Below are 55,665 nucleotides of genomic sequence, written 5' to 3'. Positions count from 1 at the left end.
GTGCACTTCCACCGCTGCTGTTTGAAGCAGAGTATACAGGACATTAACCGCAATCCATATGTATCCAGTAGTTTCATAGGAAACACACTTGTTTGATGCATTTTCCGCCACACCATTTGAAAGCACAAGCTGCGGTTAGTAGAGTTCAGACAGCCATTGGACATGCACAGATGACAGTTCATTGGAGGTTAGGGGGCTGAAAGCGCAGGGAAGCAAATCAGGTAATGTGCTTCCGGCAAATGCATTCCTCCCCTCTCTGGTGTGTACCTCATGGGCCACAGAGAGCCAGTGTGGTGCAGTGGTTAAGAGCAGTAGTCTCGCAATCTGGGGAACCGGGTTCGATTCCCCGCTCCTCCACATGCAGCTGCTGGGTGACCTTGGGCCAGTCACACTTCTCTGAAGTCTCTCAGCCCCAGTCACCTCACAGAGTGTTTGTTGTGGGGGAGGAAGGGAAAGGAGAATGTTAGCCGCTTTGAGACTCCTTAAAGGGAATGAAAGGAGGGATATCAAATCCAAACTCTTCTTCTTCTTCACAGATGGAAACCACGTTGTTGTGTTTTAAACCGCTGATGTGTCCACAGCCTAGGTCTTGGGGCATGTATTACATTACCAGGTGTCCCTCTTTTACATTTTTTTAAAAAAAATAAAAAATGAACATGTCCCTGTCCCTCATGATTGTGGAGGTGAGAACAATACCCGATGACTCTGAAAATGAGAAATAAACTTTTCAAGCACCAACACAACACAGCTCCCCATCCGGCCAAATAGTGTTATGGGTTTGGGATGGGCATCTGCCAATACTCATGGTAAGAGAACTGCCACTGCAAACCAGTCAAGAAGATCTAGCCATGCTCATTTTATTACAGTGGTGCCTCGCAAGACGAAAAGAATCCGTTCCGTGAGTCTCTTCGTCTAGCGGTTTTTTTGTCTTGCGAAGCAAGCCCATTAGCGGATTAGCGCTATTAGCGGCTATTAGCGGCTATTAAAGGCTTAAGGGATTAGCGGATTAGCTGCTAAAAGGCTATTAGCAGCTTAGTGCCTTAGAAAAAGGGGGTGGGGAGCGGAAAAAACCCCCCCCAGGAATCGCAAGACATTTTCGTCTTGCGAAGCAAGCCCATAGAGAAATTCGTCCTGCGAAGCACCTCCAAAACGGAAAACCCTTTCGTCTAGCGGGTTTTCCGTCTTGCGAGGCATTCTTCTTGCGGGGCACCACTGTATTAGAAAAACTAAGGTGATAGGTTATTATAGAAACCGTTAGGGGAAATTTTATTCTAAAGAACAAGGAAATGGCCACAGACTGCTCTGGGAAAGGAAAGCCTATTTCATAAAATGGGGCATGTTTTTCTTTTCTCCCCTGCCCCATTCACCTTTCCTTTGACTGGGGGTGATGTCGTCAAGCTTATGGGTGAAGAAATGCTGGTTTCAGAAATAATAATAATAATAATAATTTATTATTTGTACCCCGCCCATCTGGCTGGGTTTCCCCAGCCACTCTGGGCGGCTTCCAACAAAGATGAAAAATACACTAAAATGTCACATATTAAAAACTTCCCTGAACAGGGCTGCCTTCAGATGTCTTCTGAATGTCAGGTAGTTGTTTATCTCTTGGACATCTGATGGGAGGGCATTCCACAGGGCAGGCGCCACTACCGAGAAGGCCCTCTGCCTGGTTCCCTGTAACTTGGCCACTCGCAGTGAGGGAACCGCCAGAAGGCCCTCGGTGCTGGACCTCAGTGTCCGGGCAGAACAATGGGGGTGGAGACGCTCCTTCAGATATACTGGACCGAGGCCTGACTGAGGAGTGTCAGAGAGTCAAATTGGTTCTGGAGCCATCTTGAGGTGCATGTACAACCCTCCTAGAAATGTTTAAAGCTGTACCTCCACCTCTTCTCAAGATTATAAAGAAATACTACAAATGCCAGTAAGCCTACTGGGTTCCAAAGGAGACCAAGTTAAGTCCTGAACCCATGAGGCATATATAACAATAGGGCTAGAGTTAGATGTTGCTGTTCTGTACCACTAAATAGCATTTTCATGAGTTTTGTAGCATGCATTGTTCCATTTGCAGATCATTGTAGCATTTTGAGTTTTGGTTCGAAATAAACCGTAGCTTTTGCCTCTTTTTATAATTTTCTTCTTGGCCTGGCACTTTTGATTTCCAATTCTAGATAGCAAACTCAGCTTTTAAAAAGTAACACTGATCATCTGAGCCTCCTACTCTTTTTGTTATTTTTAAAAAATGCTACTACACCTGTGACATTTTAGTTGGCCCCAAAAAAGGTCCTGGCGGACTCTGGATTTTCTTAGAATTACTTGTAGTGAAGCACTGTAATGAAACTAGATAAACAAGACACACTAATATAAATAGATAGGTGGTTTTATTCAATGTTATATCAGTGATCTGACCACAAGATGGTGCTATAACCTTTTTAATAAAAAAAAAACCCCAAACCTCTACAATTCAACCTCTGAAAACAAGTTATTCAAAATATTCTGACAACAGACGGTGCCTTGCTAAAAAAACCAAAAACCTTTCAAAATAGAGCAAAATTTTGTAGGATTAAATATTACGTAGTAGAGATAAGCTTGCATACTAACAATACATACACCAAACGAGACTGCAATTGAATGGGCCGATGCTCATAAACTACATTACCCCTCATGCAGACTCCTGCTGAACCAAATACTAAGATGGGGACTAGCAGGATCAGGCAGGTGCCTCCTTTGGGGTGACCGGTGTACAAAACCTCTTGTACTAATTGGTTTCCCACTTGCACATTTCTTACTTGAGCGGAATGCTTCATAATTGAGTTTATAGGAATAAGGAGCAGCTATATTAATCTTCCTGACCAAAGCTAGAACATTTTTCTTTTTAAAACTAGACCACTTAGTTGTCCAAAAGCTGAACAAGCTCTCAAACACACATGGCCTAGTAGTTTCAGAAACAAAGGCATGAATGTCTTCAGCAAAACCAGACATTACAAAATGATGTGATTAAAACACCAGCGTTCGGTCGAGAAATATGGGTTCTAATATTCACATGACTATAGGCCATGCCAATACTGTCTGAACGCATCAGATGACTTTTGACAAGTCATTTTCAGTCTCCGTTTCCTATCTACAAAGTGGAACCTTCGCTCCTCTGGTGTCACTGATGTTCAAACTGAAGATTGTTAAGCAATTCTTGAAAATTTAGATGGCATATTTATGTTCCCCTCTGCAATTCCTTCTGAAAAAAGCAGGGGAACAATGTATTTGCTCTTAGAAGAACCAAGCAAATGTTGGCTGTCTCCACACAGACATCTTTTCACTTCAACTGCTAGAGTTTTCATCTGTGGTCCTCCAGGAAACAACCATTTCTCAAAGGCTCTTCCATTTTGGTTAGTATTTGGGAGCAGAGGCTTAAAGCAGGTGCTATTTTATAACCTTCTCCTCTGGGTGGGGTTGTATATTTGAAAAAAACTTTAGATAAGGCCTAGTATAAACAGGAGTTTACATATAGAACGAGTTCAGCTGAAATAATGGTTTCTTGCTACGTGAATGAGCATCAGACTTCTGTACTCCTGCCTTCCTCCTCTTTAGCCCTCAATGAGATTGGAAACTTTTGGGTTTTTTATTTTAGATAAAAGTCATAGCTCCATGGTGTCTGACCTCTGGGAACTGTGCCTTGTTTAAAAGTATGGTTAGTAAGAACAAGCCAGGATTAAACTGCGGTTTCAGTTTCTGGCTTGTTCTTGCTAGCCACAGGGACTGTTTCTTTAAACAACTGCTTGTCATTTCTCTGCTGAGAGGCAGAATAATCTGGGATGACTCCTATCTAACACAAATGGGACAGTGGTAAATCCAACACCAGCTTTTTAGGCACATTAGAGCATGTTAAAACACAATCCAGTTTATCCCTACCTTTTCCGTATTGGAGGGGGAAAAAGCCTATATAGTATAGCAAACAATAATAATCAAGTGGTATCTTTTGTAGAATTACAGGATTCTGTTCTGCAAGTACTTTATTCCCCGCCCCCTCCACTGGAATGGATAATCCATTCTTCAGTTTCCCAGGTTAATATTCCTTTTTTAAGAAATAAGAATTTTTATTAAAGCTTTTTCATAACGCAGTAAGATAAAATAAACTAATTAAAAAAAAACACAAGAGAAAGAAAACAGAAAATGCAGTCCTCTCTCAAAGGTAGCTCTTAATCCTTAAGGTTTTTAACCCTTCCAAGCCCTCTTTTGGGAGCTTTCTTTTCTTTTCCTGGTCTCTCACCCCGGGAGGTCTTCCCTTCCCTGCTTCTCACTCAGGGTCCTTCCGCAACCATCCACCACTAGGTTAATATCCCAAATGTAAGTTATACCCCTCTCTCAGCTGCACAAGTTGTCTTTATCACATGGCAAATTTGCTAATTAAAGCTGTACACCTACTGGCCCAATGTTCTGGGGAAAGTGGGAAGCAGTCCTAAGAAGTATAAATGAATAAGAACAGCAAAAGTGGTAACCGGGATAATTCCAAAACAAGCATGAAGATACATGTAGTAATAAGTTTTCAACCTGCGTTGAAAGTCAACAGGCGTCAAATATACCACAGGTTATTTTTTTCCAAAACAGGAAGGAACATTTATTGCTGACCGTATGGAGAATGTATGTAGAGTTTCTCTTTCCCCTTTACATACAAAATAAAAACCACTGACTTTTTCAGATACATTCTCACCACAGTAACTGATTTCCGAAACAACTTCCATTTAACTGAACAGAGATTAAGCTTCATGAGTATAACATCACTGAGAGGTAAAGAGAAAATGCCTGGTCTCAGTTGGGGCAGCTAAAATTCATCAAGCTGGTGGGAAGATATGTGGACTTCTCTGCAGAGTATTCAAAACCCAACAGACTCAAGGGATGGCATAGTTCATCTCGTTCTTATTTGTACACACAACCAAAACACACATGGAAAAAGGTTTAGACAAAGGAGCTGGCTGTGTCCAGTTAACAATTTCTTCTGTATTTAATTATGGTGCTACACCAGTCGTAGACACTTTTTAATGAATTTCTCTTAACGTACAATTATCTTGTCCCTGCATTACCTCCAGAAATGATATTTTAGGATACCTGCATACATAGTACAGTCTGGAACATTTCAGAATATTGAGTAAATGGAGGTCAGTCTTTGCTGGAGCTGTTTACCGAAAACCAGAGCACAGCAAAATCCCATCAGTCCAGAGAATTCAAACTTGCGTTTCCTTCCACTTGGCAGCCGACCTTTTACATCCAACTCACGAATCATCTCTGCCAACATCACTCTGATACTACACTGCTTTCATCTGTTCATAATGACTTTATTTTTTTTTCCTTTGTACAAAAAAATATAAAATTTAAATCCATAGAAAGTGTATACTAGCAATGACAAGTTTAACATTACACCAATGCAAAGGCGTTAACTGGGACATTAGTTGTTTTAAGTCTCAGCAGTGCATGCACAATAGAAAATAAAAATGGCTAAAGCTTTGAAATTCTTACGGCAATGCCTCATCAAACCACTCGGTGGATGGCAATAGTAGCAGGAGGGCATTTATGTACAAACCAAACAGAAATCAAAGTTGCTCCTTTAGTTCCAACTCTGGTTAAGACTTAAAATCACAATACAAAATACTCAAGACCCCCCCCCCCCAATTTCAAAAGTTATTAGCACAGGGAACTAATCAGTAGTTTTAAGAATCTTGTTTTTGAAAAGGCATTCTGTTTTTCCACAACACTCCCCAGCTACTTAAAACTCCTTTTCAAAACCTAGTTGGACCAACCACACTTAAATGCTAGTTCATAGCCAAATAATAATGTACAAAAATATTCAACGGAAGAAGGGCATTCATTTTAAAATTTGCTTCAGAAGGAAAATCTCCCACGTTCAAGGTTTGTTGACTTGTCCCATGAACAAAACTGCACCTGTGGAACAAGAAAAGGTTATTGCAGATATTGGATTGATTCACAATTCACCTGTTTTGTAACAAAACAAAATCCTCCAGAAGGTTCAGCATTCAATACAATCTAGGCAAGAATGCTTTCAATTAAGCAGCAAGCTTGAATGTATTAATGACTATTAAGTGGAACCCAATTTTAGTCTGTGATCCTAAAAGATAAAGGCTGAATTTTAAGGTCATTTTGATTCTGATGCATAGATTTAATAGGGAGTATCATCGAATATTGCACTTCCTTCTAAAAGGAAACAGTACTTCTGCTTTTAAACGGTGATTCTCACAAGTCCATGGATTCAACTTCTCAGAGGCGAGAGTTGGTATATGAAAATGTAATTTTAATACTTTAATTAATTGGTACTGTTAAACGCCAGATAATATGTAAGAATTCTTTAAAAATCAGTAGACATTCATACATGTGATACAGAGTTTCGAAAAAGATAAAACTTGTGTTTTAAAGAGCCAAGTTATCCTAGTAGAAACCACTATTCTGCTTTTATTGTGTAAAGATACTTTGCTGCCTGTTTCTAAAACCTGACAAGGACTCCCTTTCAATTTAGTAATTTACACTAAGGAAAGGATCTGGTAAAACTGAAGCGCTTTAAATCCCCTAATTTCACTCAAGTATCAGAAAATCAATGGGAGTTAAAAAAATGTTCAACATTTTGGAGTACAGTGCAATTTTACTTCAGCAGACACTGTCAATGATTCCCAAGAAGAGAGAGGAAGAAAGCAAGGCATGCACACTGGACTTGAGCTCCCAGCTAGCCAGTTCACAAAAGCCACTTTATATACTTGTGTATGTGGGTTGTCAGAGAGTGGCTCTGTTCATCAGTTTGCTTCTGCTGTCGGGGGGCGGGGGCAGCGAGAAAAGCTCAAATGCACATAAAGATCCTTCCAGTGTGAATGTGTGCAGCCCTGGGGTCTGCGGCTGGTGTTGCTCAATGTCAGGTTGGCACTGAGTAAGACCTCCCAAACCCATGATCTGGACGAGGAGGCAGATCTGGTCTGTATCACAGAGACCTGGGAGGGTGGAGTGGGTGTGTTTTTGGCCTTGGGCAAGAGCTGGTTTTGCAAAGGCACTGGGCACCATGCTGCAGGGGGCACCATACAACACTGCTGTAACACAAAGTGCTAGAGACCGGGGACACACTGAATTTTAGCGATGCACAGGGCACCGCTGAAATTTGAGAGCCTGAGGTCTGCCACTGTCGGGACAGACTGGGGATTAGGCCCTTCTTCATGTGCCTCTTCTGGGGTCGCGGGTGGCGCTGTGGGTTAAAGCCTCAGTGCCTAGGGCTTGCCGATTGAAAGGTCGGCGGTTCGAATCCCCGCGGCGGGGTGCGCTCCCGCTGTTCGGTCCCAGCGCCTGCCAACCTAGCAGTTCGAAAGCACTCTCGGGTGCAAGTAGATAAATAGGGACCGCTTACTAGCGGGAAGGTAAACGGCGTTTCCGTGTGCGGCTCTGGCTCGCCAGAGCAGCGATGTCACGCTGGCCACGTGACCCAGAAGTGTCTTTGGACAGCGCTGGCCCTTGGCCTCTTTGAGTGAAATGGGCGCACACCCCTAGAGTCTGTCAAGACTGGCCCGTACGGGCAGGGGTACCTTTACCTTTACCTTTACATGTACCTCTTCTACAAAGAGGTTCAGAGGGTTGGCAACATTAGGCTTTTTCTGCAGTGGCTCCCTGCTTGTGGAATGCTCTACCCAGGGAGGTTTGCCTGGCGCCTTCATTACATATCTTTAGGCCACAGGGGAAAACAATTCTCTAAAAATTCAATGGCCTTATAAATTTGCTTTATTATGTATTTTGCGTTCTCATTTTGTAGTTTTATGTTGTGAACCGCCCTGTGATCTTCAGATGAAGGGCACTACACAAATCAATCACTCAATCAATCAGTATGTGTACTATTTGTTTTCCAAACTTCGGCCACCAGTCAAACTTAATCTTTTCATATTGAGAACTAACAAAAAATTATTGAAGTAATTTAAATGTATATTGTAAGATGCTCGTTAATAAGTGGCTTTATACAATTCTGCTGATAAATATGTGATAAAGCATATCAGTTTATCTGTCTTTTTATTGTTTTAACTCAGTTTATTATACACACCACCTAGTTAAGATTCTCATGGCATATTAACATAGCTGTCAACATTTCACTTTTCTTGTGAGGAATCCTATTCGGAATAAGGGAATTCCCCTTAAAAAAGGGAAAACGTTGACAGCTATGCATATAAATGTATAAAATAAAACAAACTAAGGCAGGCAGGCCTACTTAATAACAGCTGAATTTGGCCCTTCCTTCAACTATCACCTAGTGGCAGCAATTACAATAGGCTACCTAAATTATTTATACCTTGGCTGTTTCTTATAAGAACTATAACTGTTAAGACCTGGTCTCTGAGATTGCTTTTCTCTTTCTTCCTTGTAATTACTTTTTCCTTGTGTCCCGTGTCTGTAGAATCAAAGTCTGCAGTGCAGAGACTGAATTGTGGCTGATTTTTGTTAAGACGCCCTGGGACCCTTTTTGGCTAAAGAGTAGGGTAAAAAAGTACTGAAAACAAATAAACCTGACTTTTTGAAACGTAGTGTCTGCAGCAGGAAGACTTCTCTGCTTGTGGGAAATTGGGGCTTTGCATCACGAGGGGAGCTTCCAGAAGATGAAACAGGCTCCCTGCTTTAAACAGCTGCCCTCGAACTCATAGAGGGTGACAGGGACTGGGCTCATCCCTATACCCACTCATGTGTGGTACTCTCCCCTGCCCCCAAAGCTAGTGCTAGAAAATGCAAGGTTTTATTTATTTAAAGCACCATCAAGACTTCCAGAGCAACCTACAAAAATCAGAAGCAAGACAGTATTCCCTGAGGTCTTATTGCCTGAATAGGGCCTCTGAATTTTAACAAGGGAAACAAACAAACATCCCGAACCTCAATCCCAGAGTATTTCATTCCCAACTCCCTGCTTTAAAAAGCCCCTTCTTATGAAGTTATATACAGAGGGCTTGTCCTGAATTAATAACTGAATGTTCACTAGGTATTGCTAAGCGTAGCTGCTTCCAGAGAATACAAAGGGCCTGCAATACACCTCCCTGCGTGAGAGAAGGTGGATGTACGAAGTGTGCTGGCTTTCAGTTCTGATCCGTTACTCAAAAAATCTAACCTACTAGGTACAGCTTTAGTAAAAAAAAAAAATCACTTATGCATCTAATGTCTGCTACCAGGAGAAACACTTCCTAGAAGATTCCACTGAAATCAGCCTGCCACTTCTGTATGGCATCTTTAAAATATTCAGTGCATGCCAGCAGATTTTGTTCTTAGCCTGCTTTGATGCTGGGTGGTAGTGGAGGAGACAACGAGATGACTAAAATGTTGCATATATAGAGTGTGTGTGTCTTTGTGTTGAGATGTACTGGTCCCTCAAGTCCTCTTGTGAGTCATTTTTGCTCGGAGATGGGGGTGAAGGAGGTGAGAAGATGTTTTTCCTAAGCAGCTAGCTCATACTGAGCCTAGAATATCAATTAGAAGAAAAACAGGGTTTCGAAGTGGAGCAAAGAGAGGAGATGTGTGTTTTGACAACTGGCCAGTGCTCCTCTTCGGAATCGCATAATGTGCCTTTGATGTCCTGAGCTGCCTGTGTCTGGGAACTCATGCCAGAAGTCCTCTTCCTCCACAGCGTTGGCACTTTTTACCTCCAGCATGCACCATTTATGGAGATGAGCTAATAAATATGCCAGTGGAACAGAGGGGCCTGTTAGTCCCTGGCAACAACCCCTCGAGTGTTGAAATCCTGCGCAGCTGCAGGCTGCTGCATTGCCTCCAAGAGAAGAAATCTCTTATGCACAGTATAAGGAGGGAGGAGGTTGAGGACCAAATTTCGCAAGGCAAGAAAGCATGTAAGAGATGTCTGTTTTCAGCTGCGGGCTTCTGTCTCCTGAGGAAGGCTGTTTGCATTTAATTCAGTGAAAGTCAATATTACTTACCTGTAGGATTGTGCCGGATGAAGAATACAAATGGCCTGTCTACCACAAACCAAGGTGGGGATGACCTGGCTATTAAAATTGCAGCTTAGACAAACAGAAACAGGAAAAAAATAGTCACTTGATGGTTCTAAACTTATTTTTACATTTTATTTAGCAAGATTTATAAACTGCTTAATCAACAAAAAACCCCTCTAAGTGGCTTATATAAATAATATCCATTAAAGTAAACATTAGAAGCAAGTTAACATCATTCCCCCCCAAAAAAAATATATAAATAAAAACAGCAACTGCAAAACAACCTACCCAATCAAATAACCTCTTAAAATTACGTATCTGGGCAGGTGCGCCTAAACAGAAGCAAGGTTTAAAAACAGGTTCTGAAAAGCTCCTGCCTAGTATTATTGTAGGGATGCGGGTGGCGCTGTGGGTTAAAGCCTCAGCGCCTAGGGCTTGCCGATCAAGAGGTCGGCGGTTTGAATCCCCGTGGCGGGGTGCGCTCCCGTTGTTCGGTCCCAGCGCCTGCCAACCTAGCAGTTCGAAAGCACTCTCGGGTGCAAGTAGATAAATAGGGACCGCTTACTAGCAGGAAGGTAAACAGCGTTTCCGTGTGCGGCTCTGGCTCGCCAGAGCAGCGATGTCACGCTGGCCACGTGACCCGGAAGTGTCTTCGGACAGCGCTGGCCCTCGGCCTCTTTGAGTGAGATGGGCGCACAACCCTAGAGTCTGTCAAGACTGGCCCGTACGGGCAGGGGTACCTTTACCTTTTTTAGTATTATTGTATTTTAAATACTTTTGTAAGACACTTTGTATTTTTCATTTTTGCATGACCTTTAGACCTTTTTGTAGGAACCAGTGAACATTTTTCTAAACAGATAGCAATAGACCAGTACTTCCTAAATTGAAGAATTTAATCTATTTACCTTTTAAGAAGTCCAAGGTGGGGGCAACAGAAAGGCATCAGTCTGAGACTTAAAATGCCATATTCTTAAACTATAATTAGATTTGGGCAAATTACTCTATAATTTGGAAATGCTGAAGTCCAGTAGCTACTGAGAGTCACATCGCGCTGGTGAGTGTATGAACGCCCCTGCTTTAAGCTATATTTAGAAAAATTCTATACTACTTTCTGAAAAAAAGAAAAATCTCCAAGTGAAGAAGTTTGCCTTGCAGAGTGACATAACTGGGGAACGGGTTAGCTCAGGGGCAGAGGATCTGCTTTGCATGCAGAAGGTCTCAGGTTCAATATCCCACTTCTCCAGGGCTGGGAAAGGCATTCTGAACCCTGGAGAGCTGCTGCCAGTCAGTGTAGACAAAACTGACCTAGATGGACCATTGGTCTGCCTTCCTAAGTTCCTATTCAGCTTGGGGGGGGGGGGATATGCACAAGTGCTTTCTGAAAGTCTGTTAAATGATTATTCTGGCTTGGCAATGCCATTTCAGCTATACTTTAAAATTAATGAAATTACGATTTTATTTTTTTAAAAAACCTAAAATTTCTATATGCATTAATGATGATTATGGGGAAGCAGTGAAATGCTTACTTGTTGCTGCAGATGCTTTGGTTCCATCTTCGCTCACTTCAATCTTTGCTTTTTGCAAGATCTGAGATACATGAATGTTTCCTGTTCCTGTTAAGGGTCAAACACAGAACATATGTGCCGTAAATATTATGTATACACATCCTCATGCTACATTCCAGGGAGCAGCCAACACTTTTTGTAATACATAAACATAAGGAGAAGTCAATCTGCTTCTGTATGCTGTTATTAAGATATGCCATTTCCCCCCACCTGCTAAAAAAAATTGTACCAGGTAATCCCTTGGCATGAAAAAAATGACACTGACAGATCACAAAGCAGTGTTTTGATAATTTAATTTCAGTGAGAAATGGGATAAAATTCAAACCAACCAAATTATTTCCACAAATCCCTGGTCCTAAAACTCACGGACAAGAGAATGAGAGGGTAACTCACTTGTTATTTTTGCAAAATTTGCCTTTGACTGATCAAACATATCTCGAATGCCAAGCTCCTGTAAAGGTTCCTTTAAGTCTGTTGCTGCCTCCGCAGTAAACCTGGTGGGAGCAACAGAAAAGCATCATCCTGAGACTGAAATTAAGTCCAACTGCGAAAAGATTTTTCAATAGGGGTGACATAAATATGTGTGAGATAAAGTGGGGGGAACAGAACCTACTTGGGTAAAATAACCTGCACTCTCTTCTGCACCATAGTTGTCATCCAGCTCTGTATCGTTTTCGTGCTAATGTGAGGAATAATAGCAGACAAAGGAGTTGTGCTTTCCGTGGGCAGAGCAATCAGCATACTGATACTTTCACCGTGGTATGGCAATTCAATGATATTGTACCACAAGTCATTAGGAGTACTTGTTGTGCCTGAAAGAAACAGAGCAAGTAAAAGAAAAGGGATGGGGGGGGGGGAATCCAAGACAAGAAAACCTTCAGTCTGTATTGCAAGACTGTCTCAGTAATAAGTAGCTGTTGAAACAAATTGGATCAGCTTGTCCTCATCCTGTTCCCTGAAGCAGGAGGAGAGTTAGGGATCTACAAGGAAGTTGCTGGCAGAGAAAGGCAGAAAAAAGGGCATTTTTTGCCCCAGAACTTCCTTGTGAATATCCCAACATGCCCCTTTCATTTCACCTGCAGCTGCTGCCCTGCCCTGCAGGTCACTTCTTCCCCTCCCTAATCACTCTGCAGGTGAAGAGACCATGATGAAGCCAGCACACCCACAAACATTTCAGGCTGGAGGGGGAGCCTCACTTGTTCCTTCTTCCTTTTGGCCCCATTGGCCATCAGAACTTCTCTTCCCATGCTCATGGGAGAAACACAAAAGCCATCTCCTGGTATGTCCCACGGAGGACCTTAAGGTCTTCAAATAAAAAATTTTTGGAGATCACGGGGCCACAGGGAGGTTAGGCTGGCCTCAACCAGAGCAAGGGCTTTTTCAGCTGTGGCCCCGATCTGGTGGAACGCTCTGTCACAAGAGACTAGGGCCCTGCGGGACGCGACATCTTTCCGCAGGGCCTGCAAAACAGAGCTGTTCCACCAGGCCTTTGGCCAAGGCACAGCCTGACTCCCTCCTTTGGCAGTCTTCACAGAACTCTAGCCCAATGGTTGCCATTAATTTGATTCTGAACTGATTTTAGAATGTATTTCAATCAATTGACTGTGATTTTATGTAAACTGTGCTATTTTTACTGTTGGTAGCCGCTCTGAGCCCAGCTTTGGCTGGGGAGGGTGGGATATAATAAATTATTATTATTATTATTATTATTATTATTATTATTATTATTATTATTTTCATCCTGATGCCAAAGTTGGTTCATACCTTTCAGGCTAGGCTGAAGGAAAGCAAGTAGCAACAGGCAGCCGCCCAGACTTCCAGCTCTGACCGTCTGAAGACTCTGCCTGTGCAATGTTTTCTGCTGCTACAGATTTTCAGACAGCACACCTGCACAGGCTGGTTCATGGAAATTTCAGGGGTTTTGTGGGGTGACAGGGAGTCATTATGACACCCCCCAATGTTTTCAGAAAATGATCCTGATACAGGCCTGAATAAACAAAACTTATGATTAAGTTTGATTCTAATGCACACTGGTGAATACCAACTATTCCATGTCTAGGCAAGGCATATAATTCCGATCCTGGCCTGACTGCACTGGCTGCCAATTCATTTCTGGGTCTAATTCAAAGTGTTGACCTATAAAAGCCTTACGTGGCTTGGTACCTCAGTACCTGAAGGATCACATCTCCCTATAAGAAATGACCCGGACCCTCCACTTGTCTTCTGAGGCCCTTCCCTATGTCTCCCCTCCCTGAGAGGTTTGGAGGGTGACAACACAAGAACAGGCCTTTTCTGTGGTGGCTCCCCATTTGTGCAATGCTCTCCCCAGAGAGGCTCGCCTGGCACCATCATTACATGTCTTTAGGCGCTGGATGAAAACATCCCTCTTTACTCAGGCCTCCAGCCATTAAATAATCTATGGCCTGTTAAATGTGTGTGGGGAGAGGCCTGTTCTTGTGATTATTTTATTATTATTCTGCCTATTATTATGCTCCGTAAATTATGTTCTTAATGTTTATATAAACACCCTCACACACAAGTAAAAGGCCAATGAAATGCACAGGTAAGAATCACTATTTCTCTTTCCCTGCTCCACCAGCATTGCCCTAAAACCATCTCCTTCCTTGGGCTGGTGAAGCCTCCTTTAAAGAATGTTACAGAAATTGTGGTGCCACAACTAAACTTTTTAAAATGCATAACCCACCCTTTTCACTACTGCATATACCAGGGTGGAATACCTGAATATAATTGCATGCGAAGCATGTTACTGATAGCAATTGTTTCTCAATGTTCTGCAATAGATTAAAGCTGAAAGGAAAGAGGCACACAGAAACAACAACAAAAAACGGGCTTTCCCTATCTTCTCATGTCATGTTCGAAACTGGGGGAAAGACATCCCCAAACCGGCCAAGTGTCATACCAACTGTCTCTACATAACTTCTAAACACTAGCCATGAATCTGGTATTATGAGGACATCAAGAAAACAGTCAGGAAATACAGCAAACGCATTGCTTGCCCCAACTACTCAAGCATTTTGCAGCTCTAAGTATGTCTGTCTTTGAGCCTTTTTGAGAGGAGAGTGTCCCCCCTTTTCTTTTGCTTTGTACTTCTGCAAGCCTTGGAGCTTCCCTGAAGATGCTGATACCTACTGTTTCAGCAGCCCTGTTTTCACTGTAAAGCTGCCACAACAACTTAAAGCATTTTTGTTCAGGCAAGCCTGCCCAGACCCACAGATATGGGTGTGTTTTAACCTTTTTACAGTTAACTTTAATTATCTTTAAATATTGTGATCTGTTTTATTGATAATTTTAATAATGCTGCAAGCAGCTTAGAGGTTTTACAACCATCAAGTGATATATAAATGTTGTTATCATTTCTACATAATAAAAGTCACAGCACCTGAATTCACTATTAGTATAGGTGACACGAGCTATCTCAGTGACAGCATAACAATAATGAACATGGCATTCTTTGGAAGAAGGAAGTTTGCTACCTAAAGGTACCAAAATCTAGCAATGTCTTCAGCAGATTCTTTATATACAAGCTGAATTTCCCTGCTACGTGAGGCTAGGGCAGACCAAACACAGAACAGATGGCCTTCCTTTTGCCACCTCGCACCCCAAAAAATTACACTGGGCAAGAAAACAGTCCTAAAAATAGAACTGCTCTCTTTGGATAAGAATTAATGTTAAAACTGTAAGAAGGTTGCAACTGGCCAAATGATAACGTGTAAATATTAAGTTTTTAAAACTATCATCAAAGAGGTAAAGGATTCAAACAGAACATCTACTCTTGACGCTCCTGCAGGACATCCATATGAGAAACCAGGTGGCTTAGCTAAACAACAAAAATACAATGTTGGAAAAACTACAGCAAATTATTATTGCATGCACAATGTTTTCCAGTTGGTATTATAGAGTTTCAGTAAAAAGCTTCTATTCTCAAATGCTGCGTATGCTAAGGAGAATGGGGTACCTTCAACAGAAATATGAAAAGGTTTTTAATTTTTAAGGACTCATGTTATCCCTTTTTTAGCTATTCTCATTGTTCTTTACATTCAGCATTTAAATAAGCATCCTGCTAATAATAAAGTAAGGTTCAACTGGCAACTTCAAAAGATTACAGTAATAGTTTTATTAGCAATAAGGTGCCTCTTTCAGAAATCTTGAAATCTCAAACATCCCGTTATAGATTTGCAGTATTGCAAATAGCAATAGTCTGTTGTGAAATACAGAATCTTTGTAAGCTAGCATTTATATTAGAGTTGCCAAGTTTAATTAATCAAAATGAACAAGCTAATGAAGACTTTCCAAAGTGGGCTGGAATCCTAATTCACTTACTAGGGAGTCAGCCCATTGAACCCAGTAGGAGTTGCTTCCAAGCAAACATGCACAATATTGCACTCTATGTGCTTGGCCCCCAATTAACTGGTGCAATTTTTAAAAGCTGTTCTCACTTCCCACCCCCTCCATTTTTATTCAGAGTCTCAATCTGATGCATGTGTTGAGGTATGAACGTTTAATTATGAATTATGGAGCTAAAACCTGTTAATCCAGCTTGGGTTTCTTTAAGGGGATGAGAGTACTAATGCTTATTAGGAAGACCATATGCTATCTATCAACACAAAATGTTTCAACAGAAGATCGGAGCTGTTAGTGCTGGATTTCTGCCAAGAATGAAAGGACACCTGACCACATCTCATTGGAAGAGGGAATTCTGAAAGGGATAAAGTAGCACAGGATTGGGAAATCTGTGGCCTTCCAGTTGTTGTTGACTTGCAACTCCCATCTTCCCAGACTACTGACCATGCTAGTTGGGGCTAACAGGAGCTGGAATCCAGCATCATCTGCAAGGACACTGGTTCCGCATTCTTCGAAAACACTTCCTTTTGTTCAAACACTCCCTATGATAGATTGGAACTGAGTTTGGAAATGTTACAAGATTTAAAATGCTCGTGCTGAATCACTTCTTTCTCAGCAGGCAGAGACTTCCATTAGCTGCCTCCTCCAAGACAACTGAAATCATCATGAAGTATTTTTCAAAGGAATCAGCAAGAATCTGAGCTAATCAAAGTGTTACTGGCCAAGAAATGGCAACTACATAGCCAAGCTTAGGATAAAAAGGGGGCCGTAGAGAGCATCAATACTAGTGGGTGCACACACCAAAGAAACAATGACACTTCCACACACTCCAGTTCCCATCAACCCCAGGAAGAACTGCCCAAAGCCAGGGATGATGGAACTTGTAGTTCTACAGCATCTGGAGGGACACAGGTTCCCTATCTGTTGTGCAGAGCCATACCAGCAAAACCATTGCTGTTCTCATGCTTGGTGCCTTCCAGAAACAACATCACCACAAAATTTAGCATGTACTCTTTGATGGTTTTATATATGTTGAGTTTCTCCTGTTTTTTTACCTTGCCTTCCTCAGAAACTGGGGGAAAGCAGGCAAGATGGGCACCTGTTGCTTTAAGGATGAAAAACAACAGTCCAGGAAAGAAAGAAAAAATATTGAACATACCACATCGGAACACTGACAACTGAGCCAGCATAGGCACTTGGTAAGTCTTTCCATCAGCTCCGTTGAATGTTCGCTTTTTTGTGTTTTCTGGCTGAAAACGTGATTTCCATAGTCCCTTAAAGTATACTGCATTTACCAGCACCAATCTGGTCAGCTCACTATCAAGAGAATCCGGAGATATGATGCCGTCTATCATACCTGAAAAGCACAAAAGAAAACCCTATACTTTACAAGCAGAAAAAGAAGCTTAATAATCAGAAAAGCTGAAAGGGAAAAGGGGCGGGGGGGGGGGGCAATTCAATACCAAGTTACATTAAATAAAAGCTACAAGAAGATTCAGACCAAGAGAATGCACAGAAGAGGTTGTCAAGCAGAGGCTTGACAACCATATGTCAGGAGTGCTCTGATGGAGTTTCCTGCTTGGCAGGGGGTTGGACTCGATGGCCCTTGTGGTTGGTAGATGGTCAAGAGCTCCCAACCCCTGGAACTAGCCTTGGGTCGCTGCCAAACTTTCTTCAAATATTCTCAATACACTTGGAGGTTTGCCTGGATCAAACCCATTGAAATCCATCTTGTACTAATGTAGCCTTCCCTAACCTGGTGCCCTCTCATATGTGGCTGGTGGGAGTTATGATCCAAAACATCTGGAGGGCACCAAGTTGGGGAAGGGTGTTCTAAGGGACACCCTCCCCCTCAGTTGATCAAAGACTTTGCTGTCCTTCTGTACACATGTGTGCCAGTCTCATGATCAGCATGCATCTTGAGGCATCTTGAAGCCTCCCAAAATTCAAGAGTTCTGCCATTTATGCAGAAATCTTCCTCTAAATTCCAGGGGCAAATCAGTCCATGGGCTTTTTTATTAGTGTTCTGGGTTTTTTAAAAAAGTAATATAAATCAGTAAGCAATTTACTAAACACTATGAGTTTACAAACAAGAAATCAATGGGCTTCAATAACGTTCAGCTTTCTCCCTGGCCCAAATACTGCCCACTTTATTTGCCATTGGTGCTTTTTCTTTGAGATCTCATCATAAAAAAGAACAAAGAACAATCAAAGGAGTGGATATAAAGAAAAGCACAAGGAAGGAAAGGAACTTTCCATCAATTCAGAGACAGAAGAGATTTTTTTTGAGGAGATTGTGTTCTTGGCAAAACAGTGAGATAACAGAGTATCAAGGAAATCGCCACTACAGAAGATAATGTAGTCAAGAGGATGTTACAAGTTTAGTAAAAAAGATTTGATATTAATCGCCATTTTGTAGTTTGATTTACACTTTATATGTTTAAAAGAACAGCCTGTACTCACAGGCAGGGTGTACAAAATCAGTCCAAATGCTTCAGATGTTTAAAGCTCAGTTTTTCAAAGAATTTGGAAAGAAATGTTAAGCTGAAGAGGAAGAGACCAGTTGCAGCAGGGACTAGAGGCTCCAGAAAGGGATACTGCCAAATCCAAGACACAGGTGATGGTTTTGGCATTGGGTTGGCTTGTTGGAGGGGAGGTTGTAAGCCTCTGTCTGCCTCTCCTAGGGAAAGGGGCATCCCATTAAAAGAATACTGGAACCGGAAATGCTTTTTCCAGGCACCAAGTGGGATCTAGGGCCACAGCACTCCTCAAGGTGGCAACCCCACAGGGGCAAACCTATTTGATTTAAGTCATAGGTCCTCCCTGCCTCTGGATAGACCCCAACCGTAACACGTCCAAGCAGACGGGATGGATGTTTTATGGTTACACCCAATGTCTATGCCAAACCTCTTAACATGTGTAATCAAGAAAGTTGTGGCCTTATTTGACCCCAAACACTGTGTTCTACCTGCTTTGTTCTCTAAGTCAGGGGTGCTGGGGACCAGGGACGCAAAGGGATATTGCTCAATCCAAGACTCTTTTATTACTATTCTACTCCATCAATGTGCTTTACATTATAACCAAATCAAAACAGAGCAGTTCCTTCTCCAAGTAGCTTGTGGTCTACATGTTATCAGTAGTGGGAAGAGAGATAAATCTAACAACCAGAGCAGAAACAAGACAGAAGGGATAATAAGGCCGGGGGGGGGGGGGAGAGACAAAAGTTAGCTGTTTGGCATCACATACCCTTGGTCTCATTTCTGACCCACTGGTTGATAGTATCAGATGCAGTGTTCTGGTCCTCGAAGTTCACACTCTTAACATTGCACTGAAAGACTTCATTGTTTCTTGAAACAAAAGGCACTTCCAGCTTCAAGCCACTTTTTGCAAAGACAGCATTTGCAATTGACACAAGATCTTTATTCTTCTTTGAGACTATGGCTTTGTTTATCTTCTTCAGTACTTTGCCAACTCCTGATTGAAAAACAAGCAAGAATCTTTAGTAAAAAAAATAATAAATGCTTAAAATACCCTCTTCAAAATAAGCAGTGGTAAGCACACAAACAGAGGTTGAGAAGCCACCTAAAACTGTGATCTGGGGCATGTTCACTCAGAAGCAAGTTCCAATTATTCCAGTGGAATCTACTTCCAAATGCGTTTGGATTCCAGAGCCAAGCAAACCTTAGGCATTATGGAACATGCCCAACACACAGCCCCATTTTCGAAGTTCAAGCAATGTACCAAGACAACAGATCAATCAAATGCACTTAACAGATAAACTGCAAGAGAGATAAAGCAGCCATGAGAAAGGTACCCACTGTTGGTGGGCATGAATATAATCACAGAGGTACACTTGGATTGCAATATTGCTGTTTTACCCATTGTGCACCCTCAGAGCAAATTCTGGGCACTGCCACCAATTTATTTAAGCAGTTCACTGTGGGCAAATGATAGAAGTAGGCTGTGACTTGCTGCTAGCTCTCCTGTTTGCTAAACCATGTTTACTAAAGACATACCCTAGGGCCTATAGTTCCATGAGAGGAATTGCTTTGCCTACCATGAAGGTGTCATGCTGTTTGGCGTTCCAATGCAAAGTGGCTGGGGAAAAGTACTTAAACTTTTGTGTAGGGAGTTCCATGACAAGAATGGTCTGAATATAATCAGGAAAAAAATAACAGCGGACCAAGATGCTTGCAGATAATTTAAATAGATCTATTAGGTATAAAATTCTTGGTATTCAAGATTACTCCACAAAAGAGTTCTTCTCTCCAGGGTTTGGAAAATGACTCATCAATGTGTGAATTCCATTTCCTGAAAGAAAAAAATACCGTACTTTTCGCCCTATAGGACGCACCGTCCCATAAGGCACACCTAGTTTTTTGGGGGAGAAATAAAGGGGGGAAAATTATTTCCCCCCCCCCAAGTGCGGGTCTGGGGCGGGGGAAGCCCGAGCTTCCACCGACCCCAGCCCCCAGAACAGGCAACTCTCCGCAAGCCATGGGAGCCCAGCGCCGGGCTCCCGCGCCTGGCGGAGAGCTGCGCGAAGGCTGAGCTCAGCGCACCCAGCCTTCGACATTCAAGCAACTCTCCGCAAGCTGCGGGAGCCCAGCGCCGGGCTCCCGCACCTTGCGGAGAGCCGCGCGAAGCCTGGAGAGCAAGAGGGGTCGGTGCGCCCAGCCTTCGGCATGCAGGCAACTCTCCACAAGCCATGGGAGCCCAGCGTGGGCTCCCACGGCTTGTGGAGATCTGTGCGAAGCCTGGAGAGCAAGAGGGGTCGGTGCACATCGACTCCTCTCGCTCTCCAGGCTTCAGCAAAAGCCTGCATTCGCCCCATAGGACACACACACATTTCCCCTTCATTTTTGGAGGGGAAAAAGTGTGTCCTATGGGGCGAAAAATACGGTAAGTCATGGTGCAATAGTGTACTTGCTAGTACATTATAGTATTCTTGTTTCAGTAGGCATAGGAAAATGTTCCATTATAATTAGTATTTTCGGGGAGGAAGGTATTGATAGAGTGAGTTATGTTTACGGTGGTACTACCATTCTGAAATGTGCTTGTAAATCATACTGGCACTTGCAAAACACCCAGGGAGGCAACAAGGTCTAGTGAGCTCCTGTCAAGGGAGGGTTACTGGCTAGGAATGCAACCCTGATGCCTGCCAGTGTCAGGAATGCAGCCTGACAAAAGCAAGATCCTGAGTAGAAAAGCAGAACTTTGGAAAGGCTGTACAGTTTGATACCACAATAGTACTGTGGATTTAATTTATCACTAAATGCAGGGATATTTTAGTCAACATCTGGAGGCAGGCATGAAAAGCTGCCAGTCCCACATAAAGGGGCATTTTATTCTTCCCCTACAAGCCTGTCAATGATACTCAACTCTGTTTTCTTTGGAACCACGAGGACAGTCCTTGTTGAACTTACTGTGTTTAGCATCAATGCTTCACACTGTGCCCAAAGATGCCTTCGGGTATTAGAGATACTGCTTCACTGTCACTTATTTAATACACACTAGACCAAGATAACTGGCTAGTGTTCTCAAACACAGTATCTACTGTTCTTGCTATCAGTCCCACTTTGTATCAGTGACTAAAATAATTCTCACCTATACCGCAATTTCCCATAAGCACACAAAGACCCCAAAGCCCACAACAACAGATCAAAACAACTGACCATTTACGCTGTATCTCATCACGGTTGTTAGCTGTTTCTTTGTCTTGCCATCGGCTCCAAGTTGAAGTATTCCAAGTACTGATGCAATTCCATGCGGGGAAACCACAACATTCTCCTTCGGCCTGCTTTTGACCAGCTGATTGAAAACTTGGATCCCAATGTCTGAGCCCAGTTCCTCAAGAGACAGCGGACTCGGTGGGAAGCAAAGGCACGCAGAAATCAAGGCAGCAAAGAGGAGAGGAAGACGCCCGTTCATGATTTCTAAGCCAAAACAATCTAAAGAGAGAGGGGGAAGCAAAGTTAAGGACTGAGCAGAAGACGCATGTCAGTTCTCTGTAGCACTTATTTGCAGGTACTGTCCCCACTGGTTGAAAGTCATCTGCCTTTATGTATCTCCACAAATTCAGAAATTTAAACCAGCACTAAGGAAAACTGCTTGCAAAAATATGTATACCAATCAAGCCTGCGTTTCAAAATGTGTTTATTCGGAGAAATTTGCACAAATCTGATGAATAATTTCCATGATGGTTTTTTTATATGTAAAAAAGCAAATTGTTGCACATTGTAGAGAAGTAGACTGAAGATTGGAAATTCTGAAACTGAGAGAACCAGAAGTGATGTAACCTTCCATCCCTACTCTGTAAACTATAAAAAGCTGCCTTCTTCATTGAATATCCCAGAATATCCTAGACATGAAGTTGAGGGGCTGTTCTAGGATAATATGCAGCAACAGAAGAAGAAAGAACTGGGAGTGAGTAAGAATGAATGGATTTTTAAAAACCCAAAACAAACCCCAATTATTGGTAACAGAGTTAACACTGCTCAGATTTTCCGAAAGTAGTGGCTGAACTTGTGGCTTCACTGGCACAGTGTCATCAAAACAGACTATTTGCTGACAAGCTAGCAAGTCCCAGGTACCCTTCACACCTAGCTGCAGTTGCGTGGGAGCTGCTTTTCTGTATTGCGAGATCATGCTGACTACATGGGAAAATACCACTCAATCTGTCCCTACCACATGGTTGCGTCATTCACACACAACATTCCGCTATGTGAGATCACATCACAGAAAAACAAATGAGTGTATGCATGTGTGTGTGTGTGTTGTGAGAGAACCTCAAAATTCAAGTAAAAATTCTCTCTCTGAACCATCTGAAAATGCTTCTACACCTCCTAAGTTGCTGCTGCCACAGAATGCAAGAAATCATGCCTGGGACCAGATTCTTCTTTCCTATTTTAATTTTAGGGACACTGCATTCTTCTGCAGCAGGAGTGGGGAACCTGTGGCTCTCGAGATGCTGTTTGTCTCTTAGGTACCACCAGTCCCTGCTAGCATGACCTGAGGGGAGTTTGAGTCAAACAGCATCTGGAAGGCCATAGGGAGATCTCCGTGAACTACAACTTTAATATTTCAAATTTTGGTGTTTTTTGTTGTTACTGGAGTCAATTTTTGCAACCTTTCACTGAACACTTAAAACTGCACAGCTTCCATCTACTTCAGGACACTTTAAGATTGTTCATTCACGTGCCTATCCCACTATCCCCACCCCCAAAATCATGAGGTTCAGCTTGTTCTGAATTCAGATGATATGGGTTAAAGGAATGGTAAAGAGCCAAAAGGATTTCCACCCTCCAAAATCAGGCATATAAGTTTGCTTCTACAATAGGTAACTTGTTATACTATAAATGTCTTCTTCTTTGGCGATCACTCATAGCCGAGTAAGACTGTCTTCCATAAACACAGTTTTAACAATGAGTCCGTAAGTGACTGTGGAGGACAATTCTGGATCCACACATCCTTCCGCAGTGGGGACACTGGTTTCCGGGCAGGAGTTGATCACGGTGTGGATTTGCCAACGGGCCTTCCTCGTAGCACGTTTCTCCCTTGCGTCCTGAGTTCGAGTGTCTTCAAAGCCCATGACACCTTTGGTAAAGACTGTTCCAACTGGAGCGCTCGCAGGCAAGTGTTTCCCAATTGTTGGTGTTTATACTACATTTTTTAAAATTTGCCTTAAGACAGTCTTTAAATCTCTTTTGTTGACCACTAGCAGTACTTTGTAGAAAGATTAGGGTTGGGTGGGTGAGAGACAGTTTTACTTATAACTAGCAAATAAACATTTATTCCACTTTATGAGATGTGAGTTAAGCAAGTAACTGTGAAATGGGCTGACATGGAGACATAGCTGTCAACTGTACTCTGTTCTGTTTGAATAATGCCTCAATTTACTGCTAAACTACTGTTTACTGCACAGAGAAAACCTCCAGCTTCCTAATTATAGCTTAGGAAAGTTTTACAAGTACCCTTCTCACTTTTTAAATGTTCTATTAAGATGAGATTTGAAACTGCCATCCAGATGGAAAAGCCATTGGGAAAGGTAGGGTAGTGTTCTCTTCTCAAGAGCCAAATAAATTGTAGCAATCAATGAAAATATTCACCTACACATCTGGTCACTAGAAGCAGAACAAAGAGCAAAAAAGGCAACATTTATCTTATCATGAAAGGAGTACCAAACACAGTCAATATGACTGTAGTGTGCCCATTATAAAGAAAGCTACTCCTGGAACAGACTTTATTGGCTAGATTAGATTCATGTGAAATTATCGAGGGCACATATTTCCAGAAATAAAGAGAAATGAACCATTCATAAGCTTTCAGCAGAGGGCTTAAGTAAGAGGCCTCTACATTGGCGTGGATCCCATGTTGCTTCTCCATTCTTGGAGGGGTGTGATTTCTTCCAATTTCTCTTCGCTCTTCAGCTATCTATATCCCATACTGTTTCTAAAGGTCCCCCAAGCTCCAGGATCAAGTTTGGCCATTGTCCACGGAGGTTGGAGTTCATCAACATCTGGAGAGCCAAATATTCCACACACCTGCTCTAAATGTTGTAGACTACAACCTGACAGTTGGCCATGCTAGCTGGAGCTGATGGAAGTTGTAATAAAAAACAAACAAACTGACTGTCCCTACTCTAAAGAGCTGCTGTCATTCCAAGGTATTTCACAGCCCTGCTACCAGAGGTACTTTTAAATGGAATTGCATGATATTACATACAACACATTCCACATGCACGACCATATGCTTTATCACCAAACAACAGCTCGTCTATTGAAATAATCTGGTGTCATCTACAAGCCTGAGTACTTCACTGATCCACAGTCAAGATGGCAAACAAATTAAATCACAACATTCCCAATACAGACCATTTAGGGAACTCCCATGATAACCTTCCTCTTTTTTTATTAAAGAGTTAAAACAGGCACCCCCAAACTCAGCCCTCCAGATGTTTTGGAACTACAACTCCCATCATCCCTAGCTAACAGGACCAGTGGTCAGGGATGATGGGAATTGTAGTCCCAAAACATCTGGAGGGCCGAGTTTGGGGATGCCTGAGTTAAAGCTACCTGTTTACCCCCAAGTTTCCTCAAAATAGTTACAAACTGAAAAGAGGAAATGTGGCCTTTCCTCTAACCCCATGAAACAGGGTTAGCACCATGTTTGTGCTCTCTCTCTCTCTCTCCTACCAACACTGAAAGATATAACACCAGAATAATCCCAGACAGGAGAGATAGTGTCTGTGTAATTGAAGCAATATGCCTGTGAAACGGAAAGGAGAAACCACGGGTGGCCAACCATTCCCATAATAAATAATTGCAAGACTGAAAAATGATAGTGATAATATCCATTTTAGAGCTTTGTTGGGGCTAAAAAATAATGCACGCCACCAAGATTTCAGACTTTACCCCTGAGAATTAAGCATGAATACAAGTGTCACATGACTATGTCAGTGCTGCTAAGACAATTTTGCAGCAAGAAAGTCAGTCTGCTCTCACTGCCTACAGAAAATTAAAAAGGCAGAAACATGTCAAATACAATCTTCTTCTCTTGAAAGATAAAAGTTTCAGTCTTAAGCACTAGACTTCATAAGCATAATTTGTTGCATCATCTGTGGGGCACAATCCAGCCATGAGGTGTAGTTAAACTGTAGACCAAGAACTCAAGAAAGAATTTCAGTGAGAATGCTAGGAAACATTTGGAAATCTCACATTAAGCAGCTTTCCATAATAGGGAGTCAAGTTCATGCTTGATGGCAAATGTAAAGGTTCCATCAGCTATAAATTAAGGAAGGAGGAAAGTTTTTGAAGGCCAGTGCAAACACCTTTCATAAAAACAGAGGAAGAGATAATCTCAGAAAGGCCAATTGCACCCTCACCCCTTTCAACAAAGAGCATGAACACACACACAGAATTCCCCCAACCAGTAACAAGAGGAAGCAGAGAAGAAGACTTTCCTCCACACTGTTCAGGTTGGAGCTGCACATATAGCTTCTCTGCCTCTATAGTGCTACATGATTGATGGTTGGAGCTGCCAATATAGGTGAGGAGGGGATATATAATCCTTCCCTGTGTTATAATGTTCAGGCCTGCACCGTATTCCCAGAACCAGCACTTCCTTACCTATAATGATTAATTTAGGGGAGAAAGGTGGCTTCAAAATAGTTGCATACAGAATAATGAACTGGTCCACAGTTAAACCAAATGCAACAACACCTCCTTCTGTTCCTCCAAAGTCTCTCCAACTGAGCAATACCACACACATGCTAGATTCATCCTCCTCCTCGGTGTCAGATCAAAACTTCAATGGTCTACTTGTAGCATATTGCAATTCTTGTATAATGCCTAGTCGAGGGGTAGCAGACATGTTGCCCTCTAGATGTTGTGGACTCCATCAGCTCCAGCCAGAATGCCCAGGGATGATGGGAGTTGCAGTCCAAAGTATCTGGAGGGCTCCACATTGGCTAATCTATCAGGTTATTACAAGCATCATAGAAAGTCTTCATCTGACCATTTGTCCTCCTGCAGCATCTGTTAACCTGCAAAGCACCAAAATCTTTGTACAAGCTGCCCTGCGGCTCCTTGACTCAGAAAGTTATTTGGGCTCAGGAGAATCTACTCTGAGGCATACTGAGAAGTGAGGAAGACGAACTGATAACTAATAAGAGCCTATGCCAAAATAGCTCAAGAACAAAATGGAAAAGTGGTCACAGCAGCCACATAGTGGCAGGAGCCATTGTGGCTACGAGATCAAGCACTAGTGGTGAAAACTGCTCTGCTGGTGGATGCAACTCTGTTCAATAAACATTATTATAGTGGATTTAATTTCAGATATATAGACTTTGCTTGACTATAAACGCAAATCTAAAGCTTCAGCTAGATGAATGGTTACTGAAAATTTCACAACAAAGTAGAGACACAATGCACACCACATTTTTAGTACTCTCTCATTATTGTAATTGAAAAAAGTTATACTAAAAATATACATAGCTCTTCCTGTGGTTTCTGAACTGTCCCTTTCATTACTACTTCCCCAAAACATCTTTTTTACTAGAGCCTTTTAGTTTTATATGCCTGTTTTGCACCACAAAGCTTATTCATGACACATTATTTTTCCCAGAAATCCATTAGACAAAATGTTTCTTAACTGTTGTTCTAATTATTCATGCATCATATATTCTTTTTATCGTTCTTTTTTTAAAAAAAAAATGTTCTAAACTTAGAGGGTTTTGCTCAGAAAATCTGACTAGGAATATAAATTAAATGCAGCTACTTGGTAGTCAAGTTTTCAGATTCCTATTCTTCCCCCCCACACATACACACTGTATTTAAGTTACTGGATAGGTGAAATTCAGGATTATTTTAGAAAAAGGTGAAAAACCTCAAGCCTGCAAAAAAGCGGAGGAGGAAAAAATCATTATTATTGATATTTTATTTTAACTGAAACATAAATCCAAGCAATAACTGCACAATTTACAAAAATACATGAAATTATAAATTAATTTTAAATAGCAATAATTACTATGATAATCCATAATAATGTCAGCAAATAAAAAATAAAGAGAAAAAGAAGAAAATGAGCCAATATAAATTAGTGAATATCATATAATTAAAAGAAGGGAGCTATTAAAGAACCCACTTTATTTATATATCTAATAATAATAATAATAATAATAATAATAATAATAATAATAAATTTTTATTTATACCCCACTCTCCCTGGCCAGGGCCAGGCTCAGAGCGGCTAACACCAAATATAAATTACAATAAAACGCAATGGGGGCAAAAAACCAGTTAATTAAAATACAGCTTAAAATACCGCTTAAAATGCAGCCTCATTTTAGTAGTAGCCCATAAATCAAGACCATAAAGGGAGGAAACATTGGATATTCACCCAAGCCAGCTATCCATGCTAGTCCTACATGGGCCAGCAAAAAAGCCAAGGGAAAATTTATATACCAAATCCCATATAAGGGGTCAGTCTAAGCCAAAGACCAGGCGGAACAGCTCTATCTTGCAGGCCCAGCAGAAAGATGTCAAATCCCGCATGGTCCTTCATAAAAGAATATTCACATATTCTCACAAAATTGCAAAAGGATTTTAACTAATTCTATGCCCCTTCTGTTTGCTATCCCAAAGTTCTTTAAACATTCTTGCTCAAATATATTTATTTTGTTTTCCCCTTGTTGAATGCAAAGCATCTAGACGTTTTTTCTTAAAGTTGCCCTTCACAATATTGTTTATATTTGATGCTACTTCAGACCAACAATTTTTAGCCTCGGGGCAGAATGAGACTCATACCATTTACCCTTAACTTTTTGGGAGTAGTAGCAGTCTGGACACAAAAACCATGCAAATTCTAAACAAAATATATTTTGCATGCAAATAACTATTTCAAGAGCTTTCATTCTATTGAAATTATACTTATTCTATTTGCAATAAGAGAGTAAGTGACAGAAATATTTTGACATTTAAGACATTAACATAGATTTCAGTCTTTCGTCCACATGTATTGACAAATTATACATCAGGATACAGTATTGTTATTTTATCTAAACAACAATAGATACTCAAAACAGAGAACAAAGTAGATGCACTCCTTTAGCTAGCTTAGACAGCAGAGGGCGCTCTTACATGCAGATGAATTCACTAAACATTCGGAGCATGAACCTTTCTAAATACATAAATGTATTTTTCCTCCTTGATGGAGGACACAAAATAAGTAATATTTGCTTCCAACTAAAGTGAGTTTATTCAAAATATGTTTGGAGCCCTCATTTATTATGTATAACTAAGCTGTCAAAACCGACAGTTCTACTGTCAACTTAAAGATACAAGGTTGGGAAGGCTATGTGAAAACAAAACAATTTTTTTTTTTATCTCTTCCGCCAGTGTATGCAAACCTTGACAGTAAGAAGGTGTAATTACATTAGCAGTCATCAGAAGAAAGCTAAGGAATCTGTATTGAAGAGGCTTATGATTTAGCACCAGTCATCACCATGTCTACTATTACTATAGAAAAATAAGCTTTGAAGAAACACTTCTCCTTTGAAGTTGCACATTCCATTATTCCACCATTTGGAGATATAAAAATCTGCATTAATGCTGCTGCCATTAGTGGGAGCCTTACCTACTAATTTATATATAAAAAATATAGCTATGATCCATAAAATGCTCAACAATTACTCATCATTGAAGGACACAGTCGGGATGTCTAGAACACATGTGAAAGCTTGTTTAAGTATCTCTCTAGATAGGCCAAATGGTGTTATGACACCCTTCTTCAACCTGGTGCCTCTCCAGATGTTTTAATCAGAGGTAGCCAATATGGTACCCTCCAGATGTTTTGGAGTCAACTCCCATCTAGTCCAGCCACTACAACCATTGGTTGAGTAAGACTGATGTATGACCACCCTTGTCCATGTCCAAAATGTTTGCTCCCAATTGAAAAACCAAAAGTCCACTGGTAAGAAGAAAATTATTTGAAACACCAATCTAGAATGTTTCCTTCAGCACACTCATTTGACATACTGATGATCCTATCAAATGTTATGTAAAGAGAACTAAAGCCTTACAGTTGTGTTCTTGAGAAACATGCAGTGATGACAATATTTTGATGCATTGCGAAATATGTGCTGGTTACTAACTGCTACTAGGTCGAAAACAACCTTTAATTTCTTCAAATGTGTTCCTTCACCATGATGCTTTATTTATTGCCCCTTATCTTGTGAAATACAGTGTTTTACAAGGCAACAACAATACACTAAAAGGATTGATGATGCAGAATTAACTGTTCCTAAAATACCCATATTAATTTATGTGATGCCATATTGTTTATCTGCTCACTACCTGTGAAAAGGCACTGAAGGTTATCAAAGATGCAACGAACATAAACATCCCTCTTCAGAAAAAAGCAGCAAGCTATTAAAAGTATGCCAAAACTTAAGAATTAGAACACAACTGCTTACAACAATGAATTGTCGTGTAAATAAAGAGCTAATCCAGCCCATATCTTCAAGAGAAGATCCAGTAAAGTTATTATTATTATTAAAATTTTAAGTAGGATACATTTTTAATCCTGAAAGTACACCACCGTTCCAATTTGCACAGGTCCCATCTCAAATTATTTCAGTTTCCAAAATGTTCACACAGACCTGTTAGGTTAGCAAGTGAATGCAAGACAAATTGTCAGCTATAGTTATACTTGGAACAAAATGCAAGAACTGTGTTAAAATAGCTTCTACTGAAATTCAGTAGAAGTGAATAAGGAAGCTCAAACCTCTCTCAGGGCCAAAATATGCACACCCCCAGAAAACTATCTATAAACCAATACTACTGTTTATTTTGTGCCTATTATTTATTCCATTGCGAGTCTTGGAAGCGCTCTTAATTGTTCAGGTGGACTCTAAAACTGTTTTGGAGAAAGAAATGTTGCCTTTCTAGAGCATGTACTTTGTGGCTGACCTAATTCTTCACTTCAAGCAGTTACTCAAAGGATGTTGTCGGCAATTGCTCGTTAGAGAGCCAAACGCCTTGCCAAGCTTTAACTAGAAAAGACATTCCACTTCCATGAATGAGTGGACAAAAGGTTCATCCCATTTCCGACTAACTGCTTAGGTTCCCACCACCAGAAAAGCCCTTCCTTTCAATTCAGGTAGGATGGCTCAAGGTGATGATGACAAAAACACAGTTCCAGCCTTTATTAAAGAATGTTACACCCGACCAAGAATGACGTGTTAGTTACACTCCACCTCCATGGCTGGAGGTTAGTAAGGATTCTGCATATCACTTGTTGGAAACCATAGGAGGGGAGAGTGCTTTTGGGCTCAGATCCTGCGTGCGAGTTTCCCAGAAGCATTTGGCTGACCACTGTGAGAACAGGATGCTGGCCTAGATGGGTCATTGGCCGGATCCAGCAGCTTCTTATGATGTTCTTAGGGCATGTGTAATGCTGCTGTGCCCTCAAAATGTCGTTTTAGAGCATTACATGCTAGATGACCTACAGTTCTTAGTTGCAGTGCAGTTAACTATTCTGATACTATACCCTACTCTCATAATCTACTGCTTGACTAATATCTTCCAGCAAGCTCTTTAAAAACCAATACAGTCAAGCGGACTACACTGTACTTTAGACTTCAGATACCAGTACAGCAGCCATGTCCTCTGTCCTATTATAAATCTATTTGGGGGGAAAGCAAGTCCAGAACAGATGGGTCTTGGATAGGAACTGGCAATTTTGAAAAACGTATCTTTCTAACAATTCACGTGTTCCTCCCATCTTCTTAAAAAAAGTGTCCACACAAGTTATTACTGGGCATGTCAAGCACCTTCGCACATAGGAGGGCTAGAAATGAGGCAAAATTGCCCTTTTGATTCTGTGGTGACATTCAACACCAAATGGAAATTCTTATACAAATAAATATTCTTTGGCTTCAAGCTCAAGATTCCACTTCCAAAAATAAAAGTATGCAAGAGCATCAAAAACTGTCTGTCTGCTATGTGAATAGCTTGTAAGCCATTTATAATTTGCTTTGGTACAAAAGGACACTACAGAGATTTAGGCAGAATCCACACACAGACACGGACCAGTATTTCACAGAATATATTTTGAATTGGGCTCTTACCAACTGAGGCCATGAGATGCACTGTACTGTCTAATTTTAAACATATTCTTGTCTAATTTTAAGCAAATTAAGTTTCACAGTTATTTCACAAGTGTCCCCATAGTTCAAGAAAACATCTCTCTCTCAAACCCAGACACACAGAGGGGGAGAAAACAAAAGATAAGAAAATTATCAATCTCTTTAATGTTCTCATTTTCCATTTCAATTCAGGGATATGCTCTACGCTAAATATTTCTTAGATATTCCCTATACAAGCGTAACTTCATTAAATTCAGTTGTGCTGTTACCACTTTTACACCCACCAGCAAGAGAAGAAAAGCTAGAGGTTCTTCAAAAGCCTCCCTGTGGTGACCATTACCTTACAGAGGCAGACAAGGACATCTGTCTGTGTTGCGGATCCTTTCTACCCTATGAGCAACATATCCAGCCCCAGACTAAGATGTAAGGACTGAGACGCCCACTTTTTATTATAGTCACCTGTTCTCTTTATGGCACTCCTTTGATGCCCTATGCCACATTTGTAAATTACCATTCAACCATAGCACATAAAAATCTCATCCCGCCCCAGGATAAGAATGAGCTCTTTTGAATAGCCTAGGGGAAAAAGAAGAAGCTCCTGCTACAAGTATTGGCGGGAATGTGAGATAATGAAGTTTTCGCAGGGGCTAGTAACTTGACCGGACATGTTTCCAAGGGTGCCCTGACCGCACAAAATTCGGGGTAAAAGGTAAGCAGAAAAGTACCGAAGGGGGAATCTCAGATACACTCATTCCTTCTTCTGGAGATGGAAATCGGAGAACTAAATTGGGAAGCTGTTCTCCCCCCAAAAAAATAACAACACCCCCCCCCGGTATACCGCATAGTTGTGGGCTTTGGGAATTTACAAGTATTCACAAGACAGATTTGGAGGAAGAAGAGGGGCAAAAAGAGCCCTTGTGAATTCATCTCAATAAACCGCACAGGGGGGCTTTTGCAAACCCAACAGTTATTTATTTCTGGCTTCCCAGCCGCCGCCGCCCGTCCCACAAACTCAACCCGAATTCAATCCGAAAAAGAGGAAAGAACAACCTTAATGGAAATGTTCATATATGTGTGTGTGTGTGTGTGTGTGTGTCTCCTTGAACTGCCGTAATGAAGAGTTAGTCATGAAGTTGATAAGCAGCCGAGAAAGAAAGGGAAAGTACACAGGCCGGGGGGAAAGCAAGATGAGAGGGGTCGCCAAAATAAACCCTCCTTTTTGGAAGCTGGGGAGGGGGGCAAAGAAATCCCATTGAAAGGGAAGGGAAAGGGCGGGCCAGGCGGAGACCTCAGGGAGGAAAGCGCGACCCCCAGGGCGAAGTCACCCCCCAGGAGCTCTCACCTCTCTCGCCCTCGCTGGAGAAGCGCCTCTCCGGGGGAATAAGAGCGGCGGCGGCGGCTGAGCTTCCTCTCTGCTGCTCCTCCCGCTCAGCTCAGCGACTAAGCCGAGCGGCCGCCCCGAATCCCGCATTTATCCCGCCCGCCGGCGAGAGAGCGCAGAAGCGGCCGGGCGGCGCCCACTCGGCTTTCCCCCTCCCACTGGGGCCGCCGCCGCCGCTTGTCTCCTCAGCAGCGGCCGCCTACTCCTCCGCCTCGCCCAGCTCCCGCCCTTCCTCGAAAGACCACGCCGCGAGGAGGCCTCGCCTCCCAGCCTGAGGCGCCACCTCCCTCCCTCAAGTCCAGAAGCGCCTCTCCGCTCTTGCCAAGAGCGTCCAAGGCGCTCGAAAGAAAGAAAAAGGGAGCACTGAGGAGAACAACGATGTGACTCGATGTGTAAACACGGGTTTGGAGCGAGTCAAGCAGAACGTGGGTCCCGCCAGAACCCGCTTAGGAGTGTTGTTTGGTTGTTTGTTTGTTATAGCGTTTTGTTGTTTTTTGCATCACCAGCCTCATCATTAGAGTTTTATAACTAGGTTTGTTTTAGAAACTTGAGTTCCTTTCACAGTCGCTCATTAGTGAAGGGGATAAAAGCGAGGGGGCAAAAACAACAAAGCAACTCATTTCTATTATTACAATGGAATTTCATCACAAGTTTAAGTTTTCTAGCCCGCCTGTCTCTCAAGTGGCGCCTGCAAGAAAATGTTGCAGCATGGAGTGCTTGCTGAGGAAGCCAAGCTGCCAAATTCTGGGATATGCCATTGTCCCTTCCCCAGTTTTCTGCTTTCCAGCAGCTCAGATAACACTCTGTGTCCAATTGGTGCTGAGGGGGAATCCTTCCTAAAGATCTATGAACTTTGGAGAACCTTTGAGCCTTATTTTTGCCTAAGTTGGATACTTCCTTTTTGAAGCGTTAGATGGTGCCATTTTGGTTAAATAGGAATTCCCACTGGCCACTGGTTCACTATTATTATACAGTCAGACCTCATGTTATGTTTGCTTCATGCTACTTTTTTTCAGGTTGCATCCCGCGGCAACCCGGAAGTACCGGAAAGGGTTACTTCCAGGCTTTGCCGCTCGTGCATGGGCAGTAGTGCTAAATCGCACTTTGCGCATGCGCACAAGCACCAAATCGCGCCACGCACCTATGCAGATACGGTGCTTCAGGTTGCGGGCTTTTCACATTGTGAATGGGACAACGGAAAGGATCCGGTTCGCAACCAGAGGTACCACTGTGTAGGGCAGGGGTGAGGAATATCTGTCAGCAAGACAGCTGCATTCCTTTCTTAACAGCTTTTTAAGGGCCACGTGCTGGGTTGGGGGGGTGTCACAGAAGCAAAAGCAACAGATGTGTAACGTTTACCTTTGCATGGCATGCTAATTACTACACACTCACAAACATGGGTTTGCCAAGTGGGGCCAGGGGGGCAGCTGCCTCCCCCAAATCAAGTAAATCAATAAAAAAATACTTAACTAACTGAGGTTCTGCCCTCCCTAACATGAAGCCTGCCCCCAAACATAAATCCTGGCTACTCCCATGTTCACAAACCCCTCTATCCTCCATCTAGACAGTGCACTCAGAGGAAGCCCTACCAAGACTCATCAACCATTTTGCCCAAGCCTGCAGGGAATTTGGCCCACATCACCCCACCAAAACCAGCAAACTGCATATTTATCTATGCACTGTACTTTTATGCACTCCTTTCTGCCAATTCCCCATGATTTATAATCCAAAATGTAAAACAAGCATAAAACATAAAACAGCAGAATTCAGTCAGTTGTGGCCTCTTCAGGAGCCAATATGATGAGTTTAGGCTCCTCTCTTGCTTTCTTCTCAGGATGCAAAATTATGTGAGATACGTTATACTGAAAGACAGTGACTGGTGTGAAGTAATTCAACAAGCATCATAACCGCAATATTTGAACCCAGATCATGGGATAAGTAGACAAGTTTGGTCAGTGAGTAGTTAAAAGTCATTATTTCAAAGTGGAACAAAGTAAGCAGTGGGATTTCCTCAAGCTCCCTAGGGGCTGATGCCAGCTAGTCAGTAAAGTATAATCAGATAGCCAAAGTTTGGATTAGGCTGTAGAGCTGATATGGGGTTTAACATTGGCTTATTTTTGTCAGCTTTGTGCATTGCGTGCCAGAAATATTTTTCCTGTTATTACCACATGTATCCTTGGCAACACAAACAAATGAACACCTTTCACACTTGATGGAAAGCAACATTTTACAGTTTGAATGATCTTAAAGTGACAAATGGGATTTTGCAGAAATATATGCTCTTTCCTTTTCTTACTATAGTGCTAGGCTTTCTGTAGGAAACAATCAAGAGGAGTGTTTTTGCTTTTACTCCCCCCCCCCCAAAAAAAATCACACTTAAGATACTCATATGCCTACTCTCTTGTACCAAGCATTCAAGTTCACACCTTTTCAGTCTTTCTAGAATGTGGCTATAACCATGGGTACTGCCATAAGAGAAATCTGAAGAAGTGTGCATGCACACGAAAGCTCATACCAATAACAAACTAAGTTCATTTCTAAGGTGCTGCTGGAAGGAATTTTTTGTTGTTGTTTTGACTACGGCAGACCAACACAGCTACCTACCTATAAAGAGAAATCTAATTAGTGGCTTATTCTTCTTCAAATATAGATTCAGTAAAGCAAGCTCTAGAGACTTCATGATATGATGATGAGTAATTTATTTATCTCATTAAACACTAGTTTCCCAAAATTTGCCACCTTTGGGCATGTCCACCAGAAGTGTGTATAGGTACCCCTGTCTCCACTCATTTGTCAGCACAAGGCAATTTCTCACATATTTCTCCCCCTGCTGGACCCGTAACCTGTTGCTGAAGTAATTTATATAGTGTGACTTTGGAGAGGGGTTAGTCTGTGGACCTGAGTCCTTTCTCATTCCTGGATCCAGCAAGGGTTAAAATCTAATTGAGGATCCCATTGTAGAAGTAGTCCAACCCGCTTCAATGTAGATCTTTATTCATAACCTCCAGCCACATTCTCAGCATTTTCCCCACCTGCCACTTTCCTCTAACTAAAGGGTTCTCAACCTTTTTAGACCAGTGGGCACATTTCAGGTTTTGAAAGAGTGTACTGGAGGCACACAATAGCTGCTATGGGGCAGGGTGGAGCTTAACACAAAAAATGGCTGCCATGGGAAGCATGCGGTAACACAAAACAAGAGAGAGTGCTGCCCCTGACAACTTTATAGTTAGCATAGGAAGTCAGTTATGTCCTGTTGGTCCTGCTTGGGGAAATCACACCTTACTGATTACACACACACTCACTCACTTGCTGTTGCTGCCTAATGGCAACAGGGTTGTTATGTACTGAGTTGAATAGAATCCAAACAGCAGCAGTCTGATTGGTCCTAGAACAATAGGGTCCAGAATGCAGCAGTCTGATTGGTCCTAGAACAACAGGGTCCAGAATACAGCAGTCTGATTGGTCCCAGAACAATGCAGCAGTATGATTGGGCTGCAGGAGCCACCCAATCCAGCTCCAGGTGGAAGTGAATCCACAACCTGATTGGCCTACAGGAGAATCCCAGAATTAGCCAATCACGTGCGGCCCATTGTGTAAATAATGTATATAAAGCAGATATTTTGGGGGAACTTTCATTCCTCACTACTATGAGCTGAATAAAGAGCATGAAATCCACACTCGACTCCGAGTATATTTCAAGGGTGCACCATTCCTAAGTACCAAATAAAATGTGAGAAGTGGCCACACCACACACATTCCACAGAAATCTCATAGAAGGTGCCTGTACATGTTGCCCCATAATTTACATTCTAGGAGGGCCAGAGACTTGCTTTAAAAAGAAGCGAAAGTTCAGACTCTGGGGCACCTACCCAGATGCACCAATAGAAGCTTTCATGCGTACCATGGCACAAACAAGTGCCAGGTTGGCAGCTCCTGCTCTAACTCCTTTCATCTTAACTACTGGGGCACACTTCTTAAACGCAGACTTAAAAATAATGGAATACAACAGGTAGAGCCTATAGGAGGATCAGATTGCCTGTTGCCATGTAGTCTTATGAGTTCCATTGCACTTAGCAAAAAGCAACCATCTATAGCCCTATTAAGCAATCACAGTTTCCCAGGTGAATGAGCATTTGAACAGGATTGCGTGTGTATCCATTATAAGTTAATGATTACAAATTAAAGGAAAATACATTGGATCACTGCTTTTGTTCATTGTGCTGAGTAAAATGATTTCAGGAGAGTTTTGCCTGTGTAAAGGTGATATCTTATAAGGCTGGGATTATAAATGCAAAGGCCAGCACAGTTAAGTTCACTTGTGTAGAGTTCCCCATCTGTCACAAGACTGTACTCAATTTAATTCTGTTCTATTTATTTAGGATTTATTTCCTTCGTATTGTACTGAAAGTAATGGGCCTTGTTTACATATAGTAATATGCTAACAAATGTGATTAAAAAACTGAAACATACTTATTTACAAAAAATAATTTCAGCAGGTCTTCTCTGAGTAAAAGTTAGATTCATGAGTTCAGCTTACCAGTTTGGTGCAGAATCCCCAAGAATGAGATGGAGAATTTTGTACTAGACAAAAAAAAAAAAAAAAAAATTGGTCAAAGAGCATATAAACTTTCAAGGCCTGCATTTCCAGTAACCGACAGAATTTTAGTAGACATTTTCAAGAGATAATTTAATACCCAGCAAGTTGTAAATAACTTCCTGCATGAAATTGCATTTTATTGAGTATAAATATGGATTGGATAGTAATTTACTGTGACGTAGCAGAGAAATGTAGAGCTGATTCTTTTGTACTGGAAGTAGAGTCAATCAAACCCAATTGTACAAGAACAACTGAAAAATGAAAAACCACAGGGAGATTTGTCCTGATGTGGGAGTTGGGAACATGTTGAAAGAATTGTTTCAGAATGTTTAGTTACCTGCTGTTAGACAATGACTAATTGGCAGTGTGAAACTCTGCTGATTCTTTTGAGATGACATTATTATTTATCAGCTTACTTTGAGTGAAGCAATATTGCAACATTTAAGCCAGTAAATTGGTTGTATGTTCTTAATTGTGTGTTCACCTATGAGGGTTAGGAAGATAGTTGAGCCTGACACCTTTGCATGCACAGCATACCACTTAACTATCAAGGAGTCAGGAGTTGGCATGGATAGCCAACCACCAATGCTCATGTCCTGCCAAAGGCTCTATTGCAGGAGCACCAAATTGACTTTAATGGTACATTTTCCAACCTTTCCACTGGTTCGCCCTCCCCTTTCTTTCCCGGGAAGTACTGTAGCAGAGACTAAGCTGTTGGTAGTTCAGGTGAGTATTCTTACCCATCACACCATCTGACCATGAACTATTGATAACAAAGGTAAAGGGACCCCTGGCCATTAGGTCCAGTCGCGGATGACTCTGGAGTTGCGGCGCTCATCTCGCTTTATTGGCCGAGGGAGCTGGCGTACAGCTTCCGGGTCGTGTGGCCAGCATGACTAAGCCGCTTCTGGCGAACAAGAGCAGCGCATGGAAACGCTGTTTACCTTCCCGCCAGAGCAGTACCTATTTATCTACTTGCACTTTTGTGCTTTCGAACCGCTAAGTTGTCAGGAGCTGGGACCCAGCAATGGGAGCGCACCCCATCGCAGGGATTTGAACTGCCGACCTTCTGATCGGCAAGCCCTAGGCTCTGTGGTTTAACCCAGAACGCCACCCGCATCCCTATGATAACATACTTAATTGTATTATAATAACCACTCCACTTTTTAGATGCCTCTGTACTGAACCATTCTGTATGCTGATAGCATGATCAAAACTAGTTAAAGGTAGGAATGGTGAGAACCAAATTAAGGTAGAAGGACTCCTGGACGGTTAAGTCCAGTCAAAGGCGACTATGGGGCGCGGTGCTCGAACTCGCCGAGGGAGCTGGCATTTGTCCACAGACAGCTTTCTGAGTCATGTGGCCAGCATGACTAAACTGCTACTGGCACACGGAGGACTGTGACGAGTGCCAGAGCACACGGAAACAGTGTTTACCTTCCTGCCACAGTGGTACCTATTTATCTACTTGCACTGGTATGCTTTCGAATGCTAGGTTGGCAGAAGCTGAGACATAGCAGTGGAAGCTCACCCCGTCATGCGGATTTGAACCGCCAACCTTCCGATATGGAACATCCCTTAATAGATTCTCCCATGTTGTTGCTTTTAAAGTGTAACTAGAAGCCACAAGGGTTCCCTGATTCCAACCAGGTATATTGGTATATTTTGCTGCGGATATGGGGGATTTAAGCCTTTCCCCAGCATTAGTTTCTCAATTAAAATCTCACGCACATAAACACACATCCCGTTTGGCTCTCCATTTAACCTGCATCAGTTGATCTTGGGAACAGACCTGGTACCACAAACAGATAAGATACCTTGCTCAAAGAAAATTAGAAGACTGCTATTCCAAATCTCACAATTTCCACTGCAGAGACTGGAACAATGAACCATTCTTCTCAAAACAGGAATACAAAAGTAACAAAAGGAAAAGACAAAAAAGGAAGCAAAAGAAAAGAAAACAAGGGTTTGGAAGTACATGCGTTAAAATTAACAGCAGCCTTGGAAAACAGGAGCCATCAAGAAAACAACTGTGTTTTTATTCTTTTCAGCAAGAACTGCAAATGTGTAACATCTTTTTCTTGCTTTCCCTTTTTTTCTTTTCTTCAAAAATGTTTTCTTAAATATTGAGCCAGCATTAGAATGATTCACTGAACTGAGGAAAAACAAGATAAAGGATCAATGTTACTAAATGTTGGAAGCTTAGGTGCACAAAGAGAAACAATACTATCCTGGGAAATGATGGAATCCCTGATCTTTTTACAATGATGTACAGAAACTCAGGAGTTATGGCACATGCTGAGCAAAAAGCAATGAGATTTTTTATCTGAGTTGCATTGGAATATTAATAGTTTTGGAGAAAAGCAAGGCAGTGATGGTAACAATCATTTAGCTTAAGCAAGCAGAAATAAGAATATAAAAATTAAGTGATGATGAACCTCAGCTATATCTGACTTCCCCACAAATGATGAATGTTTCTGAGCTTGAAAAGGAAAAAGAAAAGAGTTATGATTTGGAAATTCAGGGCAGCATCCAATGCACTTGTATTAGATTTATGCTTGTGCAATGGAAATTCTCACCTTTCCCCAAATCTGCTATGGAGGGCTGGGAAAAACCTCAGAACAGATTTGGTGGGTCCACGGGTTATAGGGAGGAGAAGGGAGAACTTCCATTGAACACGTATAAATCCCTTCATTAACTAATTCACTTACTTAATTCACTACCAGACATCTGAAGGCAGCCCTGTTTAGGAAGCTTTTAATGTTTGATGTATTACGGTATTTAAATATTTTGTTGGAAGCCGCCCAGAGTGGCTGGGGAAGCCCAGCCAGATGGGCGGGGTGTAAATAAAAAAATTATTATTATTATTATTATTATTATTATTATTATTACTACTACTACTACTACTACTACTGCATTGGATTCAACACTCAGAATGCAATAACTAACAAAATAAATAACTGATAAATAATTGTCAAAGGGGGTATTAATGAGGCAATGAAGCAGAATATATAGCCTCTGTTGCCCAAACACCAACCTCATCTACTGTCCAGAATGGATTTGGTATACCCTGTTCATGCAGACGAGGCTCTGACAACCAAAGCACAGTGGGAGAACTGTTTCAACTAGGTCTAAGGAAATGTCGTCCCGTAGTAAAAGCTAGTGCCCTTTTATCCTTAAAGCTACATTTAACTTTCTCCATTAACTCTGAACACCACACCATTAAGTGCCTTGTCTAACCTCTTTTTTTTCTTAATGGGTCTGTTGAAATTCAGTGCTGGTTTTTTATGATGTGGATGACATCAACAATACTCTGGCATTGTATCTCCTGGGAGCTATGATGGTACGCAAAGCTAGGAGAAAAGGGCAGACTGACCAACCAGAGGAGGAAGAAAGATGTGGCGGTGGTGAAGGTTGCAGGGGACCATCACTGCAGACTGAATAAGTGGAATTTGTTGTTGTTTAGTCCTTTAGTCGTGTCCGACTCTTCGTGACCCCATGGACCAGGGCACGCCAGGCACTCCTGTCTTCCACTGCCTCCCGCAGTTTGGTCAAACTCATGCTGGTAGCTTCGAGAACACGATCCAACCATCTCATCCTCTGTCATCCCCTTCTCCTTGTGCCCTCCATCTTTCCCAATATCAGGGTCTTTTCCAGGGAGTCTTCTCTTCTCATGAGGTGGCCAAAGTATTGGAGCCTCAGCTTCAGGATCTGTCCTTCCAGGGAGCACTCACGGCTGATTTCCTTCAGAATGGAGAGGTTTGATCTTCTTGCAGTCCATGGGACTCTCAAGAGTCTCCTCAAGAAACCATAAAAACTCTGCAGAAAACTTTTGTGGACAGTGGGTGGTTTTTATTTCTTTCCCAAATTTGCTTGCTCTCTTCTATATAAAATCAAGGCCAAAGAAGGTTCCCCCCCACCCCGGTTCATGTCAATTTTGCATGTGATCATAAGTCCCAATTCATTTCTGCATTAATCTGTACTACAAAAATATATCTAAATACTATTTTATTACATCATTTATCGTATTTCTAAACTTATAAGAACTCACTCCGTGGCCAACTGAGCACTGTTTATAGAGCACAACTGTACCTACCATGTGACAATAAAGGCAGCAAAGGAATCCTACCTTACTGCTTCTATTACATTCTCAAGTGATCATCCAGCAGAGCTTTCCTAGGTTATCTGGGATAGTTACAAGTTACAAGAAAGGAGATTCTGACTAATCATCAGGAATAACTTTATAACAGTAAGAGCTGTTTGACAGTGGAAATGGAATCCCTCAGGAGGTTGTGGGCTTTACTTCATTTGAGGTTTTTAAGCAGAGGCTGGATGGCCATCTGTCATTAATACTTTAATTGAGATTCCTGCATTGCAAGGGGTTGGACTGGATGACCCACCCAACTCTGCAATTCTATGTTTCTACGTATGACAAAATTATTGACGGCCTCGGTCAGTATACCTGAAGGAGCGTCTCCACCTCCATCATTCTGCCCAGACACTGAGGTCCAGCGCCGAGGGCCTTCTGGCGGTTCCCTCGCTGCGAGAAGCCAAGCCACAGGGAATCAGGCAGAGGGTCTTCTTGGTAGTGGCACCCGCCCTGTGGAATGCCCTCCCACCAGATGTCAAAGAGAAAAATAACTACCAAACTTTTAGAAGACATCTGAAGGCAGCCTTGTTTAGGGAAGCTTTTAATGTTTAATAGGTTATTGTATTTTAGTGTTTTGTTGGAAGCCGCCCAAAGTTGCTGGGGAAACCCAGCCAGATGGGCGGGGTATAAATAATAAATAAATTATTATTATTATTATTATTATTATTATTATTGGTTGGGTTTCCCCCCTATATTGTACACCACCTTATATCTTTTATGAAAGTGTAGTTTATAAACATAGATAGATAGAAAGAAAGAAAGAAAGAAAGAAAGAAAGACTAATAGTAGATTACCTTGCTAAGTTTTTATGTAATTTGAGGCAGCTTGACAATTATGACAACATTCCAGTCTGTTGCGATGATAGATAGATGGTTGATGGATGGATAGATAGATAGATAGATAGATAGACAGATAGATTTCCCCCAAAGTAAACTACAGGGATATATTTTTTTCCTAGAGGAGCATGCAAGGCATATAAATGACATCCCAAAGTGCAGCATCTGGAAGAAGCCAGGTATATTATTCATTCTGTAGGCAGCACAGTTCAAACATCACAGAAGGGTGCACAAAATGTTTGGCCAGCCTCCAAGTGATTGCAATTAAGCCCCCACTTCCTGTCCCCCTCTCCGAGCATTGCTCTAATTATACATTCCAAATGGCAATCTGCAGGTGATGTGTGAAGCAACCCAAACGACACATTAGAGTCATTATATTTTTATTCTTACACAAGGAACACTGTCCCGGAGCATCAAGAGGATGCTGTCGTTGGCTATCTGCCTGTTATTTGAGCAGCTGCAGAAATGCATCCTGAATGGCAATTAAGTCACATGGAGCATCACTCTCCTTTTCGTGAGTCGCTCCACCAGCCAGCAGCAAAATGAGAGCTCTTAGCATTTCTCAAAGTCAATATATGTCCACAGGATACGATTATCATGTTAAAAGTGAATTCAGCCCATGTTACTAGAAATTCCAATATTTTGAGGTCAAGCATCATTCTGCAAGGCATGCAGAAGGCAAAGTGGGGATTGGTCTGTAACAGTTTCTAGCAGAAAACCCAGAGATTTTCAGCATTTGTCATTCAAATGTCAGCAGAGCAACCACATTACCCAGAAACAACAGGAATCTAATCAGTTTTGTGATGTCTCTTTTGGGCAACCGATTCCTCAGTCACTTTTATTTAATCTGTTCTGAAGACAAGGCTTTCATATTCTCCCCAGCACGTAAGCTCCCAGTTGTTCCATAGACACACGATTTCTCAGGTGTGGAATGGCAGGTTGGAAATAGTTTTAAGGCCCATTCCAATTTGGCTCTTGCCTCAATGTGTTTTAATAACTTCTGCAGAGAAATGATGACAAATGAGTGCATGCAAAGGAACCACCTTGCCCGCTCTACAAGCAGTATGGGAGTGTCTGTGCCCCAAGATAATGTATAAACCAACCCTGCATTTTTTTTAACAAAAAAGTTACAGTTTTACGGGAGGGAGGGCCTTAAACCCTAGAAATTAATAAATGGTAGGATTTTAATTATTTGGAGTATAGAAGGGAAGACAAGCTGGGTGGTTGAGACTGAAACAGAAAAGGGGAATTGGAACAATAGGTGTCAGAAGATCAAAAGCTGGGAGCATAAGAGAAGGTGAAGGTGAAGGAGCCATGTGAAGAATTGCTGAAGAGGCACAGCATATGTTTTCCTCACTCTGAATTCATTGCTGGGCTCCTGAGATACCTACAACTTCTTCTCAAAGCCCCCATTTTTGGACAGTAGATCCAATCTCATCAAGGGCATTGGTGTGCAATGTCAGGACGTTGTGTGACGTCACATCAGGCCCCCTCAATTGTCCGGAGAAGCTGGACAATCTGAATCTCACAATGAGCAGAAGGGAGCTTCTTCAGGGTGGTGTCTTCTTTAGGGAAGAGCTTTCTAACTGTGGCACTGATGGCCAGAAGGTCCACCCTCTCTCCTCACATCAATATCACCATGAGTGTGGATGGACTTAGATCAGCTATCCTTATTGCCTTTCTTCATTTTGTCCCTCAAAAGCATCCCTGTGTGCTTTTCAAGAACTGCTGCATACATGCAAAGGTCATCAAACAGCAAGTGCCAAAGAGCTAGAGCAGGGCAATGGAGATAGCACTCTGTCTACATTAAAATTTTGCTGACATCCCAGTGTTCATCTGCCAGCAAGCATTTGATGCCTTTAATGACATAAAAGGAGCTGTTCTACTGCAGCATCTGATCCTACAGTGGCTGTTCAGCTGCCCAAGGTAAGCCCCTAAGCAGGATATGAGCACAACAGCCCTCTCCTCCTTGTCTTTTTCTTTCTTTCTTTTTTTGTTAAATCGTTTTTATTAAATTTCCAATAAAAAACATCCAATTAACTTATCCAATCATAATCCAATAAAAATAAAAAAATAAAAAAGACCAAATTGTCATCCAAATTCTAATTATTAATATTTCGGGGCTTCCCATGGTCTGGACCTTGAAGCATATTTCCAAATCTCAGTCCTGCCGTCTTTTTCTTTTTAATTACTGATTTTCTTCAGATAACCAAAACATGCATCATAACAAACAAGGCACACAGAACAAAACGTGACTGTAAGCTTAGTTCTGGCGCTGCTTGTAAATGCACAGAAAGAAGGCAAAACCAAAACAATTGTGGAAAAGATGTAGAAATAGTGATATGGAATGCCAACAAAATTAATGTATAGATTTTAAGCTGAAGGCCAAAAATGTTTGGGTACGATACCAGTCTGTAATGGATGATGGAGATCTGGAGAAAGAACTGCTCCCTGTTACTGCAAAACATATTCGACAAATGAAAACCATATAACCGAGAATGGTATTTTAGATTAAGCCCCCTCTAAGCTGTCAGTTACACTCTGTAATTTCTTCTGCAATCGGTAACTGCCATAACTTATTAGAGTACAATGGGAATGATATCTCCAACGCTGGGCCATTTGTAGCCTAGCTGCTGTTACTAGGTGGATGATTAGATCCTTATATAACACAATGTGCATGGTTTCTGGAAAGAGTGATAGCAATGTCAGACCTGGGTCTGGAAGAATAATTTATTGCACTATTGGAAGACATAGTTTGAAAAACATTTCCTCAAAAATCATAGAATCACACAATCATACAATTGTGGAGCTGGAAGGGACTCCAAGGCTAGTCTAGCCCCTTGCAAAGCAGGAATCTCAACTAAAGCATTCATGACAGATGGCCATCCAGCCTCTGCTTAAAAACCTCAAATGAAGGAAAGCCCACAACCTCCTGAGGGATTCCATTTCCACTGTCAAATAGTTCTTACTGTTATAAAGGTATTCCTGATGTTTAGTCGGACTCTCCTTTCTTGTAACTTGAAGCCATTGGTTCAAGTCTTACCCTCCAGAGCAGGAGAAAACAAGCTCGCTTGTACAACTGGGCATTGCCACCATGTAGTGTAATATCACCCCCATCTCTTACATCCTCTCTGACAAGTAGCTGGTAAATTCTCATTAAAGCTTTACTCACCGCCTTTCGTCTGTCAGTGTACTTCCTTCCTCATTCCCATGTCATGGCTGTTAAGTTGTGGGTGAACATATCAGACGACACAGCTATTCTTCAGACAGGTCTTGTTTATTCACAGGCCCAGAACAGAACTGGGCTGAAGGGTTCAGCCAGCCTGCTTATATTGAGCTCAATTACAAAGCAACAGTAACAACTTTCTGTAACTATCCAATCACTGAACATCACTTTCAGTTCCTTATTTGCATATGTGGACCTGAGTGAAAACTATCTACAGTATCCCCCTGCTGGCCCAGGGTGAGAACTTCAGTACACAACAGTAACCGCTGGTGTTGTGCAACCTGCCTTCTTGTTTGCTTCCTCACCCTGACTTCATGGCCTGTTACCTGCCATGTAGGCCTTTTTTTCCACCTTGCCTGGCAGACGGGGCCCTGACTGACTCCAGCTGCAGAAGCTGAGGCTGTTGAAGAGGCCAGAGACCATCTTGGCAATCTCTTAATGCAGATTCAGGTCCCTGAGCCTGAGCTTCCACAGCTATCTCCTGCCATGAACCACCATTGGCAGAATTGGCTGCAACAACATCAGCAGATACGTTCTGTGCTGAATATAATATTTTATTCTCTTGCTCATTGTGCTGTTTTAAATGTGCATTTTATGTTTGACTTCCTTTAGCAATATTTTCTTCTGAAATCTTTAAGATGATTTTTTTTTGTTAACTTTGCTCATTAAATATGCATTTTGTGGTTGCCCTCCTTTGAAATGTCTTATTTTGAAAACTTTTTAAGATAATATTTTTGCTTCTTGTTAATTACGCTGCTTTGAATGTATACTTATTATTTGATTTTTTTCTGTATTGTTTTATTTTGGATGGTTTCATTTGGTGTTTTAATGTTTGTTGTAACCGCTTTGAGATTTTTTTCCTTTAAAATATAAAGCGGTATAGAAATAATAATAATAATAATAATAATAATAATAATAATAATAATAATAATAATAAAAAAAATAAAATAGCATGACACTACAAATCCTCCAATCTGAGCTGCATGAAGACAGCCTTACATTTTTATGTATATACGAACACACTGTTCTTAAAACTTGAGAGATTTTTATTGGAAGCAATGTTCTAGTAAAATAAGATTTGCTGTAATTTCACTGCGGTTGTCAAAATGTGTCTGTATAATATATTTTTCTGCATTCTTTTATGAATAATTCCCTTAAAAAGAATCAGTCTCTTTCAAATTAAAAACACAGCATGCAGCAGACATATAGTATAGAGAGAGAAACATTGTTCCTCTATCTTGGACCTTATTATATTACAGTGAAATGTTCTGAAAGGAAACATTTCAAGAATAGGGCTTAATATCTTTCTCCTTATTACAGTCTCAGAGAACAGGAAATCGTTTTTTTTCTTTGCTTCCAGCAAACCAAAGATATATTTTAAACTCTGTGAAAACTACGATATTTTCTGAAACTTATCACAATTATCCAGCATAGACGCAGCAGGCTTCCATTTTCCTCCTATAAGGTCTCTTCTCATTTGGGGAAGAAAAAATGACTTGCATGAACTTGCTGAATTTTACATGACCCAAGAGTCAGCTTTTGTTCAAAATACACAGCTAATGAACAGAGTTACTTGTCCAGTTTATATTGCATAATGCTTCTTCCACTTAAAATGTCTCAAAGATAGCTGAGGTCTAGAACACTCCTCCCCAGTGAGGTCCACCTGGCGCCTTCACTGAGATCTTCTTGAGGTCAGGTAAACGCTTACCTTTCACCCCAGGTGTTTGATGGACTAGATGTTTTTGCTGTTAGTATGCTGACAAAGCTTCCTGCAGCTGGTGTGTGTGTGTGTGTGTGTTGTATCTTTTTATGAATTCCATGTGTTTTGTATGAATGTGTTGATATAATAATGCACTTATGTTTCCATTTTTAAATATGTTGTACATTGCTTGGAGATCTCTCTGTGACTCTGGCATAATACAGGTAACTCACAACTTACACACATTTAACTTATGCACATTCAGCCTTACGCACTTGGCTATTAAAAATATATATATATTAAGAAGGTGGTGGGCATATGGGGGGGGGAGAACTTTGACAATCTCACCCACTATTGCACCCAGTGTGTTGAGACAATGCGCCATTTTGGCTTTATGCACTAAACCTGGAACGTAACCCTTGGGTAAATTGAAAGTTGCCTGTAATAATATTAATAATATTAATAAAAATAATACTAGCCCCACTTCCTGCCATCTACCTGTGATTTTTCTCTGATTACATTAAAAGGTTTTAGTAGCCCATAGTCCCTGTCTAAGTTTGATTATCTTCCTATATACTAGCATTCTCAAGACTTTTGAAAGAATAGCCACTGCAGCCCCATTTGGGGATTTTACTAATTGTTAACATGTGAGAAAGGTACGCGGGTGGCGCTGTGGGTTAAACCACAGAGCCTAGGACTTGCCGATCAGAAGGTCAGCAGTTCGAATCCCCGTGATGGGGTGAGCTCCCGTTGCTCGGTCCCTGCTCCTGCCAACCTAGCAGTTCGAAAACACATCAAAGTGGAGGTAGATAAATAGGTACCGCTCCAGCGGGAAGGTAAACGGCGTTTCCATGCGCTGCTCTGGTTCGCCAGAAGCGGCTTAGTCATGCTGGCCACATGACCCGGAAGCTGTACGCCGGCTCCCTCGGCCAATAAAGCGAGATGAACACCGCAACTCCAGAGTCGGTCACGACTGGACCTAATGGTCAGGGGTCCCTTTACCTTTAACGTGTGAGAAGGCAGTGGGACAACATCGAACAGCCCCTCCCCATTCCCATCTAGCTCAGTAATATCTGCACTGACTGGCAGTTGCTCCCCAAGGCTTCCTAATTCTACCTGGAGATGCTGGGGTTTGAGCCAGGAACCTTTTGCATACAATGCAGCTGTTCTGCTCCTGAGCTTCAGACCTTCATTTAAAAACACCTTGGCATTCAATGACTTGTTTATTTTGCATTGTTTCAATCTGAGTAATTCCTTGTCTACTGCTAGCATTCAGTTGGATAACCAATGAATCAGGCATTTGTTTGTTTCTTCCCGATCCCCATTCAGTTCCCCAAACTGCCTCCTTGCCTTGCCTTTGATACAACCTTTGTGATTTCAAAATTTCCCTAAAAGGCCATCAAAGACAATTGATACCAATTTCGTGGTAAATGCACCATGTAGTCCATTTATGATCTTCTGTTGCACATGAACAAAGTGGTGCTTGTTTAACTTTGTAGGTGAGAAAGATTCTGGATATCAGAACAACAATGTTGGTAAATATAGCTGAAATTAGAGGAAACAGTGGAGTTCACCCAGTCTTCCCCCAACCTGGTGTGGCTAGCACTGTTGGCAGTTGCCATCCAAAACAGCTGGAAGCAACCATGTTGGGGAAGGATGTGTCAGACAATTGCCAACAGGCAAAATCTCCCTTCTGGTGTGAAGCCAAATCTCTATGCACATCTTGAGCATTGGGGTGCCTAGCAACACCCTATTATTATTGTGGGTTTGTAATCAGTTTGAAGCAATTCTGTTTTGAGGAAGAAATACTGGCTAATGTTCCATAATGGCCAATGATCTCCCTGCAATAGCAGTTAGTGGTTGAGGTGCACAACAATCGCCTGCAATGTCAGAGCCATTTTGAAGGAACAAACTGATGGAAATGCCTCTGGGTTTATGGGAGGTAACAACAGAAGTGGAGTTTTTTCTTTTCCAGTCTGCAAAACCAAGGGGAAATGTGCCTGAAGGCTGCGTTGCAAGGGACTACAATGGTATGTATATATGTACAGTGGTACCTCGGGTTACAGATGCTTCAGGTTACAGACGCTTCAGATTACAGACTCCGCTAACCCAGGAATAGTACCTGAAATCGTGCGGTGGCAGCAGCGGGAGGCCCTATTAGCTAAAGTGGTACCTCAGGTAAAGAACAGTTTCAGGTTAAGAATGGATCTCCAGAACGAATTAAGTTCTTAACCCAGGGTACCACTGTACAGTGGTACCTCGAGTTACATATGCTTCAAGTTACATACGCTTCAGGTTACAGACTACGCTAACCCAGAAATAGTACCTCGGGTTAAGAACTTTGCTTCAGGATGAAAACAGAAATCGTGCTCCAGCAGTGCAGCAGCAGCAGGAGGCCCCATTAGCTAAAGTGGTGCTTCAGGTTAAGAACAGTTTCAGGTTAAGAACAGATCTCCAAAACGAATTAAGTTCTTAACCTGAGGTACCACTGTATTCATTTCATGCATTTCTAACTTGCGCTTCACCATAAGATCTCAGGTCAGGGTGCAATACAAATTACAATTCCCAAAACATGCAGGGCACTAAATCAAGCCCAAAAGATTTTTTAAATACAGTATAAATTACAACCGTAAAAACCGCAGAATGGGCAGCTCACTTCCACATAAAAATGCTATTATTCTGCAAATGCCTGAGCAAGCAACTTTGTCTTTTCCTGGCACCCAAATGAAAACGTGACTCATGACATTGCAAAACGTGATGGGGCAAGGAATGTCATACTACTCATACCAGGTTCCCAAGATGCATTTCAGTGACATGTATGCATTTTTTAAAATCCAGTGATGTTGCAAATGATCATAAAAGAGGCATTTTGTCAGAGTTTATAATGCTGGATTTGTAATCTTTGTTGCCCAAATCATAAAAGTATCAGGGTGTCCATCACTAAACTTAGAAATTTAAATCTTGAATTCATAAATCCATTCTACTCCAATTTTGCATTAAACTGAGCTTTTTTTAAGTCGAGAGAAAATAGGCATTACATCCCAATATACACATTTCTAAACATGTTTTATCCTAAAAATATTCATTTTGGACTTTTAATGAGCTAAAAAATGTATTGCAAAATTTAGGGAAGTGCAAAATTTATGACAGATATGATCCAATTTGTCCAGGGGGTGTGAACTGGCTCATTTCGTGTAAAAATGCAGACCAAATGAAAATTTCCTTCCCCCCTACTCATCATTAAACAGGAATAATTTCTCCATTCTCAGTCAGGGCTGAGTAGAACAGGAACTGAAAAACATTTTAGGTAACAATGGATTTTCAAAAAGCAAATGAAAGCACACTTGGGTGTTCCACTTTGGATATTTTCCAAAATAACTACAGATGACTTAAATCTATTTATTCTGTCAATAAAAGATAAAAGTGAAATAACTTGTTGAAAGCATCCAGCAGGAAAATAACTCTTCTACCTATCCTTTAAAAACTACTGTAACAATTGTATTTTTCATCCAATTTCTCCTCAGGCACTTAGGCAATCACTCAAACACACCAAGGAGAGTCTCAAAGCATTTCTTGGCTATGCTCTACAGTTAGCTTAAGTGTTGTTGTTGTTGTTAAATGTTGGCATCCATCTGTCTTGGGAGACAATGAAGGAGTGCGTCTTTAGGGGTCAAGTAAAACCTCTGGAGAGTTGTGGTGCTTGCTGCGGATGTAGAGACCGATACAGGACAGAAATGCTTCATTGCAGCTGGGGCACATGAAGGTGTCTGGTTGTGCTGCTACAGGCGCACAATGGTGTTTCTTCTCCCAGCACTCCTGCTAGCGATCATTTCTCCTCTGATCACTGCTGGGGATGCATAACCTGACTGTCTGTCTCCAGGCACTATGGTCATCTGCAGGGCATTCCCACAAGGGGGCCAACTTGAATAAAATATGGAGCGGCAGATAAGCCCTGCACCGCATAATCAATCACATGAAGCGGTCCTCACACACCATTTGAATGGCAATGCCCATTAATTGGGCTGGGGGGGATGGGCTGGCCACCTCAAATATTTTACTGGGGGAGCAAAGCCACCTCGGCTCCTAGGAGTTGGCTCCTATAGATTTCCAGGACAGGGAAACTTGGCGGTTGAGGTCAAGGCAGCAGCAGTTCCTCTGCCGCTGCCATTGCTGCAGCATCAACGTCCCCCTTCTCCGCTTCTGGGTGACGCTGCCGTGGCCGGCACTGAGCGACAGAAGGCCATGCCGACAAAATGGAAATGCACCCCTGTAATGGTTCTACGGGTTGCTCGTGCGTAAGTTGCCGCTACTCCTGGCTAGGTTGCCTGGTTGAACCCTTTCTGTCTGGACAGCCTCAAGTTCCGTGGCTGCCTCAGTCGCTGGCAGAATCCGTCAGTGGGCGTTTCTTGAACCTCTTCCAGCATAGAAGCTGTTTGACGCCCAGTCTCCTCCTACTCTGCCTGCGCGGAAGTCTTCTGCGCAAAGAGGGTGTGGGCAGCGGAGTACCCGTGCCCTCTCCGCTGGTCTCCGGCGAGGAGTCCTGGAGCCACCTCTCCGATTCCCCCATCTGCCCCCCTTCTCCACTGGTGTTACGCTGATTTCCTTCCCCAGCGGATGGGCTGCCTCTCTCTCTACTGGGACCCTCTCCGCCATCCCTCTGGAGCCTCCTCTCCGCCTCCAGCTCCGATGGCAGTTCCCTGACAACCCCCAAACAGAGTACATTCGTATACCAAAAAAAATACGCAACTTATTTCCGGGTTTGAAGTGTTTGTAATCCAAAAAGTTCATTAACAAGGCTGTTCGTAACCTGAGCTACCACTGTATGTTAATTACTAGAGTCCAACAATGGGGGGGGGGGCAGTGGAGGGGTTGAGCTCTTTGTTGTGGGGGGGGGGCCTTGATGCCAAAGATTAGACCTTTTGCCCATGAAACATGCACTCTACCAATGACCTTTTCCCCAAGTTCGTAGATTTGCATTTTTCCATCTGCCTTGCTGAGGTCAGGAATTAGTTTCTTAGGCTTAGCTTCCTGCTTTATTAAAAGTCTTCCAGCCCCCTGTGCCTTGGTTTTGCACTTCGTCATGGCAGTTAAGATGTTAGCCTCTGAGGAAATCCAGGTTCAGTCGAGGCTGTGGCTTGCTTCCAGCTCACTTTGAGCAGCAACGGCAAATCTAAGCAGCAAAATGAATATACAAGAGACCTAATTATTCTGGGGTGGTGGTGGGGGGAGAGACTTTGAAATTACCTCCTCTCGCAGTGTTCTTTGATGACAAGATTGGGAACAAAGTTGTTATGCGCCCTTCGTTTCCATGTTCATCTGCTGGTGCATGATACGCCATTATCGCTCATGTAAAGATCATTAGCTTCAATTCTTCTGGAGACAGCAGCGCTGAAGTACTTGTAGCTGACCTCTCCAAGATTCCGATCTGCCTTGGGGTCTTCCACATACACATGTACCGCAAAGCTTTAAAGTGCCTTTTGAATTAAGAAAACCGAGCTGTGCTTAAAAAAAAAAAATTAACTACACTAGAAATAGAACTATAAAAAGAAAGGAAAAAACGAGGTCAGCACAAGAGAAGGAATAAGGAAGACTGTGAACAGCAGCTGACGGAGGAGAAAGAGGCACATGAAGTTGTGGTAAGATCTTCACACAGAGCCTTTCAGGATAATTTTTCAGGGCCAAATGCATAACATGAAGGCACATTCAGGAAGAGTGTGCTGGAACAGGAAGCATTTACAAGCCTCAGGTGCCTGCAGGCTTGATGAATATGGATAAAGAGCCTATTTCAGAGCACAAGGCCAGCTCTGATAAGCCGCATTTCTCAAGGACAGAATATAAAATAAGGCTTTGCCTACCAGCCTTCATGAGCTTCGGAACAGGTGTTTTCTGAAGTGACCCATTCCCCCCACCCAACTTAAACATCTTAAATAATGCTTGGAGCCCAACAGGAAGCCAGCAAAGTTGGCCCAAACAGGGCTGGATTCAACTAAATAGCTACGCTCTGACAGGAACCAATGCAGTGAGTTCTGCTAGCTCAAAGGGGCTTTCTCTTCCTCCTCCTATGCATCCCCTGCAGTCCTCAAATCAGCTCAGGTGGTTGGGGCGAGGTCAGGAGAACCCCCAGAGCAGCACACAGGGAAGGAGAGGAGAGATTGTTCCATCCAGCAAGGAGAAACCTTGGCTCGATGTTGAATCCCACCCTGAGACTGTACATTTATACCTCCTCATATCCATATGGAGGCTCAACAGAGCATCCCTTGTCAGCCGTAGCTTTCCATCCAAGAGTATTAAAAGAACTAGCAGATGTGATCTCAGAACCACTGGCAGTCATCTTTGAGAATTCCTGGAGAACAGGCGAAGTCCCGGCAGACTGGAGGAGGGCAAATGTTGTCCCTATTTTCAAAAAGGGGGAAAGAGAGGACCCAAATAATTACCGCCCAGTCAGTCTGACATCAATACCAGGGAAGATTCTGGAGCAGATCATTAAGCAAACAGTCTGTGAGCACCTAGAAAGGAATGCTGTGATCACCAATAGTCAGCATGGATTTCTGAAAAATAAGTCATGTCAGACTAACCTGATCTCATTTTTTGACAGAATTACAAGCCTGGTAGATGAAGGGAACGCAGTGGATGTAGCCTACCTTGATTTCACCAAGGCATTTGACAAGGTGCCCCATGATATTCTTGTAAAGAAGCTGGTAAAATGCGGCCTTGACTATGCTACCACTCAGTGGATTTGTAACTGGCTGACTGACCGGACCCAAAGGGTGCTCATCAATGGTTCCTCTTCATCCTGGAGAAGAGTGACTAGTGGGGTGCCACAGGGTTCTGTCTTGGGCCCGGTCTTATTCAACATCTTTATCAACGACTTGGATGATGGACTCAAGGGCATCCTGATCAAATTTGCAGATGACACCAAACTGGGAGGGGTGGCTAACACCCCAGAGGACAGGATCACAATGCTGGGCTGCATCAATAGGAGTATAGCATCTAAATCAAGGGAAGTAATAGTGCCACTGTACTCTGCTCTGGTCAGACCTCACCTGGAGTACTGTGTCCAGTTCTGGGCACCACAGTTCAAGAAGGACACTGACAAACTGAAACGTGTCCAGAGGAGGGGAACCAAAATGGTCAAAGGCCTGGAAACGATGCCTTATGAGGAACGGCTAAGGGAGCTGGACATGTTTAGCCTGGAGAAGAGGAGGTTAAGGGGTGATATGATAGCCATGTTCAAATATATAAAAGGATGTCATATAGAGGAGGGAGAAAGGTTGTTTTCTGCTGCTCCAGAGAAGCGGACACGGAGCAATGGATCCAAACTACAAGAAAGAAGATTCCACCTAAACATTAGGAAGAACTTCCTGACAGTAAGAGCTGTTCGACAGTGGAATTTGCTGCCAAGGAGTGTGGTGGAGTCTCCTTCTTTGGAGGTCTTTAAGCAGAGGCTTGACAACCATATGTCAGGAGTGCTCTGATGGTGTTTCCTGCTTGGCAGGGGGTTGGACTCGATGGCCCTTGTGGTCTCTTCCAACTCTATGATTCTATGATTCTATGATTCCATCAAGGCAGCTGCACATAAGCTGCATTGCAGTAAGCGATGGTTCTCGTTACGTAAGGTTTGAATTATGGGAACCAGGAAAGAGTGAACTTTGCATTGGTGCAGAAGGACCCAAGAGTTCAGGAGCAGCATTCTGTCAAGGAGTGCTTCCAGACACAGGGCCAGCCAGTATTGTGTAGCACAGGGATGGGGAATCAGAGAATCAGAAAGCTGGAAGAGGCCACAATGGCCATCTAGTCCAACCCCTGCAATGCATGGGTCTTTTGCCTGAACCCATGACCCTGAAATTAAGAGTCTCATACTCAACCAGCTGAACTATACATGGAATCTGTGGCCCTTCAGATGTTTGGCTGCCTAGGGCTGATAGGAGTTGGAGTCTTACAGCACCTGGAGTGCCACAGGTTCCCTACTCCTTGTGTAATGAATGAAGCCTTGCGTGAAGAAGACCTGCTTTCAGATCCAAGACTTATAGCCTTATCTTATACACATTTTAAAGCATTGGTGACAGAGTAAGTACTCATCGTCTGCAACCTTTGCTTTCAAGTTGCTTCGCTGATACACATCCTCCTTACCTCTGTGGTCATGTTGTGCGGATGCCTGATGATCGTCTTCCAAAGCAACTACTCTATTCCGAACTTAAAAATGGAAAGTGTAATGCTGGTGGTCAACAAGAGAGGTTTATAGACTGTCTC

At 42.2% G+C, this 55,665-nt stretch overlaps 1 protein-coding gene and 1 long non-coding RNA gene across 3 annotated transcripts; one reads left to right on the top strand and one right to left on the bottom strand.

Moving 5' to 3' along the window:
* Window positions 1-2,361: 2,361 nt before the first annotated feature.
* Window positions 2,362-33,137, bottom strand: SERPINE2 (serpin family E member 2). Of its 2 annotated transcripts, none has more exons than XR_014511876.1 (9): window positions 32,869-33,137; window positions 21,556-21,831; window positions 19,127-19,354; window positions 17,040-17,237; window positions 12,132-12,330; window positions 11,912-12,012; window positions 11,480-11,566; window positions 7,587-10,022; window positions 2,362-7,205 (listed from the first exon to the last, which is right to left on the bottom strand). XR_014511876.1 is itself a non-coding variant. In XM_083442913.1 (9 exons), the coding sequence occupies exons 2-9, from the start codon at window positions 21,809-21,811 to the stop codon at window positions 5,891-5,893; spliced, it is 1,191 nt and encodes a 396-aa protein (XP_083299039.1). In that variant the 5' UTR covers window positions 21,812-21,831; window positions 32,869-33,137; the 3' UTR covers window positions 2,362-5,890. The 2 variants fall into 2 exon arrangements, 1 of the variants encoding a protein (XP_083299039.1); XM_083442913.1 differs by having other exon boundaries at window positions 2,362-5,928; window positions 9,939-10,022.
* Window positions 33,138-44,383: 11,246 nt separating this feature from the next.
* Window positions 44,384-46,402, top strand: LOC310678774. Its single transcript, XR_014511960.1, has 2 exons — window positions 44,384-44,416; window positions 45,778-46,402. It is a non-coding gene; the product is annotated as an uncharacterized lncRNA (long non-coding RNA).
* The last annotated feature ends 9,263 nt before the right edge of the window (window positions 46,403-55,665 follow it).

Source organism: Podarcis tiliguerta (assembly GCF_965153285.1).
Source record: "Podarcis tiliguerta genome assembly, chromosome: 5".
NCBI classification, from domain to species: Eukaryota; Metazoa; Chordata; class Lepidosauria; order Squamata; family Lacertidae; genus Podarcis; species Podarcis tiliguerta.
Note: the sequence above shows the minus strand (reverse complement) of the source record. Positions and strands in the feature narration are given on the sequence as shown.

Excerpts from the sequence above, each read along its gene's own strand:
- SERPINE2 (XM_083442913.1), bottom strand. The coding sequence starts at position 21,811 with ATGAACGGGCGTCTTCCTCTCCTCTTTGCTGCCTTGATTTCTGCGTGC. Across the intron at positions 17,238-19,126 it reads GGTCAGAAATGAGACCAAGG|GTATGATAGACGGCATCATA; the intron begins GTATGTGATGCC and ends TGTGCTTTTCAG. Across the intron at positions 11,567-11,911 it reads AAATTTTGCAAAAATAACAA|GAACAGGAAACATTCATGTA; the intron begins GTGAGTTACCCT and ends GACCCTTAACAG.